Source organism: Desmodus rotundus, chromosome 1, assembly GCF_022682495.2.
Source record: "Desmodus rotundus isolate HL8 chromosome 1, HLdesRot8A.1, whole genome shotgun sequence".
NCBI classification, from domain to species: Eukaryota; Metazoa; Chordata; class Mammalia; order Chiroptera; family Phyllostomidae; genus Desmodus; species Desmodus rotundus.
The window spans coordinates 31,197,406-31,269,151 of NC_071387.1; the positions used below are offsets into that span (position 1 = coordinate 31,197,406).

Below are 71,746 nucleotides of genomic sequence, written 5' to 3' on the forward strand. Positions count from 1 at the left end.
TTTCACCCCTCTTTCACAACATGTATCTCCTCTGCCCAGAATTCCCCAATTCTGTGGTTACCCAGCTCAGCTGAGGGAACTAAGAGGGTTGCTCTCATCCCAACTGTGCCCTAAAACGACCTGAGCAGGAAGAAGGCTCTGTGTAACGTGACTGATACATCTTGCTTTATATGGGACTGTCCTGGTTTTAAAACTGAAAGTCCTATGTCCCAGGAACCTCTTAGTTCCAGACAAAATGGGACAGTTGATATCCTTAGTTCTGTGAACCTCAGAAAATGTCATAAGGGAAGCCTACAAGGGAGTTTCCATGTGGAAAAATGGGGTCATACAGGTAACTGATATGACTCCCAAGGTAATTCAATAGGTAGACTGATTGCTCTAAGACATGGAGGTGAGTCTATAGACCATTGGGTCCCTGTGTTAGTTTCCTAGGCTGCTGTAACAAAGTACCACAAACTGGGTGTTTTAAACAGCAGAAATTTATGTCTCAGAGTTCTTGAAACCAGAAATCTGAGATCAAAGTGTTGGCAGGGTTGGTTTCTTTGAGAGCTGTGAGGGAATATCTGATTCATGCCTCTCTCCTAGCTTCACTGGTTTGCTGACAATCTTTGGCACTCCTCAACTTCTGGACGCGTCCCCTTGATCTCTGCCTTCACGTTCACATGGAATCCTCTTGTGTGCACGTGTCCGTCCAAATTTCTGCTTTTTATAAGGACAGCAGTCACACTGATTTAGGGGCCCACCCGAAGCCAATATGATCTCATCTTAACTAAATACATCTGCAGTAATCCCTATTTCTAAATAGGGTCACATTTGGAGGCACTGGGGGCTAGGACTTTAATATGTGAATTTGGGGAGGGGGGCACACAATTCACCCCATAACACTAGCAAATGAAAGACCATCTTACACACCCCCTCATAAATCATTGACCCTGAAGGAGAGTCTGAAGAAGCAGGAAAAAGATAAAGGATTGGCAGTTGCTATTCAAAGATTCCACGTCCCTCAGTAACAGGAGTCGTTGAGCTCACCTTGGTTGTCTCATAGAGGTGATACCTGAGGTCTTAGGCACAAAGAGAATGCTTGAATACTTGGAGATCTCTTAACTAGAGAATCAGAAGTGACTTTATTTCGGGAGAACCAAGATGGCGGCGTAGGTGGACACACTGCGCCTCCTCGCACAACCAGAACTGACAGAAAATCAAACGGCAAGGAAGTCCGACACCAAGTAAATAAAAAATAAACATTCATCCAGACCAGTAGGAGGGGCGGAGACAGGCAGCCGGGCCGAGAGGACTTGAGTTGCTGTGGCGGGACTGAGACTGGCGGAGTGTGGGACAAATGGCGCAGGCAGTCCGAGCACTAGCAGACCCTGCAACCCTACATTTGCGCAGATAAACAGAGAGGGCCGGACTCAGAGTGGCGGAGAACGGGGCAGGCAGAGCAGCGGGTAGCACACCGCGGCCCCACACTCGCGCACAGATAAACCGGAATGAACGGAGGGGAGCGAAGCAGACCGCGTAACCCAGGGCTCCAGCTTGGGGAAATAAAGCCTCAAACCTCTGATTGAAAACGCCCATGGGGGTTGGGGCGGCAGCTGGAGAGACTCCCAGCCTCACAGGAGAGGTCGTCGGAGAAACACACAGGGGCCTAGGGCGTGCACAAGCCCACCCACTCGGGAACCAGCACCAGAGGGGCCCAGTTTGATTGTGGGTAGTGGAGGGAGTGACTGAGATCCGGCAGAGTGGAGCGGGCACCATTGCTCCCTCTCGGCCCCTCCCCTACGTACAGCATCACAGCCCAGCGACCAGCATTACCCTGCCCCGGTGAACACCTAAGGCTCCGCCCCTTAAAGTAACAGACGCGCCAAGACAAAAAAAAAAAAAAAAATGGCCCAAATGACAGAACACTTCAAAGCTCCAGAAAAAATACAACTAAGCGAGGAAGAGATAGCCAACCTATCGGATGCACAGTTCAAAACACTGGTTATCAAGACGCTCACAGAATTGGTTGAATCTGTTCGAAAAATAGATGAAAAAATGAAGCCTATGCTAAGAGAAACAAAGGAAAATGTACAGGGAACCAACAGTGATGCGAAGGAAACTGGGGCTCAAATCAATGGTGTGGACCAGAAGGAAGAAAGAAACATCGAACCAGAAAAGAATGAAGAAACAAGAATTCGGAAAAATGAGGAGAGGCTTAGGAACCTCCAGGACACCTTGAAACGTTCCAACATCCGAATTATAGGGGTGCCAGAAGGAGAAGAGGAAGAACAAAAAATTGAAAACTTATTTGAACAAATAATGAAGGAGAACTTCCCCGATCTGGCAAAGGAAATAGACTTCCGGGAAGTCCAGGAAGCTCAGGGAGTCCCAAAGAAGCTAGACCCAAGGAGGAACACACCAAGGCACATCATCATTACATTAGCCAAGATGAAACAGAAGGAGAGAATCTTAGAAGCAGCAAGAGAAAAGGACAGTTACCTACAGAGGAGTTCCCATAAAACTGTCAGCTGATTTCTCAAAAGAGATCTTACAGGCAAGAAGGGACTGGCAAGAAGTATTCCAAGTCATGAAAGGCAAGGGCCTACATCCAAGATTACTGTATCCAGCAAAGCTATCATTTAGAATGGAAGGGAATATAAAGTGCTTCTCAGATAAGGTCAAGTTAAAGGAGTTCATCATCACCAAGCCCTTATTATATGAAATGTTAAAGGGACTTACCTAAGAAAAAGAAGATAAAAAATATGAACAGTAAAAATGACAGCAAACTCACAGTTATAAACAACCACACCTAAAACCAAAACAAAAGCAAACTAAGCAAACAACTGGAATAGGAATAGAACCACAGAAATGGAGATCACATGGAGGGTTATCAATAGGAGAGTGGGAGGGGGAGAGAGGGGGAAAGGATCAGAGAATAAGTAGCATAAATGGTAAGTAGAAAATAGACAGGGGGAGGGTAAGAATAGTGTAGGAAATGTAGAAGCCAAAGAACTTATATGTATGACCCATGGACATGAACTATAGGGGGGGAATGTGGGAGGGAGGGGGTGGACAGGATGGAGTTGAGTGAAGGGGCGGAAAAGGGACAACTGTAATAGCATAATCAATAAATATATCAAAAAAAAAGGTGACTTTATTTCCAGGTAACTCTCATGAGGTATGGCAGCAGAGTTGCTCCGGATGTGTACCTCAATGTAGTTATGCTAGTGAAACTGAGGGGCTCTGCTAGTAGAGACAATTTCTCTACTACTAATGTGAGTATAATCAAGACAGACATGTTAGAAGAATGGCTAAATCTGAGATTTGATAATGAGCCACTAAGTGGACGTTGCTTGGGATCCTCCCACCCAGAAAGATAGCTGACCAGCTACTATATCCTGGGGGAAGTCAGAAAATAGAGAGATTAAGGCCCTTCTTGGCTAAGCATTCTGGTCCCCTATCTGGATCCTCAACCCTCCTATGAAGGGAGCCCAATAAGCAAATGGGACCTGGAGATTCTATTGACTATTGCCCATTGAGGCAAATGGTTGGACGCTAGCCTCAGACATAGTCAATAGGCTTGAAAAGATAGTATATCCATTTTAGATTACCTTGCTGTTTTGTGATGAAGCCAATAGTTTATTTCCTGTTTCCCTCCGTTCAGACCACCAGAAACAGCTTTCCCACAAGACAGAGAGCAGCAATATAATGTAGTGGCAAGAGCATGGGCTTAGGATGGGTCCACAACCCCTGGGCCAGGAATCAGACCACACAGCAGAAGGTGAGCAGTAGGGTGGTGAGCGAGGGAAGCTTCATCTGTATTTTTACAGACACTCCCCATTGTTCCCATCACACCCCAGCTCTGCCTCCTGTCAGATCAGTGGTGGCATTAGATTCTCATAGGACCACAAACCCTACTGTGAACTGTGCATGCGAGGGATCTAGGTTGCGCGCTCCTTTTGAAAATCTAATGGTGACAATCTCAAGTGGAGCTGAGGTGGTGATGCCAGCTCTGGGGAGTGGCTGCAAATACAGATTATCATTAGCAGAGAGGTTTGACTGCACAGAGACCATAATAAATCAATCACTTGCAGATGCCTATCAAAACCCTGTCAGTGAGTGGCAAGTGACAATTAAGTTGCCTCTGGTGGCAGGCTATAGAGCCATCCCCCCACCTCTCGCCCGAGTCTGTGGAAAAATTGTCTTCCATGAAACCGGTCTCTGGTGCCAAAAAGGTTGGAGACTGATGACTGAAGACACACCTGAGTCCAATGACACTCTAACACTAACCAATTGTGTGATTCTGGGCAAAGTCTTCTAACTTCTCTTTCCTTTACTCTAATATTTGACTTCTTAAGAAGATGAAAGAAGACGTTGTAAATGTGAGAATTAACATTCCAGTAAAACTGGAGAATTGAAATTTGACATACCAACAAACTTACTTGATATCGATATAACTACCCAAAATTTTATATGCAACACATAGACTTTACTATGACAGAATCTGGCTTTTATAAACTAGCTTACACATAAAGGTACTCTTTGCTTATCTCACATTTACAAATGTTGAGGTAGTTTAAAGATCCTGAAATGAGACTTAAATAGCATTGAGCACTGTCTTACTACAGTTCATTGTATCTAGATTCTAGGAAACATAAATGATACTGGAAGTTGGAAAAAAAAGAGAAGACACTGTATGTAATATGTCTAACACAGTGCTTGACAGACAGTGAGTGATGTTACATTCTAGAGCTGTAATGAGAGAGGGAGTCAACCTTCAACTTGGTCCACAGAACCGACTGGCTGGGTTTGCTCCCACCTTATTCCCACCTTACTCTCTAACTCCTGCCCGGGAGAGAGGAGGCCAGACGCTTAGAGTCACACTGTCCAGTATGGGAGCCATTAGTGCCATATGGCTGTTGAGTAATTGAAATGTAGCAAGCCCAAACTGATGTGTGCTGAAACCAGATTTTAGGGACTCAGTATGAAAACAAGAAAGTAAAGTGCTATTAAAATTGATTTCACTTGTTTCTTTTTTACCTGTTTTAGTTTTAAATAGGATTTACTTTTCAAAGCAGTTTTAGGTTTATAGCAAAATTGAGCCGAAGGCACAGAGACTTCCCATGTATCTCCTGCCCAAACACACACACACAGACCCCTCCGCTACCAACGTCCTATGCCAGAACAGTACCTTTGCTACAGTAAGTGAACCTATGCTAACACGTCCTCATTGTCCAGAGTCCATGGTGTACATTAGGGTTCCTTCTTGCTGTTATATATTTTATGGATTTTTGATAAATGTATAATGTAATTTATCCACCATTATTCTTTTCAGTCTTTTTAACATGGCTACTAGAAAATTTGAAATTGCATATGTGGCTCACTTTGGGGCTTACATAGTTCTGTTCTGCAGGGCTGGTGTAATTTTCATTCTAAACAAAGGTTAATGTTTACAGATCAGTATGGCACTTTAAGAATGTTACTTGCGGAGAACCAAGATGGTGGCGTAGGTGGACACACTGCACCTCCTCGCACAACCAGAACTGACAGAAAATCGAACGGCAAGGAAGTCTGACACCAAGGAAATAAAAAATAAACATTCATCCACACCGGTAGGAGGGGCAGAGACGGGCACCAGGGCGGAGAGGACTCGCGTGGCCGTGGTGGGACCAAGACTGGCGGAGTGTGGGACGAACGGGGCAGGCAGTCCAACCACTAGCAGACCCTAGAGTCCCACATTCGCACACAGATAAACCGGACAAACGGCAGGAGCGAAGCAGACCGCGCAACCCAGGGCTCCAGCTCGGGGAAATAAAGCCTCAAACCTCTGATTGAAAACGCCCATGGGGGTTGGGGCGGCAGCAGGAGACTCACAGCCTCACAGGAGAGGTCGTCGGAGAAACACACAGGGGCCTAGGGCGTGCACAAGCCCACCCACTCGGGAACCAGCACCAGAGGGGCCCAGTTTGATTGTGGGTAGTGGAGGGAGTGACTGAGATCCGGCAGAGTGGAGCGGGCACCATTGCTCCCTCTCGGCCCCTCCCCTACGTACAGCATCACAGCCCAGCGACCAGCATTACCCTGCCCCGGTGAACACCTAAGGCTCCGCCCCTTAAAGTAACAGACGCGCCAAGACAAAAAAAAAAAAAAAAATGGCCCAAATGACAGAACACTTCAAAGCTCCAGAAAAAATACAACTAAGCGAGGAAGAGATAGCCAACCTATCGGATGCACAGTTCAAAACACTGGTTATCAAGACGCTCACAGAATTGGTTGAATCTGTTCGAAAAATAGATGAAAAAATGAAGCCTATGCTAAGAGAAACAAAGGAAAATGTACAGGGAACCAACAGTGATGCGAAGGAAACTGGGGCTCAAATCAATGGTGTGGACCAGAAGGAAGAAAGAAACATCGAACCAGAAAAGAATGAAGAAACAAGATTCGGAAAAATGAGGAGAGGCTTAGGAACCTCTAGGACATCTTGAAACGTTCCAACATCCGAATTATAGGGGTGCCAGAAGGAGAAGAGGAAGAACAAAAAATTGAAAACTTATTTGAACAAATAAAGAAGGAGAACTTCCCTAATCTGGCAAAGGAAATAGACTTCCAGGAAATCCAGGAAGCTCAGAGAGTCCCAAAGAAGCTGGACCCAAGGAGGAACACACCAAGGCACATCATAGTTACATTACCCAAGATTAAATGCAAGGACCTACGTCCAAGATTACTATATCCTGCAAAGCTATCATTTAGAATGGAAGGGAAGATAAAGTGCTTCTCAGATAAGGTCAAATTAAAGGAGTTCATCATCACCAAGCCCTTATTATATGAAATGTTAAAGGGAGTTACCTAAGAAAAAGAAGATCAAAAATAGGAACAGTAAAAATGACAGCAAACTCACAGTTATTAACGACCACACCTAAAACAAAAACAAGAGCAAACTAGGCAAACAACTAGAACAGGAACAGAACCATAGAGATGGAGATCACATGGAGGGTTATCAATAGGGGAGTGGGAGGGGGAGGGGGGGGAAGGTACAGAGAATAAGTAGCATAGATGATAGGTGGAAAATAGACAGGGGGAGGGTAAGAATAGTGTAGGAAATGTAGAAGCCAAAGAACTTATAAGTATGACCCATGGACATGAACTATAGGGGGGGAATGTGGGAGGGAGGGGGTGGGCAGGATGGAGTGGAGTGAGGGGGGCAGGAAATGGGACAACTGTAATAGCATAATCAATAAATATATTTAAAAAAAAAAGAATGTTACTCACCAGTGATTTTTGTCCTGAACTCAAAAACATCTTTCTGTATTTTAGTAAATAAAACCCATCAAACCTTTGATTTGTGATTGTGTGGTATAGTTTCCCTATTATTTTAGTTTCAACCTATTGTTTTTTAATTTTAAGTAGGTTTCTTGTGGAAATCATATCACTGATTGGTTTGTTTCTTTTTAATTCAATCTGACAACATCGGCTTTTAATTGGAGTGTTATGTCACTTTGATTTAATATAATTATGGATATGGTTGAATTTAAATCTGTTATTTTGTTATTTTTCTATTTGCTGCATTTGTTCTTTTTTTTCCATTTTTTTAAACTTTTCTTTCTTTCCTACCTTCTTTTGCAATAATAGTGTTTGGAGTGTTCTTTGTATGATTTTAGCTTATCTCCTCTCTTGGCTTATTGGCTCTACCTCCTTGCTTTATTTTTCAGTAAGTGCCCTAGGGTTTGTAGTATACATTTTAACTTACTGCAGTCTACCTTCAAGTAAGCTTCATGTTAGCATTTCTGAGGCTCTTTATTTCTTTATGTAGATCCAAACTTCTCTCTGGTATCTGAAGAAAGAGAAACTTTTGATTGAGAACATGGCAGGTTTTGTGGATTTTATTTTTTTTTAATGATTTTATTTACTTATGTTTAGAGAGAAGGAAAGGAAGGGAGAAAGAAAGGGAGAGAAACACTGATGTGCAAGAGAAACATTGATGGGCCATCTCTCACACCCAAGTGGGCATCCGGCCTGCAACCCAGGCATGTGCCCTGACTGGGAATTGAACCAGCAACCTTTTGGTTCACAAGCTGGCACCCAATCCACTGAACCAGGGCAGGTTTTGTCAATTTTAATGAACTAGGACCCCATATAATATTTTCTGGATTTTATGCATAATAATTTTCTGAAGTTAATCTTTAATGGAGATAATTTTTCTAGGTTTGTTTAGCCTAAACACATTTTATTATCATGAATTGACCTAACTTGATAAGGAAAAGCTCCATTCAGAATTCTTTAAGATTTGATATCTGGCTTTATTTATATATATAACAGGCCATTTTTAAAAAATGTTATTTGATATTGTTTTATTCCTAGCAGTTCCTTCCCTAGAACTAAATATAAGGGTAAGGCATTCATTTCTTCAGGATGACTATTAGAGTAAAAAAAGTAGACAAAAAGGAATATCCCTAGCATTTTGGTTTTAAAACAGGTATATGAAATTCCAGGCAGATATGGTTTTAAGAGTAAGAATTTTTGGCCCTGGCCAGGTAGCTCAGTTAGTTAGAGAGTCATTGTGATACCCCAGGGTTGTGGGTTTGACCCTGGTCAGGGTACATACGAGAATCAGCCAATAAATGCATATATGGGTGGAACAAATCAATGTTTCTTTCTCTGTCTGAAAATCAATTAAAAGTTTTTGAGATATCAGAACCTAGCCTGAAAGGCATAAAATACTTCTAGGAATAGACTTGCCAGAATACTGTAATCAGTCAGATACAGTCCCTCCCACCCTGGTCAGTTCCCAACTACTTGACTCATTGTGATGGGGGAAGAGGAGGAGAGCTGCTAGAGGAGAAGGGGTCCCTTGTGGGGGGCTGCAGTGGGGTGGGACATAGAACCCCAGAAAAGTTAGAGAATATGAGATAAGAGAGGATCTGAGCCTCACTTCCCATGGAGCTCAGGGGAGTGACACACCCCGTGAAATTCCTCTGCAGCCCGCATGATGTAAGTGTAGGGTAGATGTAAGCTAGCGTGTCCTGTTCCTTGCTCCCCACCTAGAAGGATCACAGAAAAGTAGCTGAAAGTTTTCCATGCCCTTTGAAATGGGTAAGGCGGGAATTGAGAGAAAGCTGAGTGCCTGACGAGGCCTCAAGATTAGAATGAGGGGGCTGTAGCTGTTGGCCTACACAACTGGATACCAGATGAAAATGCAGGTGCCAACAGGGATTGATGATAGCAACTGAGGACCAGATGTCCCGCCTTCTTCCCCAGTCCCAGTTGGTGGGTTTGGCTCTATCTGTTCCTCTTAAAACTAAGGAGGGGGTTGTGGAGAGGTCTTGGCTAAGCTGAGGTTCCACTGAACTGACTGAGATTATTTTAGTTATTCAACAGGAAGGGGACTTGCAGAGACAACTAGCTGTACATCAAATATCTATGCCACCCTTCTAGAAGTTACTGCTTAGAGGCAAATTCCCAGCCAGAGAAAACGGTTTCTAACTGATGTCATGTTCACTGTTAATTTAACAGCTGGAGTATGGCCGTGGAGAGCAAAGGATCCCCCGGCCTTGGAGCAGAATCCGTGTATCTGACATCCCCATTGGTGCCTATAGTAAGATCTCACACAAGGAAGAAAACTCCTCCACAAGGCACTCACCACCACCAAGTTATAAAATTTAGCATTGTGACTCTCGACCTGAGATGCTGGTACAGTATCCTGCTGGCTTCAATGAGCCCTGTAAAGACGTGTGAGCCTGGGAGTATGAAACTGTCCCCATTCGCTACTCTCTTTGCCTGTGTATGTCCGTAATTTTCAAACTTAAAAACAAAAGTTATTTTTATGGGGGGAATAGGGGCATAAGGGGGATAAATGGTAATGGAAAAAAAACAATGAGAACACTTTTGAAAAAATGTTATTTTTTTTGTTTTAGCAGTGACATTTTTTCAACAAAATCTTACAGAATCTTGTTTTATAAAATAGAAGAAAAAAAGCTGCATTTTATTGCTATGTTTTTTTAAGTGCAGATTTATGAAAATTGCTTGGTTCAAAGATAATGGATGAGATTTTGATCAACACAAAAACTTGAAATCTGGAATTATGGGTGATAATTGTAGTCACACCAGTTTCAGCTTCCAATTTATTTCTGTATTTTGTTTTGGTTGCCTGAGGTAGAGAAAATCCTTATTCACATAAATGAGTAGGTTGCAAAGGGTCATGGTTTCAATAGCTCGCCTGGAAATCTCAGACTACTTATATTTAAATTAAGATGGCACCTTGAAAAAGAAATAGTTATTTTTGTTTTAATATTGACTTATGAAAATTTATGTCACACTGAAACCTACACACAGATGTTTATAGCAGCTTTATTCATAACGGCCAAAATTTGGGTGTCCTTCAGTAAGAAAGTGGGTAAATAAACTGGTACATCCAGACCATGGAGGATTATTCAGCGCTAAGAAGAAATGAGCTGTCAAGCCATGGAAAGACATGGAGGAGCCCCGGCTGGTGTGGCTCAGTTGACTGGGCATTGCCTGCAAACCAAAGGGTTGGCGGTTCTTTCTCATATTGATGTTTCTTTCCCTCTTTCCCTCCTTTCCCCTCTTTCTGAAATCTAAACTAATTTTTTTAACGTTTTAAAAATACATGGAGGAAACAGCCTTGGCTGATATAGCTCAGTGGATTGAGTGCCGGACTGAGGACTGAAAGTCGCTGGTTGGAGTCCTGGTCAGGGCACACGCCTGGCTTGTAGGCAGGGTCCCCAGTGGGGGCTTGCGAGAGGCAACCAACGATGTTTCTCTCCCACTCTTTCTCCCTCCCACTCTCTCTCTAAAAAAAAGCAAAGACGGGGAGGAAACTTAAAAGGCATATTACTAAGCAAAGCCAGTCTGAAAAGGTTACATGCTGTATTACTCCAATTACATGACATACTGGAAAAGGCAGAATTGTGGAGACAGTAAAAAGATGAGTGGTGGCCAGGGGTTGAGGAAAGGGAGGGATGAAGAAGCAAAGCATTCTGGGAAGCAAAGCAGAGGATTTTCTGGGCTGTGAATTGTACTCTATAATGGTGACACACATCATTACACGTTTGTCCACACCCATAGAATGTACACCACCAAGAATGAGCCCTAATGTAAACTACCAGCTCTGGCTGATGATATGTCAATTGTGTTCATTGATTGTAATGAAGGTACCAGTCTTGTGCAGGATGTTGGTGGTGGGGGAGGTTTCACTTGAGTGAGGATGGGGTTATATGGGAACTCTCTTTACTTTCTGTTCAAATTTAGCTGTGAAGCTAAAACTTCTCTTAAAATGCTAAGTTTATTAATTTAAAAGATACCAGTTACACATTAAAAATCAGCAAAACATACTGCTTCACTCATCAGGTTGTATAACTGCTCAAATTCCTCACGGTAAATGCAAAGTCAAAGAAGCGGCACCCCAAGCTTATGGTTAATTCCAATCCCATCTACAGTGTGATATTATTACTGTGTGGCCACTTACACTCTCACTTGTTATTGTGCAAGCGGTTATGACACCATGATGAGAACATGCACCAAGCAGATGATTCTGAGCCTCACCCGACACGTAACTGAGAACAGTGCTCACGTGCACTCCCTGGTACAATTCTACCAGGCACACGGGCATAGGCTTGGACCAATGAAAAGATCAGCGCAGGACTACACTTTTTCTGATCAAGGACACATTTAAAGAAGATAAAATAAATGCACGGAGATGGCAGGGAAAGATTTATTCTGAGGACCATTCCAAAGGCAGTCACTTCAACAGCACGTGTGGTAATGCAGTAGTGACCTCTAGAGTGTCAGAAAATCAAAACATGACAAGTTTGTGTGTGCCTGTTGTCTTACCACATGTTAAAAGTTATTTAGTATATATATACAATAAGCTCAAGTCAAATGCCCAAGAAACCTCGTTCGGGAGAAGTTCAATTCTTGTTCGATCAGACTAAATTATTCAAGAGTTTTGTCTGTTTTAATTCTGATACCTTCTTTCACGCTCTCTTCTACAGCTGGAATAAACATCTCATTCTGTTCTTTTTTAGCTTTTTGTAATGATGATGATGTTTTATGTTTAATTCGAATTCATCTGAAGTTGATGGCAGCGTATGGTGTGACCTATGGATCAAAGGCAAATCTTCATCCAGCTGAGTATTGTTGTTGTCCCACTATAAAAAAGTGTCTCCTTCTTTGTGCTATTAATTTTGTTTGACATATGCATATTAATTTCTTATAGTTGGAATTTTCTTGTATCTCTGATACCACTGATTTTACTAAACTTAAAAAAAACCAATGGTGTATAGTTCACTGTTATTTTGTAATAAGTTCAAATCTGATAGGAAAAATCTAACACTGTTACCTTAAAAAAATCCTGTATTGTTCAATTGTTCTTCACTGGCAATCTATGGAGTTCAAAAGAATCTTTGCGGGGGGGGAGGTTAAAAACACTAAATAACTCTGTTTCTAAACTCAGGTTTCCTATTGGCCGTTTCTCAGACATAGCAAAATTTGAATCTTTGGGGACAGACCCCAGAAGTGTGCATATCAAAGAAGTTCTGCTGTTGGTTACAATTTGAGAGCTTCCACCATAGAAATCGATTTTATTGTAATACTTCTTCTCTGGTCAATCATTCTGCCTTCCCTTATATTCACATAACGCATTTTTTTTATTGACTCAGTCTATTATGTCGGGAATTATACGTGTTCCCAATTTTTTAGAACTTGTTACTACTAATAAATACACTATTCTTCCTGGGGCTTTTTTTGTCTTGTCTATTGACAGCATGTAGAAATACAATTGATTTTTGAGAAGTTACTTCTATCTTTTTAACTTTTCTGAACTCATATTCCTGCTAATAGTTTTCTGGTTAATTTTTAGAAATACAAGAATTGTGTTTTCTGCAAAATTTGACAGTAATTTTTCCTGTTATATTATTTATGCCTCTTATTTTGCATTTAACCACATTGTTATATCTGTTTGCATTTGTGCATTTTAGAGCTACTTGAGTAGAAATGCATAGTTTCCGGTCTAGCATGTAAGAATCTTGAAATCACCACAATTTACTAGCAAATAAAAAGATGAACACGCTGATAAATCCACAATCCTTCTTAGATCCATAAGAGAAGTGAGGTCACAGGGCAAACTGCTGCCCCAACATCAGAAGGACCAGACTGGGTTGTGGTTGCCGGAGGGCTTGGCTTCCAGCAGACTTCCACACAGGAGTTGCTTCCCTGCCTCTTCCTTCAGCCCTGGTCCCAAGTCTGCCAGGGCCTGCTGCTCAAAGTGTGGCCTGCGGAGCAGTAGCAGGGCATCATCTGGGAACTTGTCAGAGACGGAAGATCTCGGACTCCACCGCAGATTCACTGAATCTGAATCTGTATTTTCACATCCTTAGGCAACAACTAGTGAGCACGTTAAATGAAGTTCAAGAAGCTCTGATCTCAGGATCTTGCAAAAATGTCCACCAGATGGCAGTTTACAGCAGGCGCAAGCAGCAGAGCCACAGTCAGGCACTCCAGTCTCCTTCAAACTGTACTCTGGGTGGCACCAGCGGTTGGGAGTCATCATCCGAGAACTGTGGAAATCACGAATGGGAGAGCGAGCCCAGAGGAGACCCCTTATCAATGAGGGGCAAGCTGTGGCGTGTGAGCCATCAATTCTCCCTCTTTGGGCTTTCCCCAGGTGTTTTCACAAACATTGTCTAGTGAGAGGGATGCGGTGATAAACTCTCATTTTATAGACAAGGAAACTGAGGCCCACAGAAGGAAAGAACTTAGCCAAGAGCTCAGCAGTGGCAAATGGTGTTGGAGACAAAATTGGAAGGCAGGTCTCTGGCTGCCTGGCCTAAGCTGAGAGCACCTCTAGAGGTGCCTACCTACCCCACTCCTGATCTGCCCCCACCCAGCTGTTCTTTGAGTAGCCTTCTGATTTTCTCTGGGAGTGCTAGCAACGGCTGTTGTAATAATTCAATTTGGAATGTTAATGGACTTCCCACAATACTAAGGGCCTGGAGTAATCCCCAAGTATTAGGTGTAATTTAGAACAAACAGAATCGTCCCTGGTCTTGGAGGGTCCCCTGGGAATTTTGATGGTCCCTGAGTCTATGGCCAGTGCCAGCTGTGAGCCACTGACTCTTCCATCAACTTTAATCCCAACCTACTTACTTTTGCTGTTTTTGATAGAAGAACAAAGATCCACTTGCATAAGCCCAAGTAAATTTTTCTCTTATTTTTTCCTAAATAAGAATCCATTTAGATTGATTAGGGAAATATGTAGAATTCAAGAAAGGAAGTCTAAATAGAATCGAGGCTGACCGAGCCTGAACAATGTGTGCCCAGACTATGAGGGAATTTTAAAAATATTTTTAGAGAAGCAAAAGGTTATAAAAATCTTCATTTCTACCCCTGTTGAAATATTTGATAACATTTTTGGATACTAGTTTATCAAACATGGTTGTTACAGATTTTGGTTTATTTATGTACTCTTTGCACAGCAGGAAGTCAAAATGTGGGAAATAACTGATTGGAATAAAAGTCCATGTGCAGGAAATCACTGAGTTATGTTAGTAAATTGTGGGAGAAAGCTTAACTCAGACAGCCACAAATCAATACATTGTTCTTAATATTTTCCCATACCAGGTATAAAACCACATGCAAACACATGTATGTACACACACATACATACAGTGTGGAGCAAAAGTAGGTTTACAGTTGTTCATATGGAAAATATTACAATAATTAAGAATAAACTGTCTCATGTACTCACAACCGTAAACCTATTTTGCCCAACCCTGTACACTATTCTTAAAAGAGATGCCATTTTCAATACAAAGATTTTCCTGATGTTGGATTTAATACAATTACTTACTAGGTAATATAGATTCCAAACTTCAATTTTTTTCAATTCAAATAGGCTATAAATATATAGATTTTATGCAGTAATAGGAAATGAATACAATTTTGGAGGCAACTATCAACTAGGAAGAGGAGGGAGGTGATTAAACAGGCCTGTAAGGAAGGAAGAGGGAGGAAAAAAAAAGAGAAAAGAACCTGCGATATACTAATAATAGTTAAAGGACCAAAGCTTGGTCATACCTAACTTTTACAAACACAAATTTAAGTGCATTAAAAATAACCTCTCTAATACAGTAAATACACACCATTGCAGCACATTCCTTGCATGTTGGAGAAAGCCATAGATTCAGAGCTCTGAAAGCTACACTGTTCCCATGGCCACCGGTGGTAGGGAGTCACTCTCTCTGCTGGCCTCTCATTAACTGTAGGATTAAGAATGATTGTGCATTTGCTTCCCCCCAATATTTGGGGGGTTTCATCACAGTGTGGGCATACTTATGGAGTGTGTGCTGGGTGTATGTAACTGCCACCCCTGTGCCATGTCGGTTGCACGGATGAAAGTTTGGGAGCTGCAGGCACTCGGTCAGGCAGCGCCCTACCACCTGCTGCAGGGAGGTGGATGTCTGCCTCCGAGCTTCCCTGCAGTGACAGTAAAGAAGAGAATGTGGTGAATGGCCAGATTCCACTAGATCAAAACAAAGCAGCTGCTCAAGATAAGTCCTACTATTTCTAGTGCTAACTTACGGGTGGCATTCCTGTCATGGTGCTAACGATCACTGTTATATGCTGAGGCAGGTGGCATTTCCCAGTTTATCCCTCTATCAGATGGAGAAACAGTCTCTGGGATGAGACCAGAACAGAACGGAGTAAGCAGCGGTCCTACCTAGGGAAAGACAATATACTCTAAGGGCCCGTACCACTCAAGTGTTTGTTTCTTTTGACCACATCTACTCCTTATAGATATTCATCAAGTTCTGGATCAGAAGATTGAAGATTTGGGCAGCAAAATATAGCTCTGATATGATACAATGTAGCTTTGTGTAAAGCCAACAAACTAATCAGTAGTACCTGAAATGAAACGGCTCTTTCCACTGATGGCCCAAGGGCCTCCCTGGGTTGCCATTTTCCCATAAGTACAACGAAGAGTTTGGAGGTCTTGCATTTTGACAGTGTGGGTACCTGTGACAGTCACTTAGTGAGATGTTTCTGAAGTACCAGGTTCCTCACAGCAGCCCTCACGTACTTGTTCCTCAGGCTGTAGATGATGGGGTTGAGCATGGAAGTCACCACCCCATAGAAGAGGGAGGTGAGTTTGTCTGAAAGGTCCTGTTTGTCTGCTCCCAGTGGGTCCTTGGATTTGGGCTTCCCGTACATGAACAGGATGGTCCCATAGAAGATGACCACGACTGTGAGGTGGGCAGAGCAGGTGGAGAAGGCCTTTTTCCTCCCCTCAGCTGAGGGGATCCTCAGGATGGCAGCCATGATAAACACATAGGAGACGAAAATGAACAGGACCGGGATTGCAAGAAAGATCATGTTGGCCACAACCATGCTGATCACATTGATGGAGATGTCAGCACAGGCCAACTTCAGGACAGCCAGGATCTCACAGGTGAAGTGGTTGATGATGTTGTCCCCACAGAAGGGCAGCCGCATGGCCTGGGATGTCTGAACTACTGAGTTGGTGATACCAGCTGCCCAGGAGCTGGCAGCCATGGGCATGTAGGCAGCCTTGCTCATGACCATGGGGTACCTCAGGGGGTTGCAGATGGCCACGTAGCGATCAAATGCCATCATGCTCAGGAGCACACACTCTGTGGCTCCCATGGCAAAGGAGAGGAACATCTGCACAGCACAGCCTGAGAAGGAGATGGTTTTCCTGGGGGTCAGGAAGCTGTCAAGGATGAGGGGGACTGAAGAGGTTGTATAGCAGATGTCCAGGAAGGAGAGGTTGCACAGGAAGAAGTACATGGGTGTGTGCAGGCGGGAGTCAAGGATGGTCACCAGGATGAGGACCCCATTGCCCAGCAGGATCACCAGGTACATCAGCAGGATGAGCACAAAGAACGTTTTCTCCAGCGTTGGGTGGGCGGAGAGGCCCAGGAGAATGAACCCTGCCACGGCGGTGGTCCGATTGGACCTGTTCATGCTGTATTGACTCTGTCACTTACAGTGACTGAAAAGGTCAGCCTCAGCACTCTGTGACTTCCAATGTGCCTGGGCAGCTGGCAAAAACCCCTGCGCTTTTGAGCAACTGGAAAATAGCTCTGACGATTTGGTCATCTCTACAGGGTTCTAGGAAAAATGTAGTAGAGATCAATATCCAACTTCTGTTTCCAGTAAGAAAAAAACAAGTTAATTTGGATTAACTCTCCTACAGAAGGCAATTATAAAAACTGGCAATTATAAAAAAAGCAACGTAAAGTACCATGCTTTACGTTGCCCCTGCTAAAACATCAACGTAAAACATGGGCAAAGTAATGAAACGACAAGGAATCAAAAGGTCGGAAGTCTGGGATAAAGTAGGAACTCAGAGAAGTAAGCCCAGCATTTGCAGCTATGTTTCACTGAGAGGCCAAGAAGCGCTACTGCAGCCTCTTGGACGTGGGGAACAGGTTTTGAAGTGCCAGGCCTACCATAAAGCTGTTTCTAGCTAAACTTCTTCCTGTAGGAGGGCACCCCCAGCTCCCTGGGCAGCACCATTAGAATAAGAGTGAATCAGGAGGAAACACACACTCACAGGTTTTACAGCTAGCTTCAAATCTTCCCAAGCCCTGAAGTCGGACTGAGGTTGTCCCAGATTTTTGATGCTCCAAAATATCTAACAGAAGCAAACATGAATCCGCTCTGAAGGAAGGCAACATCACTATAGTCTCTAAATCATTTCCACAAAGAATTGTGCCAACACAACATCTGGTACTCACTAATAAAAAATAAGGCGCACAGGCGACAAGACAATATAAATGAAAATCAGCATAGCAATTCAAACTGCGGGTGGCGGGCTTGCGAAGCTGTCATGGCCACAGCTGCAGACGTGTGCGGGCCCTGGAGCATTGCATCCTGGGGCCTGGACACACCGGTCCCCAAGGTGCACTATACACAGTGGTCAGACATGGAAACAAGCGTGGTGTCCTTCAATAGATGATTGGATAAAGAAGATGTGGTCCACACACACAATGGAATACAACTCAGCCATAAGAAGAGATGAAATACTGCCATTTGAGCGACATGGATGGATTTTTGAGAATATCATGCTAAAGCAGCAAAATAAGTCAGACAGAAAAGTCAAGAGCCATACGATCTCACTCATATGTGGGTTACGAAATGAACGAGACAAATGAACAAACAAGACAAAGAATCATAGACCCAGACAACAGTGTGGTGGTTACCAGAGAGAAAGGGGAATGGAGGGGAGGTAGTGATGGTAAAGGGGGTCATCTCTGGTGACAGGAGGAGATCTGATGTTGGTGGTGAAACACAATGTAATATACAGATTATGTATTATAGAATTGTACATTCGAAACCTACACAACTTTATTAACCAATATGTTACCCCAGTACATTTAATTTTTAAAAAATTTTAAAGAAAATCAACAGGAAAAACCCAGAAACTCAAGTGTCCATTTCCTTGGGGCCGGTGGGAGCCACGAGTGCCTCTGCGGTGGCGTCACCTGTGGAGAGGATCAGCCCAGGCCGCAGCACCAACGTCAGAACATGCTGTTGATCCCTTTGCACATTTAGGGCAGCAAGTGAGCCCCGTGTGCACTGTGGCCAGGTTGAAAGAGAGCTCTGACTGAACATCCTTTCTTCTCGTCATTCTCCATCTGCCAGCACCAGAGGCACCGGCATCTCCCTGAGACCGTTCACAGAGCCTTGAGTCCTGCTCTGTCAGCTCTTCTTTCCAGGACGACTAAGTGCTCCCCAAACGGGGGTTTGTTCTGAAGTAGTAGCAAACTTTCAGGCAACAGTGAAGGTGTTGAGCACTCAGTTTTATCTAAAATGCTCATGAACTTCCCAGATGCCCATGGTTCCAAGTGCTCTCAGTCATCTGGCCCCTTCCTCCGTGTGCAGTGGCACTTCCTTCCTGGGGAGCTGAGACACTCCCCTGTTGGTGCTTAGCATTATAGCTGTTACCAAGTCAGTGCCATAATAATTTAATTCATGTTGTTAGACATTTATCAAGCATCTTCTCTGGGCCAGGCATAAATTCTAGGTGCCAGGATTACAGCATATGAAAAGCATAGCCCTAACCTCGAAGAGCTCAAAATGTAGTGGGAGGTGGTGACAGGAGTGGGGGGAAGTGGTGATCACCATAATGAATTACCTAAGTACTCACATCACCTTCACTGTCATTGTCACCATCATCATCGTCGTCATCATCATCACTGACTGTAATAGTCACTCTAACACCACTGACAATAGGCCTTAGGGTCTGTTTAGCAATCTGCTCCCTTTCCAAAGCAGAAAGTCGCTTCCTGTACTCCTCATTCCTCATAGTTCTCTGCCTGGCCTGACTCCCTGCGGGCTGTGGGGTGAGATGGTGAACTTCCTGGCAAGGCTCCTTTAAGTAGCTCCCCTTTGATACTGAGCTAAAATCTGCTCCTTTGTAGCTTTAATCCCTCCTCCACAGAAAGCCCTCCACACATCCAGAAACTGTGTGGCTTCAGCACAGAGATAAACAAGAGCAGTCTCTACTTTTCTCCCAGGACCTTAAAAAATTAATATATCTCTTAGAGGCATGTGTACCATCCAGAAACTGATTACAAAAGCTGGTCAGTACTGAGAACTGTCTCCAGCTTGAATCCTCAGGTTGCCCAGGATACTCTGGGCTCAGGTGTCCAGGGCACCTGCTACCTGTGATGCATGTTCTGGGGCAATGAGTCAGTCCCAAGTAGGTTTTCACTCTGTCGGCCAGCCCTCCAGCTTCTCCAAGAACCTGGATCATATAAGGAAAATATTCCTTCCAAGTCTACACCATCAGATCCAAAAACATGGCTTCTTATTATTGCTGGGCTTTGGATTCTTAAGTTCAAAAGGAGAAGGGGTCCCCATTTTTAATCAAGAGGGGACAACTGTATGAGATGAAAGCTACGAGCTACAGGGTCCTGGGCAGGACGTTCCCCCTGCACAAAGCTGGGTGAGGCCAGATGACCTTAGAGACTCTCGCAGTTTGATGGATCTATTTCACTCCCTGACATTGGCATTGTACCAATGCAAGGGCTTCCTCTCTCTCCTTCTCAAACCCACATTCCATTACAGTCATATCTGATGGCAGAAGTGCAGCCATGCTAGTGGGGATTTTGGTGTGATCAAAGCCTGAGCTTACCTTTATCAGGAAAATAGTGAGCAACGGTGGTTTGTTTCCTAAGGGTGAAGGTTCAGAATGTGTGGCAGGTGAAGGGTCCAGCCAGCCCTCTCCCCTCCACTTGCCTTGTGTGCTCAAGGCACATTCTCCGAAAGACTGACAGCGTCCTTAGAAGATAATTTAAATTCCAGTCTTTTCTCTGGGACCATTTTAGTCCCTCAAGTCATTTAAAGTTTTGCAAGTGAGTTGTACTCAGTTTGTATTCTTCTGAGATAACATCCCCAAGATCCAATTATGATGAAGGCACTGGAGGTTTGCTGCCTGCTTCCTCCCTCCTTATCTCCTTTTCTCTATTTCTCCAACCCTCCTTGCCTTTTCTCTGAATACCCTAATCCCATTCACAGAGTCCAGCAGCCTGCTGGTCACTGATTACAAGACTCATTCAGACCCCCAAGTCTTTTCTCCTATGATATAGCCACACCCCATCACTCTAAGTTTGTGCTTATACAGTGGTTTTTGGAAGTTCTAAGTGAAAGACACACTTTCCCTTTAAAATTTTAGCCCATTGTATTAGGCCCACGAATCAGCCTGCCCTGTTCTTCCTCAGTCTTCACTTGACCTTCATCTAAATCATTGTCCTTTCAGTTTCCTAACATCTGTGCATGTGATCTGAGACCTCATGGGAGTCACTGACAGAATGTGACCTAGAACAGGGGTGGGTCCAGAGAATGGGCACATCCCTTTAGGCAGCAGGTAATTATTGCACAAAAGGCCATAATATTCTGCTTTCTGGAGTGCACCTCCTAGTGGCAAGAGAGAGGCACATGAAAAGTAAGTTACCCAACAAGGTAGGAAGTGCAGGACAGGGAGAATGCCCACAGGGCTGTGAAAGCCCAGGGGAGGCTGGGGCCAGACTCCGGCAGGTAGTCCAAGGTTGGTAGTGTGTTGGAGCTGCCTCACCAACTGCACACATCTCCCAACTTCTGATCAGCGATGTCATTAGTAGCTTAAAATTGGACATCGTGGGAGTGTTTACATCACAGAAACCAGAAAATGATCCTGATCAGGGCTTTTGTTTGTTTGTTCTGGAGATCCAGTTGTTAAACATTTACCAACACATTGCTGGAATGGATGAGTGGCAGGTTACCTGATGAGGGGGAGTGGGGAAGCACCCCAGGCAGGAGGGGCTGCATAAACAGAGGCACAAAAATGAGAAGAGGCCAGGGGTGAGGAGAGACCAGCAGCAGTGCAGTGTTGCTGGAGCGTGAAGGGCCAGGGGTTGCTGATGGGGAGGAAGGCGGGGCTGGACCTGTGGTTGGTCTTTTGGGGCATCTTGTGAAGTTAGGACTCTCTGCTGTAGGGGATGAGAAGGTATTTAAGAGTTTTAAATAAAAGGTCTGACATGGTCAAATTTGCATCTTAGGTTGATCCTTCTGGGCACAATGTGGAGGGAAGATTGGGAAAAGGAGGACAGGGACTAAGGAAACAGGGACTAAAGAGACAGTTTTCACAAGTAAAGACAAGGACATTAACCGGGGAAGTGATGGAGGGGTGATGAGAACAGGGAGATTCAAGAAGTATTTGGTGGATACAAAATACAATATTAGCATGTGGCTGGATATAGAAGCCAGGTAAGAGGGAAGAGTCGATATTTTCCACTTGGATGATGGGCGGATGATGATGACACTACGATAGTAGAGAATACTGACCAAGTTGCTGGTTTTAGGGAGTAAGATGAATTCAGTTTGCGGCACGGGGTGTGTGAGGAACACCCAGGTAGAGATGGGCAGATGCCTAAGCAGGAGACTCATGCACTCATTCATCACTGAAGGAGCGCGGCTGGAACCCTGCAGATGCTCGTACTCCTCTCCTGTCTCTACTTACAAATCTAACTACTATCATAGGAGATTGTTGGAGACACCTCCCCCAAATGCAGACTTGTAATATCTACAGGGTTTCCTTGGCCTCTGAGTCACTAGAGATGCATTCGCTCTGTTGTGAAGGGGGTTTCTTACTGGCAGGAGAGGAGGTCTCCAGAGACCAGTGACCCACAGGAGGTCAGTGGGGGTGTGCACAGTGAAGGGTCAAGGATCAGGGATTGGGGCAAGCAAGGACTGAAAGAACAGCTAACTCCAGAACAGAGGAATTACAAGCAGCTATTCAGATGATTCATAAAAAAAAAACACCCTTGCTCCTCTTGGATTAACTGGGACCCCAATCTTAGGAAAGCCTAGATAGACCAGTGCTTCTGCATCAGAATCATCTGGAGAACTAGTTAAAACACATTGAAAGCACGCGCGCACACACACACACACACACTCAGAGGTAAGATTCAGTAGGTCCAGGGAATGGCCCAGGAATCGTCATTATTAACACATTCCCAGGTGATGCCAATTTTGCCTGTCGGTCACACTTGAGTAACATTGGACTAGACTCCTTACTAACTCAATGCATGGGGTCTCAGGGTATTAAGACCCCAGGTATTGCTGAAAATGTTTCTCTTCATTTCTCTTCGCAGCCTGGGGAAACCTCAGACACACCAGGCAGGGAATATCTGGTTTTTAATTAGCCAAGGCAGAACTTGGCATGTCAGAAATCTCCTCATTCCACGTGTGTGAGTGTGTGTCCGTGTTCACGTGAGTTTGCCACAGGTGAGTGGAGCTGACCACAGGGGTGGTCTGAACCCAGCAACACCAGCGCTTCCCAAGGCCGCATCTGTTCACTGCAGCTTCCAGAGGACGAAGGTGGATGTAACACTCCTCAGAATACGCGGGGTCTGTAACCAGATCCCTGATCCACAGGTTTCAACACTGCTCAAAACACACGGAGATTCCACCAGGAATCAGGAATCATGTGTCACCTTCTCTGAAGGCAGAAAATAGCCACCGCCATTTGGAGATAATACCAGGACTGGAATCAGATGCTGTAAAGTCAGAGAAACAGGACCTCCCTGAAGAGGGAAAAGGGAAAATGCAGAAGGGGCAAGTTTTCCCCATGGAAACTGAGGACGCCAAAGCTTTGCCTCTTAGAAGGGAGACCACTAATGCAGTAAGCACTAAGTGGAGAAGTGGGTGTGTAACTTCTGATGTGTGAATTCTGGATTATCTAAACAATATTTGCCTGATGCACTGTTTCAACCCAGGAGGCCTCACTTACTAAATATACCTACGTTCTCATTCATCGTTTCAACGTTCTGTACCATGAAGTACCCCAGCCCCCGGCCTCACCTGAATGAACCAGGCAGACAACTGCCCCAGGGGCAGTCAGCAAATGGGCTGCCTGGCAGCCTACACTGGATGGTGACTAAACAAACCCCTTAGATCTGTCTCTCTGCAGCCTGAAGTCAAAACACCAGGACACAGTCAGCAGCTGATGAAAGGAAGGGGGGAGGGGAAGGAGAAAGTAGGGTAACACAAAGAGACCTCAGTGAGAAACAGCCTGACCTGTGGAAGCTGAAGTCAGGGCACAGAGAGGAGAGTGGGGATGATTAGTCCCCCCCCACTTCCTTGAGTAAGAGAAGCAAAGCCAGAGTGGTTGAGTTTCTAGCACCACAGGCCCTGAGAGCTGGGGGACACAGAACTCTGCCACGGAGGGGCTGGCAGGAGCTGCTCAGGTCCTGACTGGCATCCCAGTGTCTGTTCAACCACGAGGTCTGCTGGCACCACAGTTCCACCACAAACGCCACAACAGCTAACCCTGGAGGGAATCCAAGCCTAAAGGAAGGCAAGCACCTGGCATTTAGAGGGCAGCGGTGAAAGATGCATTTGACACCACAAATTCAAGACGCTGTAGCCCAACAAAGGAGGGTCCCTCCACCTGCTCATGTCCGAGTGTCCCTCATCTCGACCATCACGGGGTTTGGAGAAGCATTAGACAGGACAAGGTTTAGAAAACAGTTGTAAATGAATGGCGATGCTTATTAATATTAACATCTCCCCTTTATCTCAAATAAAACCAATCTAACTGGCCAAAAACTCTTCAATCACAGAAACGGTTCCTTTGCCATGTATTTATTTCCAGGAACAAGCCTGGATCTGGTCAGAAAAGACATAGAAACTGTGCACTGAAATGCCAGAAACCGCCCTGCCCCCCCCCCCCCCCCACCAGCCCAGACAAGCCCTTCTCCTTACTTCCTCCTGGGCTTTCTTCCGGTTGACAAGATCAGCTCTTTTAGCCATTTGTTGATTCTTTTCTCTCCTGCATCTCCCACCCCAGATCTAGCTCTTAATCCTGTCATTTCTTTCTCCTAAATGCCTCCCAGGGTCACTCTCCCCTCCATCCCTCTTATTCGCATCCCAGGCTGGTCCTGCACATTTCTCCTGCAAACATGTCCCCCACCTGCCCCTACTCTTTGGTACCTGGCACAAAGCCTGGCACATATGACATATTTGTAGCATAGAGATAGTTCAGAGTAGTGTACAGGCCAGAGAGAGAGAGAGAGAACACACTGGGTTGCTGAGTGCAGGGGAGGAGGTGCCTGGTGGTGAGGAATCTGGCTGGTCCCAAGTTCCCAGGAATATGTGAGTCACTAGGCCCAGTGCTTCCCTTCTAGGTTCTCTGAGGACCAATGACAGAGCCACCTTGGACCAACCGCTGTGAACAAAGCCCAGGGAAACTCTGATTACCTGGTCAGAGACTGTCCTAAACTGAGATTGCCATGCCGTGACAGGGGAGCTTAGGGTACATTTCCCAACATCGCCTAATTGGGTCTGTGGGGTGAAGTCTAAATTCTGAGCCTCTCACCAAACTTTAAATTACTTCTGGGATAGGACGTGGCCCAAAGCAACCCAGCCCAAAATTCCTGAGAGAGTTGTCATGGGATCCTCGAGAACAGTGTGGAACACAGAGAATAGGGTCCTAGGCCCAGCAGCTGGACATGGCTTGCCAGCCTGCCCTGGGTGTCCTGGCTGAGCCTCGGCCTTGAGAGTCAGCCTTTGTCTCCTTGTCTCACTGAGCTCCAGGGTCAGGCAAGGACACTGTGAGTAGCTGTCACTTTTATTAGCTGTGGCAGTACTTTGGACCCCTCTACACTCAGGGTCATTAAAAGACACCAGGAAGTTAGACAACACTTATAGAGTATGTGCTGATTTGAGTGTGTAATCACGTGTTGATGGAACAGCTCCTGTGAGAGATATAATCTGTATGAACTGCCTGGTTTATGGCTTGGTATCACCTAGATGGACAGGTAACACCAGAGGCAGTCGTTTCTCCAGGCTTCAATAAACTGGCAGCTTCTCCACTCCATTGGCCTGCCTTTGTGCAAGCAATACACCCAACCCAGCCTAGACAGGACCCCACACTGGGTAAGAGCCAGTGACCTCTATGGCTAGCTCTTTACCACTTGGGAGGGAAGAAAAGAGGCTGATATAAAGAGGGCTGTGCAGGGAGGGGGTTGGGGGCAGGACTGGGCTGGGGGACCAGACAGCTATTCTCAGAGCTCTGAAGGCTGCTGCTGTGGCAAAGGAGCGGGCCTGTGTCACTTGAGCTCAGGAGGCCAACTTAGGACCAGTGGAGGAAGGGAGAAGTTAAAAAAGGCAGATATCAGGTCCCTCAAGGACTCTTAACAGCCCAGGCTCCCCAACAACATTGGAATCTGTGAGCCCCTACTTTGAAATGTTTGAGCAGAGTTGGAGAAATCACTTCCTAAAGAGAGGATTCCTCTAAAATGCGGGTTATAGGAGAGGACTGAATTGGTTTAATATCTGAAGTTTCTGCCAAGCCTCAAATTTTGTGCTCCCTCATAACATAGGAGCCTTTCTCTAAAAATGATCCCCCCATCCCTTAATTCCTGATATCCTGGGATAAACTCTTTAGACACTGTATCATTACCAATTAGAAGAAATTATCTCTTCTTCAGAGCCATGTGCAATTCACAGGTCTCTCCTGACATCAGTTTCTCCACCTTTAAACTGAGAGGTCAATGATTCGGGAGACTGGTATACATCAGAAGTACATGGGAAGCGTTTATTTATAAAAACAAAACAAAAAAGACTGATTTCCAAGACCACCTGCAAAGGAGAACCCCCAAAATCTGTATTTTTAACCAGCACACTGGTAGTATTACATAGCCAGATCCAGGTGCTGTTTTGGGCATCCTGCGACAGAGCCTCGTGACCTCTGGTGTTCCTAATCTCTTTGGCAGTAAAATTGTGATGATCTACAATGTAGCTTTGGATATTCTGGGATGCTAGGTAGATTTACATAGGATGCTATCTGCAAAGCCTCTGAATGGCACCGGACGTTGTGTAACTCATCTTAACCCAGGCTGGGGATGTGAATTGTGAGTGGGTTCTAACCATCAGGTGGGATTTTATTCCTTGGGTCAAGTCCCAGGGTGGCAGAGGTACAGACAGGTCAGGTGTGGTTACGGGAGGCAACACACAAGGACTAATCTACAAAACAGATTTCCAAAGACTTTGATGGGTATTCCATGTTACAGGCTCCAGAAATTCAGTTTGATAAGATCATTCAAAGAAGAGTAAAGATCAGTTGACTGATTCCTACTAACTAAACTGACAAAACACTGAACTACAAACTAGATGCTGTATAAAAAATAAAACTGCTAAAGAGACAAGAAACTTCATGTTTTCAAGGCAGCACAGCCCCTCTTTATAAGACTTGTGGGAAGTCAAATTATAATAGAAACTGGCTGTACAGGGAGGACCTAGATCCAGAGGAAAGAGCCATATGATGTCAATGGCCAGGGTCCCTGAGCTGTGATAGCTGGAGGTCCCCAATTATATGAGAGAGACAGAGTTACTCAGATACCTCTGCTTCCCTGGAAAGAGATGGAGACACACAGCATATGCAGGCATACAATTTTGCTATAGGTATATTAATATCATTGATTAGACAGAAATGTAATTCATATTATTATTTCATTAAGTTTCTAGAGTGTATGCTTTCTGCTTTTCACTGATACCTAGCCCAGCTTTTATATAACGTGGTTTTATAGTTGACTCCCACAGAATGAGTTTATTTATACTTTTAGGGACATCATATTGTGACCCCTATATATATACAAAAAATAAGCATGTAGTTTCTGTCTTCAGTATTCCTAGGGATGAAAGAGAGTTTGAAATGGAAGCACCCAACCAATCTGCTATGACAGAATTTGTCTTGTTGGGCTTCTCTGTCAATCCAAGACTAGAGAAAATTTTCTTTGTGCTCATCCTGCTGATGTACCTGGTGGTCCTGCTGGGCAATGGGGTCTCATCCTGGTGACCGTCCTTGACTCCCACCTGCACATGCCCATGTACTTCTTCCTGTGGAACCTCCCCATACTGGACACCTGCTACACTGCCTCCTCAGTCCCCCTCATTCTTTTTTTTTTAATTATATTTTATTGCTTATGCCATTCAGTTGTCCCAATTTTTCTTCCTTTCCCTCCCCTCCACCCAGCACCCACAACTCCCTCAGGCAATCCCCCACCATTGTTCATGTCCATGGTCATGCACAGGTTCTTTGGCTACTCCATTTCCTATACTGTACTTTACATTCCCATGGCTATTCTGTAACTACCTATTTGTACTTCTTAATCCACTCACCTCTTCACCCATTCCCCTCCCATCTGGCAACCATCAAAATGTGCTCCGTATCCATGATTCTGTCTCTGCTTTACTTGTTTGTTTAGTTTGTTTTTTAGGTTCAATTGTTGATAGATATGTATTTATTGCCATGTTATTGTTTATAGTTTTGATCTTCTGTTTCTTAAATAAGTCTCTTTAACATTTCATATAATAATGGTTTGATAATGATGAATTCCTTTAATTTTTTTCTTCTCTGGGAAGCTCTTTATTTTCTCTTTGATCTAAATGATAGCTTTGCTGAGTAGAGCAATCTTGACTGTAGGTCCCTGCTTTTCATGACTTTGATTATCTCTTTCCAATCCCTTCCAGCCTGCAAAGTTTCTTCTGAGAAATCAGCTGACAGTCTATGAGAACTCCTTTGTAGGTAACTAATTGCTTTTCTCTTGCTACTTTCAAGATTCTCTCTTTATCTTTAACCTTTGGAATTTTAATTATGATGTGTCTTGGAGTGGACCTCTTTGCATCCATCTTGTTTGGGAATCTCTGTGCTTCCTGGACTTGCTTATCTATTTCCTTCACCAAATTAGTGAAGTTTTCTTATGTTATTTTTTCAAATAGAATCCCAATTTCTATCTCTTTCTTTTCTCCTTCTGGCAACACTATGATGTGATTGTTGGACCACTTCAAGTTGTCCCAGAGGCTGCTTATACTATCCTCAGTTTTTTTGGATTCTTTTTCTCTTCTTGTTTTTCTGATTGGTTGTTTTTTGGTTCCTTATGTTTCAAATCATTGATTTGACTCTCAGCTTCATGCACTCTACTGTTGTTTGCCTGTAAATTGTTCTTTATTTTAGTTAGTGTATCCTTCATTTCTGACTGGATCTTTTTTTGTGCTGCTGAGGTCCTCACTAAGTTCCTTGAGTATCCTTATAATCAGTGTTTTGAACTCTGCATCTGATAGATTGTTTATCTCAATTTTGTTTAGTTCTTTTTCTGGAGTTTTGATCTGTTCTTTAATTTGGGCCACGTTCCTTTGTCTCCTTGTTTTGGCAGCCTCCCTGTGTTTGTTTCTATGTATTAGGTAGAGCTGCTATGACTCCATGTCTTAGTAGTGTGGCCTAATATAGTAGGTGTCCTGTAGGGTCTGGTGGCACAGCCTCCCCTATTACCCAAGCTGGGTACTCTAGATGTCCTCCACTTGGGCTGGGCACACGCTCCTCTTGTTTTTGAGCCTTAATTTCTGTTGGCAGGTCAATGGGAGGGATTTACCCAGGGCAGTCAGCTGCAAGGACTGGTTGTGACCACTAACCACCTATCTCCGCCCTCCATGGAGCATCATCCATGCAGGAGCAGGATGGTGGTACACCAACATGGTCTGTAGCTGTCCACTGGGTGTGCAGGCTCTGGAGTTTCCTGGGTGGTGCAGGCCAAGATCAGCCTCCACCTGTGTTTTGCCCAGGGCCACCCTGCCTGAGCTATAGAGCAATCTGAGATGGCTGCTACTTGTGCTGGGCTTGGAGATTCCCAGGTGAAGCCAAGCTGTAAAGCTCGGCTGGTTGGTGCTAGTGCCAGGCCTAGGGCCACTAAGCAAGGAGTATAGGGCCTGGGGCTCACTGAGGCTGGCTGTTGCTTTTTGAGAGGATTTAGGAAGTTGTGAAGCGTAAGCCAAAACCAACTATTCATATGGAAAAGCAGCTTGGGTGGGGCAGAGCCTGTGGGGATCTCCAGGGTGGTGCAAACAGTGTTATCCAAGTTGATGGAGGCTCAGATATGACACCAGCCTGCTGGTTCTCTGGCTCTGTGGGGGGAGTGTTTAGAAAAGTGACAGTGGCCTCTGCCCACCTTTCTACCTGGGAGACAGCTGTCCCCTAGTTCTCACCTTCATGCCAGACACTTCAGTTTTTTCCTGTATGCCACTGGTAACTTTCAAGTTGTTACCCCAGTGCTGGAGCTCAGAGGGAATGAGTCTGAGTTAGTCTGTGTGGGGGTTCTTTAGAAGGAACTACTTGGGACTCCAGAAGTTTCTTCGATTGACTAAATCCCCACTAGTTTTTGCAGCCAGAAGTTGTGGGGACTTATTTTCCTGGCATTAGAAGAAACCCTGGCCTGTGGGGTCTTGTGTGAGGCTGAGACTTCTTGCTCCCAAGATATCCCTACCAAATTTTTATCTGCCACATGTGGATGTGGGACCTGCCTGTTCCACATCTCTGCCCCTCCTACCAGTCTGGATGGATGTGGTTTCTTCAATTCCGTAGTTGTCAGACTTCCATTCACCTTGATTTCTAGTGGCACTGAGTGATGGTTAGTCTACATTTTAGTTATAATTTTAGTCATAATTTTAGTTGTAATTTAGTCTACAATTTAGTTGTTCTACATTTTAGTTGTAATTTTTTTTTGTTGTGTGACGAAGCAATCCGTGTTTACCTATGCCACCATCTCGACCACAAGTCCATCTCCCCCTCATTCTTGACAAATTTCTGACCCCCCGGAAAGCCATCTATTTCTCAAGCTGTGCCATTCAGATGTTTCTCTCCTTTGCCATGGGAGCCACAGAGCGTGTGCTTCTGGGCATGATGGCATTTGATCATTACATGGTCATCTGCAACCCCCTTAGGTATCCGGAGATCATGAGCAAATCTGCCTACATTCCCATGGCTGCCAGCTCATGGGTAGCTGGAAGCTCCACCACCATGGTACAGACATCCCTAGCAATGTGACTGCCCTTCTGTAGGGACGTCATCAACCACTTCACCTGTGAGACCCTAAGTGTCCTAAAGTTGGCCTGTGCTCACATCTCCATTAATGTGATTAGTATGGCAGTGGCCAATGTGATCTTCCTGGGGGTCCAAGTCCTGTTCATCTTTGTCTCGTACATCTCCATCCTCACCAGCATCCTGAGGATTCTCCTCTGCTGAGGGCCAGCGAAAGGCCTTCTCTACCTGCTCTGCACATCTTACTGTGGTGATCAGTGTTGAGGGACTACAGTGAGGGCCGCCTGCTCTGGAGCATGTAAAGACCAATATGTCTGTCGGGAACAAGGCAAAACTTCTACCTCTCGTTTTTGACATTTAGTTTTGCAAAGACAAGTGCAGAGAACCCCTAGCAGACACCCTTGTGGTCAAAGCACGGTCAGACCTTTGTTATCCCTCTACTTCCAGCAAAGTCAACAAAGACAGAACAGGAACCTCCTAATCTTAGGCACATTGACGTGAGAGTTAAGATTTACATAGAACTGTCTGTAACTTATTTAATTGGGTTTATGTGACATAGGCCTTAAACTCCTGTGAGGACTCTTACCAAACTTTAAATTGCTTCTGGGATTAAAACCACCCCCAAACATCCAGAGCTCTAAATTTCTCTACGGCTCCATGCCAGAACCTCTGGGGAGAGCGCAAGGGGCAAAGAGCAGAGGGTGTCTGCCCTGAGCACGCAGGCTGGGCGTGACTACCAGGACCGCTGGGAAGTAGCTGCTTGTGTTGTCCTTTCTCTTGTTACCGAACTGGACATGGAGAAGGCCCCTGAAAAGGAGCCACCAGAGCCCTTTCAGCTATGGTCAACCCTAAATTTCTTTACCTTGCTGTGAAATTTGAAGGGATCTCTGAGCCTCAAGACAGCCAAACAGGATTTGCTACTCACTCCCAGGCACAGCCCAGCAGATAGGGCTTTGCCAGGGATGGTCCAGGTGGGCACTGAAGTAATCACCTCCCAAGCCCAGAGGCCTTCCCATCCTCCTCCCTGCCATGAGACCTTCTGTCCAGGTGAGCTCCTGCCCCCAGCATGGCCTTATCCCCACACTGGACATAGACCAAGTTCTCTCTGTGGCTAGAGCTTCTTCAGGCAGGAGGGAGGAAGAGAAGAGGCGGTTGTGAAGGAGACCTGGTCACAGCTGCCATGTCTCTAAAGGGTTCTTCTAGGGGAAGGGAGCAGGCATGTTCTGGGAGTCCAGACCCGTGTGGGGTCAGGCAGACATGAGGAGTGGGGATGGCACTGGAAGAAGGAAATTGCCCCTTATAGGAAGGGAAAACTTTCTAACAATCAAGTCTGTCTGGCAAAGGAGTGGGAGCCGTGCACTCACACAACTAAAGATGTTCAAAGCAGAAATGGGAAAATTGTGTTTCATAGAAGGCTCATACAGGGGAGGTGAAAGAGGCAAGGCTAATTATTTTACAGCATTCCTGCTAAGTCTGATACTTTCCAGTCAATGGTATTAATAACTCTAAAAACAGATCTCTTTTCCCTTAATATTTCTGATATCCAGAGTTAGTCTCTACAAATTGCATGAGGATAACCTCAGACTGTGCCTTGTTTCTCCCATCTGACCTTCCTCAACCAGCAACAGTGTAATAGTCACAGAAGCAATGTGTGAAGCCCAGAGACACCCCACCCACCCAAACGCTGCTACAGGCAGATATTTTGAAGAAAGGTGGGACACCTGTATCTTTCACAAATGTTCTAGGGAGAGTGAAGAGGACCAAGACTTCATAACTGCTTCTCTGCTCCTTAGTAAACAAGCTGTGGCACAAATGGAGGAGCCAGAATACAATCAGAGCAGTGAGGGAAGGAGCCCTAGGAAGGAGGTTGGGAACCAGGCTCCAGTTCTGACCCTGTCTGTGCTGCCTGTGACCTCTCTGAGCTTCAGTTTCCTCATCATTAACATGAGCAGTTCAGGCTTGAGCTTTTCTCTGATGTGCTGGACCACTCTATGGTGACTGAAGGACATCCTATAGGCAATACCTCCTTTGAGTTGACCTCTCTGCAAGGCTGGGTAGAACCGTCTACTTTCCTTTGGCACTGCAGTGGCTGTAATGGTCAACTCAGAGAGAGAAGGGTCTGAGCTAGGAGCTGTGACTTATAAAATAGCTCCAGAAGTATGGAGCCTGGTCACAATATCATAGATGCTGACGGTGGGAGGCTTACAGGACGCTTGTCCTTGGATTGTATTCCTGCTCCCCAACCCTCGGGGCTGGAGCAGACTAAAGAAACTGCAGTGCTGCGGACAAAGGCCGTGGGTAGAGGGGGGACGTGGAAGTGCTTCTGTTAGGGTCTCCACGGTCTATCAGCCAGAAACTCTTATTGACAGTGTCATGAAGGGGGACCACCAAACAAACTCCTAAGGAACAAAGTATAAACCAGGTATCAAGCAATCTTCCTAGCCTGTGTTCATCATATTCCTTCCATATAGGACTCCAGATGGAGCCAAATTACCATCAGAAAAATCTTTATACAAACACAGAATTAGAATCAGGGCAGCGAGGTGATGTCAGTGGTCAGCATTGGCGAATATAACAGCTTTCTAGGACACTACAGGTACAATCTGGGGACAGGCAGGACTGGCCAGAGGGGCCAGTGAGTGCTGACCCTCTGGGTTTATGCTTTATGGTCTCCATGTAGGTTCATCTTTATGCATCCCTTCCTTCAAGTGTGTTAACATCATTGATCCAGCTAAAGTTCTTTCATGTATCATGGTTTGATTAGATTTCTAGGCTGTCCCTTTCCTGCTTTTGATGTGATATATCCTGAGTTTTAAGGTCATTTTAGTAGACAGTGAATTTTATATGTCATTTTATAAGACAGTGAATCTTAGACACTGATACTACAAGTTGGTGTGTCAAAGGTACATTTAATGATAGGTTCTGGAAGCATCTCATTGTATCCTCACATACTGATCCCTATATAAACATGTGTTTGCTGTCCTCAGTTTTCCTGAGGGTAGGAGAGATAATCTGAAATGGAAGTGGCCAACCAATCCACTGTGGCAGAATTTGTCTTGCTGGGGCTGTCAGATCAGCCAACGCTGGAGAAAACGTTCTTTGTGCTCATCCTGCTGACGTACCTGGTGATTCTGCTGGGCAATGGGGTCCTCATCCTGGTGACCATCCTTGACTCCCGCCTGCACACACCCATGTACTTCTTCCTGCGCAACCTCTCCTTCCTGGACATCTGCTACACAACCTCTTCTATCCCTCTGGTCCTGGATGGCTTTCTTACTCCCAGGAAAACCATCTCTTTCTCAGGCTGTGCTGTGCAGATGTTTCTCTCCTTTGCCATGGGAGCCACAGAGTGTGTGCTTCTGGGCATGATGGCATTTGATCGCTACGTGGCCATCTGCATCCCCCTGAGGTACCCCATGGTCATGAGCAAGGCTGCCTATGTGCCCATGGCTGCCGGCTCCTGGTTGGCTGGTGGAGTCAACTCCTTGGTGCAGATCTCTCTTGCAGTACAATTACCCTTCTGTGGTGACAACATTATCAACCACTTCACCTGTGAGATTCTAGCTGTCCTGAAGTTGGCCTGTGCTGACATCTCCATCAATGTGATCAGTATGGCAGTGGCCAATGTGATCTTCCTGGGGGTCCCAGTTCTATTCATCTTTGTCTCCTACATTTTCATTCTCACCACCATCCTGAGGATCCCCTCGGCTGAGGGCCAGCGAAAGGCCTTCTCTACCTGCTCTGCTCATCTTACTGTGGTGATCATCTTCTATGGGACTATTCTTTTTATGTATGCAAAACCCAAATCCAGGGACCCACTGCGGGCAGACAAACAGGATGTTTCAGACAAGCTCATCTCCCTCTTTTATGGAGTGCTGACTCCCATGCTCAACCCCATCATCTACAGCCTCAGAAACAAGGACGTGAAGGTCGCCGTGAAGAGCCTAGTGAGTCAGAAATACTTCGCCCAGTGATAATGGGAGGAAGCAGTATATCTTGTGATTCTGTGCACACAGGGGATTCCTTAGGAAATGACCACATGATAAGCATAGACATACAAAACCACCCAAACAATGTGCATCAGGACAGGGATTTCCTGAGTGATTGACGATGCAACATGGACTCTGTAGAACGAGGAGAGGGTTGTGTTGTATCATCTAGAACCAAGAATAAATGACTGCTAAAATGCATTCTTATTATAAAAAAATAAGCAATAAAGTTAAAACTTCATAAAAAATTGTACTTCTTTCTTTGTTCATGTGCAGGCTGGTTGCAATTCATATGTGCCAATTACGTTGTTTTCTGCTCTACTGTGTAATGGAGAGCATGGCAATGAGGAAGTCACCAGATAATGGGTGTCCAAACTAAAATCCAATCTGCATTTTGGAAAATTACCAACACCAAGACATGCCAAATGACACTATTCAATGCCTCTTTGACTGTAGGAGCTCAGTGTTTCCAGTTTAATTATTTCCTATTTAATATCCTACAGCCAATTTGGGGGAACTTCTTCCTCCCCTACTGTACACAGAGAACATCTATTCCTATCCAAATTTGTGGAGGGGTTTGTGTCAACACTAATCAAACTCCAGATATTGTAGGCCAAGAACAAAATTTCTAGGAGTCTCCATTTAGACAAATCACTACTACAATGCAAAGTTTATATTCTGGGACCCTTCATTTCCCCCAAATTAATTTTTACAACTATTCAAACCACAGTGGTCAAACTCAGTCTCCTCTGTCTCTTCAGGATTTGGACACTGGCACCAGTTGCTAAAAATATGCTTAAAGTTACCCTTCCAGTTAAGAGCATGGGGTTTGGAGCCAGAGTGATGAGGAAGTGCCTCTGCCTTTGTAACTTCAGGCACATAGAAAAATTACTTAATCTTGCATATCCTTGGTGTCCTAATTTGTAAAATGGAGATAATTAAACCAGCTCCATGGAGTTGTGGGATTAAATTAAAATGAGGCACATACACGTGTGTGTGTGTTCACAGTGGGTAGCACAGAATAGAAACATCCCCATTAATAAATGAATATTTTTATTATTAATGAATTATGTTAAATAATTCCCCTAAGGAAGCCCTACAACATTTGAAGGCAGAATTCAGTACCACATTTAACTGAATCAGTCCCAATTTATTATTGTAGCACATTTTCGGTTGGCTTTCTAGCTTATGAGCCAACAGTACCATTTCTCTGGGTATTTATTTTCCTTTCAGTCGTCTCTGCTCCTTATCCACAGAGATGAGGGACTCATGTTTGTGCTATGTGACACTGACCCTACCTAGACCAGTCAGATTCCTTTTGGGATATTGTCATACTCAGGGAGTGAGTCCTGGATCTATAACATGCAAACTTGGGAGCTATGGGGTAATTGTGTTTGACCATGTGTACTAGGGAGGTAAAGAGAAACCAAGTCCACAAAGAGAAAAGAAAGAAAAGCCAAAGAGTAAAGATGAGAGATGATGAAGTCACCCTGATGTGTTCATGGTGTTTGATTCTCATTTTTCCCCAGACCTGTCCCATTCCTGCACTTTTGCTTCTAGCAGACACCCTATATTCTTATACTAGAGTCTACTTTTCACTAATCTAGATTGTTGCTTTCTTTGAGGTTGGTTCTAAAAGTCACATCTAATGTGATTATTAACTTGTATGAAATATTCATTTTCATATGCCATGTGCAAACAGAGAGCCAGGCTGTCATGCATGGCAGAAGTCTGTTTTGAAACCATTTTTCTGAACTGAACATTGAATGCTTCTTATAATAATTGCTCTCTTCCTGCTATAGTGGCTTTGCCCTCTGTGGATTCTATCACCTGTAAATCTGGAACACGTCCAGGTATAGATATGATATAGGAGGTCTAGGTCAAATCCCTGACCTCTCACGTAGAACTGGGTGACCATGAGTGTGCCCTCTGCTCTTGAAGAATCTCAATGAAGGGGGAGTGTTAGATATTCAGCCACACCCATGAATTTCCCTGGATCCATGGTTCCTTTATCTAGCGGGAGAGTCAGCCCCTGGACGAGAACAGAGCAATGCCCTGTCTTACAGGAGTATTTCATCACTTGAAGCCAAGTCAGGTTTCTCTCACCTCCTTAGCTGTCTGTGTGCCAGGCACATCTGAGCCTCCATCTTCCCCACTAGGCTCAACAGTCAACAGAATGACTCACAGAGTTGATGCTGTCCAATATCACTGGTACAAGGAACACAGTAGCCATGATTGTAGAAAGCTAGCTATGGGCTAAACAGCAGGTGTTCCTCACAAAAGCTGATATGGCTACTTCAGCGGCTGATTGTTTAAACTTCCAAAAACAGAAACGAACCCTCATTTGAAGAGACTAATCAATCACTTGGCAGTAAGTTAATTGCATTAGACGAGTTCCATATTGAAAGGGGCGGCAATTATTCATCTTGACTAAAATCAACACCTTTTCTGAGTACAGGTTGCCTTTCCTCTCTGCAGGGATTTAGCCAATATCACTCTCTAAAGCTCATGGAGGGTTTGATTTCATGACATGAGATCCTGCATTATATCTCATCAGACCAAGGAACTCATTTAGCAAAGTATAGTTGTGGGCTCATGATTATGGGATACATTACATGACACCATCCAGAAGGAGCTAACCCAAGAGAATGATATAATGGACTTTTGAAAGCATAGCTAAGTAAATACACAGAAATCTGTTGTGTTTCTATAAACCAATAACAAGTGACCAGAAGGAGAAATTAAGAAAATATTCCTATTTACACCCTGGCTGGTGTAGCTCAGTGGATTGAGCACCAGCCTGCGGACCAAAGGGATGACCATTTATTTCTCAGTCAGGGCACATGCCTGGGTTGTGGGCCAGGTCCCCAGTAGGGGACACACGAGAGGCAAACACACATTGATGTTTCTCTGCCTGTCTTTCTCCCTCCCTTTCTCTCTGTCTAAAAATAAATAAGTAAAACTCTAAAAAAAGGAAAGAAAATATTCCCATTTATAATTGCATCAAAAAGTATAAAATACATAAGAATAAATTTAACCAAAGGGGTAAAAGACTTGCACTCTGAAAACTATTGAGTTGGCCAAAAAGTCCATTTAGTTTTTTTTGTAAAATAAAAGACATATTTTTCATTTTCACCAATAACTATTGATTTGGATATATTGAGTATGTTGGCTCTCTCCTGTGTGGTAGAACATTGACTGTTATTAATTAATGTCTCGACTTGATTGCTATCAGCTTCAACTGGTCAAACCATCTCACTTCTGAAATCTAAATACCCCATTTTCCACTTCCTTCCTCCTTTGTCCAGAAATGTCTTATATACTAAGTGTTGCCTCTGTCTCTGGAATTTTCATAGGATTACTATGCCTATATGAATTCCCTATATGCATGTATTAAAACTTGATTTTCTCCTGTTAATCTGCCTCTGTTAATTTGATTATCAGCCCAGCCAGAAGAGCTTAGAAGGTGGGAGGAAAGTTATTAATATTTTTTAGCCCCTACATAAGGTACAGGTCAATGGTTTTTGGTAAATTTATACAGTTCATTTATAAAATTTGATAAAATTCATTTATCACCACAAATGAATTTTAGAACATTTACATCATTTCTAGAAGTTCTCTCATGCCCATTTGCACTCAGTCCCTGACTCCAGCCCCAGGTAACTATTAATGTAATTATTTCTAGAACAATTTGCCTTTTCCACACATTTCAGATGAATGCAGCCATATAATATAGCTTTTTGTGTCTGGTATCTTTCACTTAGTATAATATTTTTGAGACTCATCAAATTGCAACAAGTATCAGTAGTTTGCTCCTTTTTATTATGGAATAGTATTCAATTACATGATGCACCACATTTCATTTATCTATTTGCCCATTGGTGGACAGTTAGATTGTTCTCAGTTTGGGACTATTATAAATAATGCCGCTAGTAACATTCATGTACACCACTATATGTGGAATTGGTGGGCCATATGGCATGAATGTGTTTAACTCTAAGAAAGTGCCAAACTGTTTTCCCCATTAGCTGTATCATTTTTAATTCGCCAAGCAATGTATAACCATTCCAGTTTCTCCACATCTTTGCCGAAACTTGTTATTAGTCTTTTCAATGTAGCTCTTCCAGTAGATGTGTAGCAATCTCATTTGCCTGATGGTTACCAATGTTGAGCCTCTTTTCATGTGCTTATTAGCCATCCACACAACTTTTTTAGTGAAGATATTTTAAATGGGTGGCTTGCCTTTTTATTATTGAGTCACATGTAGGAGTTATTTATATAGCTTGGATACAACTCCTTTATTACATATATAATTTGCAAATATTTTTAGTATTTTTGTCTTTTCATTTTTATGGTATCATTTTAACAATAAAAATTTATAACTAAAAATTTTAATTTTGTAGTAGAATTTACCACTTTTCTAAAAGGAATTTTTGTGTCTTACTTAAGAAATCTTTATATAACCCAAGGTCAAAAAGGTTTTGTCCTATTTTTCTACTAGAAGTTATATGATTTTAGGTTTTACATTTAGGTTTGTGATCCATTTTGAGTTAATTTTTTTGTATTCTGTGAGGTAATAGTCTCTTTTTTTTAATATTCACTTTGCGTTTTTTTATTGTTGTTCAAGTACAGTTGTCTCCATTTTCACCCTACTACGCCTCCCACCCCACCCATCCCCACCTCCCACCCTCAATACTACCCCCTTTGGCTTTGTCCATGTGTCCTTTATACATGTTCCTTGATGGCCTTTCCCCTATTTTCCCCCATTATTCCTCTCTCCCCTCCCCTCTGGTTACTGTCAGTTTGTTCTTTATTTCAATTCATATGTAAAAAAAAAAAAAGAATTGTTATAAACAAGCAAGCAAATAATTCTTTTTTAAAACATATGAATATCCATTTTTTAAAGCACCATTTATTGAAAAGACCATCTTTTCCCCTATGGGATTGCCTTGACACCTTTGTTGAGTCAATTGACCACAAGTGGAAGAACTAACTTCTATACTTCGTACTTTCTTCTATCTACTAAACTTTAAGCTATGGCTATCCCTCTGTCACGTTGGTCTTCTTATGCCAAGAGACCGGCAGGCAAGGGCAGGAGTCCCTACCCAAATGGCATGTAAATGATCCTAGTCATCAGAAGGAGATAAGGCTGCTATTACCCAATGAAGGCTGTTATGACAATGTTTTTATCCCACCAGAATTCTCATGGCAAAGCCCTCAGAGTCTATTACCTAGAAACCTAATTTATGATCACTGTATTTCCAAGAATAGGACTGTCTCACAGCTGTGGAGGTACCAAGAAGACAGCACTTCACAGGAGAAAACTAAATGCTACCCTGCATGAAGAAAGGCATTGTGCATTATACATGTTGAGGGCAGCTAGGTGTGAACGTCAGGTTCCAGACAAATACAGGGAGCCAAGCAGCCAACTGAGGGTACAACAAAAGGCTTGTTATGGGGATGTGGCCAGTCTGGGAGTAGTGCTTGGAACTGAGGAGCAAATGAAACTACCCAGGTAACCCAAGGAGATCATGGTGCGGTAGATTCCAAGAGGAGATGAGCATTGCCAAACACGGAATCTGATGTGTTAACATTTGTCCTGTGTTACTCCAGAATGTCAATTAGTTACTGAGGGCAGTTTCCCAAACTTTAATGTGCTATAAATTCCCTCGGGATTTTGTTCAAGTGCAGTTACAGGTCAGTAGATCAGGAGACGGATTGCAGATTCTGCAGTTTTAACAAGATCTCAAGTGGTGTCACTACTGGTCTTAGACTAGACTTTGAGTAGCAAGTACCTAGGACTTTCTGGTAGAAGTAGTCTGGTATTAAAATGCATTCACTAATTTGTCTGCCTGATTGATTTACATAACCTTGTTTAAGCAAGAATTTTGAGACAACTAAAAGTTTACCAAAATAAAACAAAATGACAGAAATTGAGTGTGGGACTATAGGTTCTGCTTCCAGTAATTGTGAAGTGGCTGGCATTGATCCATCCTTTCAAGTATAACAATTTAAAATGTTGGAAAAAATACAGTCTTCCAACCAAGATGGAGGTATAGGTAGACACACTGTGCCTCCTCACACAACCAAAGGAAGGACAACAACAAATTTAAAAACAAAAAACAACCAGAACTGCCAGAAAATCAAACTGTATGGAAGTCCAACAACCAAGGAGTTAAAGAAGAAACATTCATTCCAGACCAAGTCACAACGCAGTGGCATGGGTTGCCCCACCCTGCTGAACGCCTAAGGCTCCACCCCTTACTACATAACAGGTGCGCTGAGACAAAAAAAAAAAAAGGCCCAAATGAAAGAACAGATCAAACTCCAGAAAAAAAATACAACTAAGTGACGAAGAGATAGCCAACCTATCAGACGCAGAGTTCAAAACACTGGTACTCAGGATGCTCACAGAATTGGTTGATTATCATCACAAATTAGATGAAAAAATGAAGGCTATGCTAAGTGAAATAAAGGAAAATGTACAGGGAACCAACAGTGATGGGAAGGGAAATGGGACTCAGATCAACGATGTGGACCAGAAGGAAGAAATAAACATTCAACCAGAAAAGAATGAAGAAACAATAACTCAAAAAAATGAGGAGAGGCTTAGGAACCTCCAGGACATCTTTAAATGTTCCAACATCTGAATCATAAGGGTGCCAGAAGAGAAGAGGAAGACCAAGAAATTGAAAACTTATTTGAACAAATAATGAAAGAGAACTTCCCCAATCTGGCAAAGGAAAAAGACTTCCAGGAAGTCCAGGAAGCTCAGAGAGTCCCAAAGAAATTGGACCCAAGGAGGAACACACCAAGGCACATCATCATTACATTATCCAAGATTAAACAGAAGGAGAGAATCTTAAAAGCAGCAAGAGAAAAGGAAACAGTTACCTACAAAGTAGTTCCCATAAGACTGTCAGCTGATTTCTCAAAAGAAACCTTGCAGGCAAGAACGGGCTGGAAAGAAGTATTCCAAGTCATGAAAGGCAAGGACCTACATCCAAGATTACTCTATCCAGCAAAGCTATCATTTAGAATGGAAGGGCAGATCAAGTGCTTACCAGATAAGGTAAAGGTAAAGGAGGTCATCATCACCCAGCCCTTATTATATGAAATGTTAAAGGGACTTACCTAAGAAAAAGAAGATCAAAAATATGAACAGTAAAATGACAGCAAACTCACAGTTATTAACAACTGAACCTAAAACAAAAACCAAAACAAACTAAGCAAACAACTAGAACAGGATCAGAACCACAGAAATGGAGATCACATGGAGGGTTATCAGCGGTGGAGTGGGTGGGGAGAGAGGGGGAAAAGATACAGAGAATAAGAAGCATAAAAGGTAGGTACAAAACAGACAGGGGGAGGTTATGAATAGTATAGGAAATGTAGAAGCCAAAGAACTTATATGTATGACCCATGGACATGAACTAAAGGGGGGGGAATGTGGGTGGCAGGGTGTATGCAGGACAGAGAGGAATAAAGGGGGAAAATGGGACAAGTGTAATAGCATAATCAATAAATATATTTAAGAAAATGTTGGACAAAATATAATTTAAAAACAGCTATATTAAGGCACTGAATAGTTCAAAGAAAGTGAAGAGAAGCCAAAAACTGCAGGGAAATCAACACCAGAAGACGGGAAGAACATTTGGTGACTTTGCCATTTTTATGGATTTTCATCTAAAGACAGACTTTAGTTGTTGTCACATGGTTTAGCTAAAAGTCATATGGAAACCAGCAATTTTACTGGTTGAGAAATCAGAATACAGGGGTTGGGGCAACCACTGAGTATGAAAATGTGTGTGTAAGTGGAAGGTGGATAGAATCTAAGAAAGGCGAGAGCCATGTAGGAATATTCTCAGATTTTGCACATAAACTCTGTCCAAGTGTCTGGATGGCTACTTAACTACCCATGTGTGGGGCAGAATTCAAGCATTAGTCAGTCAATCTTTAAAAATCACTTATTTGTGCCCTGAGTAATGTGGCTCAGTTGACTGGACATCGTTCTGCAAATCAAAAGGTCACTGGTTTGATTCCCAGTCAGGGCACATGTCTAAGTTGCCGTTCGATTCGGGTTAGGGCGCAGTCAGGGAGCTTATGAGACACAACCAATTGATGTTTCTCTCTCACATTGATGTTTCTCTCCCTCTCTCCCCTCTCTCTAAAAATAAAGAAAGTATTTTTTTAAAAAATAACTCATTTGAGATATAATTTATATATTATAAATTCACCCATTTAAAATGTAAAATTAAATGGTTTTTAGATAGTTGGAGTTATGCAACTATCACCATAATCTAATTTTAGAACATTTCATTACCTTACAAAATACTAGGACATTTCTTCACCCTATACCCATTAGCAATTATTCCCCATCCCTCCTCATTCCCCTACACTAGGCCACCACTAATCTAATTTCTGTGAAGAGGAAATTTTTTAGTCCAGTTATAATTTTGCTCCAGAAAGTAAAGAAAAATATAATCACAATGAATGAATAGATAGGAAATCTCAGTGGAGAAATAGGGAAACTAAAAAGGAATAACATGAAAATTCTAGAACAAAAAACTGAAATATTTGAGTTAAAAATACTAACCCATTAGGTTTTCAAATTATTGGAGATGACAGAAGGAAAACTTAGGAAAACAATGCAAGATACACCAATAAATACTATTTAACCTGAAAAACAGAGATAAAAGATAGAAAAAAATGAGTCCTCATGACCCTTGGGATCATAAAAACTGGTTTGAGATATATGTAACTTGTGTCACAGAAGAAGAAAGGAAGAGTAGGGCAGATAAATATTTCAAAAAATTAATACACAAAAAGAACCCAGAAGTGGTGAAAAATATAAATACACAGCTTCAAGAAACACAGAAAATCTCATGCATAAACATAAATTTAAAAATATAAGATCATATAATAACACTCAAAAATAAAAATGATAAAATATATCATAGACACATCGTAGTCAAATTGCTAAAGAGGAAAGATAGAGAAAATCTTAAAATCAGATTTGAACGACTGATGGCTTTCCATCAGAAAATAATAGCTAGAACAGCTAAATTGAAAAACATTTTTAAAAATATTTTTTAAAAAAGAAAAGAAACCATTATTCCAGAATTTTATAACCAGTAAAAATCTTTCAAAAATGAACACAAAATAAAGATTCTTTTAGATAAATAAAAACTAAGAGTATTTATTTCCAGCAGATCTATCACAGAAGAAATGCTGAAGGAAGTTCTTCATGTTGAAAAGTTATGTTGTCAAATGAAAGCTCAGTTTTTTAAGAAGGAAGAAGAGCAGTGGAAATTATAAATATGTGGATAAATAGAAAACTCTTTTTTTCTCTTAATTTCTTTAACATATATATGAGAAATTTAATTTAAGGCCAAAATTATAACATTGTATTGTGTGGTTTATGGTTTATGTAGATCTAGTACAGACTATGTAGATCTCAGCAAAGATTATGAGGGTCCTTTGCCTTAGGGTCTTTCACAGGACTGCTATCAAAATGCTGGCTAGGGCTGAGATCTCATCTGAAGGTTTGACTGGGGAAGGTTTACTTCCAGGCTTATTTACATGGATATTGGTGGGATTCAGTGCCTTGAGGGTTGTTGGTCTGAGGACCTCAATTCTATATTGTCTGTTGCCCAGAGACTTTCCTCCATTCATCCCCAAATGGGTCTCTCCAATCTGGCAGTTTGTTTTATCAAACCCAGCAAGAGAGTGTAGTCTCTGGGTTAAAAACAAATCACGAATGGGCAGGAAATTACACAAGGCCATACATCCCAGTAGGCAAGAATCACTGGGGCCGACTTAGAGGCTACTTCCACAGCGCAGGTTCCACCAGCATAGAATGGCCTCCCTGGACTTTGCTCAATACTTCCTGTTCCCTGAATTTTTTTAAACAAGTGACTTATTGAGGCTTGGAAGAAATACTCAAGCCTAAGACCTGTGCCAAGCTGTGTCCCCAACATGGTCCTCCCCTTTCCCCCCGTCCCTTACCTATCTCTTTATTTGCAAATTCTCCTCCATTGTTCAAGGCCTGGCCAGAAACTACCTCCTCCTTGAAGTCTCTCCAAGTGTGCACAGTCATGACCTTGAACACTCGGTTTAGAACTAGTGTGCCCACAGCTGCTGGTTCCATGTGTCATAAGCACAGCATGTTTATAAATAATTCCTATCTTCCTGCTGTTTTTTCCAAGAATGTTAAGCATTTTGAAGTTTGCAGAAATTCTATCATGTCACGGAAATGCTTCCCTTGATGTTCTTCCAGTGGCTTAAGAGTGGAAAGTTCCAGCAGGAAAAAAAGAAGGAGAAAAAAAAGTCTTCCTGGAGTGCTTTCAGCATAATTGGATCTAGGGGACATTGACTCCGAAGTATAAAAAGTTTTCTGACTTTCTATGACTCTATTTCCAAACTTTTAATCACTCCAGGGAAAACAGTTGTTCCAATTACAGGGATGATTTCAAATTTCCTTCTACATATACTACTGTTCCTTTGGGTATTTTGCCTAAAACACAGAACCAAGGCAGGGCGGGAAAAACTGCCTTTCACCACTTCTTCAAATAAGAGGTGGATATCTCAGCCTGGGCCTTTCAAACTGGTGGTGCTATTCCTGGCCCATGTCTGTTCCCAAGACATAGTGACCCTTTCTCAGTAGGCTCCTGATCAAGGTAAGTGAGAGTTCTTACAAGAGTAATCCTAAATCTTTTATTAGCACAATGACATTTTCAGCTTCTGGATTTCCCCCCCAAGGGGTTGGGGCTTGAGAAGGGAAGAAATGAAACAATTTCAGTGGTATTACAAAGACTGAGGGCGATGCAGACCCCTCTTTCCCGGGTCAGAAAAACCAAGATGGCAAGAAACCTATGAAACTTTCAAGTCTCATTTCATGGACTCACAACATTTCAGAGACCCTTCGAGAAATGAGAGGGTCCCATGGTTTCAGAGCCTCATTTTGTACAACTCCTGGGAGAACCATTGCCATTCGAGCCATGGAAGTGGCTGGAGATGTCCTGGAGCTGTGCGCCAGAGGGTATCATTTATGTTGTCTACAATGTAGTAAGTGTGGTCTCCTGGAGCTGTGTATCACTGTGGCCTGGACTCGAAGTGGCCTCATGAGCTGAGCAGCCCCTACTTTTTGAGCTTTCCTTCCCCACTTCAGCAAGAGGAGCTTGCTTTATATTTGATGGTTCTGAATTTAAGAAAACAAAAGTTCTCTTTCTTGAAGTGTTTGAACATCTTTGATCTCTTCTAGTCTCAATTCAAACTCGGGTAACCTGAGGGTCAAAGAGAAGGAAGAAGTACTGACACCTACACAGCAGGTTAGAATGTTAAGCGGAATACAGCCCAGATCTGTGGCTTACAGACCTGATGACTTTCCACAAACTCAATGCAGTTCCAGAAGGAAGCTGACCACTATCATACGAATGAGAAAATCTCAGAAAGCTGCATGCTTGGTTCAATATAAGGAATTGTCTAATACTCCAGAGCTCTGCAAGTAATGGAGTATACTGTTTGGTAATGTGTACTCTTTATCATCAGAAGATATCAAGCCAAAACCAAAAAGCCATGCTTCAGTATGGTGCAGAAAAAGATCTAGAATGGGGGTGAGTATGGGACTAGATTACTTGGGGAGCATAATTACTGACCAGGATATTAGTCTGGGTGGCATAGCTAAGCAGCTGAGCCAAAAGGCTCAAGGACTATTAATGTCCACTAATTCTTGTGTGGACACTAATCCAGAGGGAAGGTGACCCAGTAGGATGATAAATAAAAAATCACTGCTTTAGTTACCTAAGGGAACTAGATTTCCAGAAGCTGTGATCCACTGTGGGTTGTTGGAGCTTGTCCTGTCCATCTTAATGGAAAATCACATTCAAACTATAAAGGATATATCAGCATTTCCAGGGTGCAGAGTTACCATGGAGACCTCTCTTCTTTCCTTTCTATCTCTCTGTGTCTGGTCTCCTTTTGTCCTTAAAATCCAAGATTCTATAACGCCAAAGGAGCCTTCCATGATCCCTATTCCCACCAATACCCCAAATGCCCTTTCAGATGCTCTGGCCTCTCCTAAACTCTGCTGCTTCTCCTCCCTGCCAGACTCCCTGTGAGTCCATTTAAACCTGGGCTGGGAGTCACCCTTGTTCCTCAAAGGAATTGTCATACCTACATACTGGGTGATTAACAAGTGTTTTGGTGAATGGATGTTCAGACACAGACAAAAGGATGGATGGATGAATGGATGGATGGATGGATGGAAGGAAAGCCCTGGAGCTGGTGCTGATCATGAGAAAGGGGATATTGGGAACAATGAGAGTATGTGAGAATTATCTGGAGGGAAGAAATAAACTAAGTATTCACAACTAATCATATCACTAGTACCTGCACAGTGGAAGAACATGGAGCAAACTTAGTCATTTTTATGATAGAAGTTTAATGAGATAAATTGCCATATAAGATGTAGAATCACTAAGATGAATGTATTATGTGTCTTGTCTCTGATTAAACACATTAAATTTTCAGAATCACCATTTTCAACTTTGTAAATTTGACATCCTATTGCTTCTTTTTCTTGGGAAAAAATGGAGACTATGGACTTCCATAACTGTTTTCTAATCACTCAGCCTGACTGAACTCGAGACCCGATGGCCTGTACCTATGTGAGGCAAGGAATGTTAAGTTTAGATCTCAGTATTTTCTTCATTTGAAAGAGGAGACCTACCATGGAAAGTGCCAACCAGACAGACTCTGTGACAGAATTTATTCTCCTGGGCCTCTCTGCCCACCCAAAGCTGGAGAAAACGTTCTTTGTGCTCATCCTGCTAATGTACCTGGTGGTCCTGCTGGGCAATGGGGTCCTCATCCTGGTGACCATCCTTGACTCCCACCTGCACACACCCATGTACTTCTTCCTGCAGAACCTCTCCTTCCTGGACATCTGCTATACAACCTCTTCCATCCCTCTCGTCCTGGATGGCTTTGTGACCTCCCAGGAAACCATCTCTTTCTCAGGCTGTGCTGTGCAGATGTTCCTCTCCTTTGCCATGGGAGCCACAGAGTGTGCGCTTCTGGGCATGATGGCGTTTGATCGCTACGTGGCCATCTGCAAACCCCTGAGGTACCCCATGGTCATGAGCAAGGCTGCCTACGTGCCCATGGCTGCCAGCTGCTGGGCAGCTGGAAGTTCTGCCTCCATGGTTCAAACGTTCCTTGTGATGAGGCTGCCCTTCTGTGGGGACAACATCATCAACCATTCCACCTGTGAGATCTTAGCTGTCCTGAAGTTGGCCTGTGCTGACATCTCCATCAATGTGATCAGTATAGGAGTGACAAATATGATCTTCTTGGTGGCCCCAGTTCTTTCAATCCTTGTCTCCTACATCTTCATCCTCACTACCATCCTGAGGATCCCCTCGGCTGAGGGGAGGAAAAAGGCCTTCTCCACCTGCTCTGCCCACCTCACAGTTGTGGTCATCTTCTATGGGACCATCTTCTTCATGTACGGGAAGCCCAAGTCCAAGGACCCACTGGGAGCAGACAAACAGGACCTTTTAGACAAACTCATCTCCCTCTTCTATGGGGTGGTGACCCCCATGCTCAACCCCATCATCTACAGCCTGAGGAACAAGGATGTGAAGGCTGCTGTGAGGAACCTAGTGAATCAGAAACACTTCACCCAGTGATGTTTGGAGAACAGATATCCCTGTTGCTCCATGACTCTTGGCTTCCTTCACATACCAATCTCAGGAGACTGTGCCCCTCAAAGAACATACATGTAAAGAGTAATCACCAGAAAATCAAATTATACATGTAATGGAGAATTGTAGCTGTTACTGGGCCTATTTTTTTAAACAATAAAACCTAAAACCTGATGGGAGAGTGGCCTGAGGGGATGGAAGTGGAATCTTCTGGGCAAGTCTGAATTCACCTTTGTGAGCAGGTTGCTTCTTTGTTTTTTGGGGGAAAAACAGTTTAGTGTACCTTTGTGTTATATAAAGATCCCAAATCCTACTTTGGAGATAGTGTGGGGCAAAACTTCATGACAAAACAGTATAAAAGATTATCTTCATTATAGATGAAATGGCAAATCTTCAGATTTTATTTTTCTTGGAGGCAGGGCTAAAAGAGGAGACGAGAATAAAGTTGGTCTTCTTCCTTTCCCTGAGACTTAGAGAAGCTGAAACCATGTAGATTCCTTGTCAGGCATTTCCTTTGAAGGCAAGTAAGCTGGATCCTGTAACACCCATGTGGAGCATCTCAGCCTGGGAACATTCATAGCTAGAATTCATCAATTCCATCCAGTTTTAAGGTTCCTTTTTTTTTTCTGCCCTCAGTAAGTTTTGTTTAAGGACATAGTCAGTTTCTATAGTCTGGAGAGTTAAAGAATGGACCTATTGGGAGAGAACAGAGCAGGGTGCCGCAGCAGGAGTCAGAATAGTAGGACTTGCAGAAGATGAAGTAGGGGACCTGACAAGAGGTCCAGAGGCAAAATTGAAACCGGGAAAAATGACCCCACGGGTTCGACTGCCTGCCACCATGACAGTCAAATTTGTGAGACAGGTAGGTAGGTGCTGGTGAGAAGGAAAGTGGTTTTATTTGAGGTGCCAGCAACCTGAGAAGATGGCAGTTTCATGCCTCAAAAACCATCTTAACACCTCAGTGCAGGCAGAGGTTTTTATAAGGAGGGAGAGGGAAAGCAGAACAAAAAGATCAAGGGGAGGGGGTTGAAAAGCTCTCTATGTGCAGACCAGCACGGTCCATTCAGATAAGGACCTCAAAACTGGCCAAGTGATGGTCTGGGGTGAGTCATCTTGGTTTTATGGTTGAAGGTCAGCAAATGTCCCAGAGCTGGAATGACTGAAGTTCGGAGACTGTCATTCCAAACATGCTGTTCACAAACATGCTGTTTATCTATAAGCTACATATAAGTCAGAGTCAGCATTTACAGAAGCAGTGTCAAAAGAATGGTGGGGTGAATTACAATTCCCCACTGTTATAAAACGTGTGAGGATCTCCGTTAGTAGTGAAATTAAAAAGGGGGAAATTTGCGAAGCAGAGAACTTTGAACATTTCTTTTTCCTTGCAATTGGATATCCACTTTTTCCCTGAGAATCAAAACATTTTAGTGAGAAAAAAAGTAGCTCTCTTCCTGCCTTGCTTGGGTGACTGGGGTTCCTCCTGCCTGAGACGTAGCTAGCAACTCTCTTTGGCTCTCCCGCCCATACTGGCACAAACATGCACACTGGTCACTGCCTGTGTGGGCTCTAAAGTAGTCTCAGCCTGTAAGAGTGAGCACACGGGACGCATTCCTGATTCACCATTCCAAACCCAGTACTATCTGTCCCACCCTGGTGTGACTTTGCCTTTCCCTGTTAAGCATGGAGTCATTCTGTGCACTTTTTAGCTCACCACGGAGAGGATGACATTACTTCCAGCCTTTACAAGTCAAGAACTGACTTAAAAATGAAGCATACCTGTAGAGCAAAATTCCTTTTCAACATATTTCTTTTCACTAGTTTTGACTTGGAAAACTATGCCTTATTCCCACCCAGATCTTCCTACAGGCCTGAAGGAGGCTTTCCAGCTGCTGAAAGTACTGCCAGCAGGTGGCCTTCAGCTGTCAGTCATCTTCGGGAATTAGCTAAAGAGGGCTGTTAGCTAAAAAAAAGAGCTGAGTCACCCAACATTGTGCCCCTTCCTCAGGGCAGCCCATATCCAACGACTGATTGATGAGGGATGGAAACAGCTTGCCTCCACTCCAATTACTCCAATGCTCAAGTAATAAGCGTTCTCTTTTTATATGATCTACGAACACTGGAAATACTTAGCAAAACTCACGTCGAATAGTCGGGTAAAGCAGTATACTGTAGTGTTAGCAACAGAAGCTTTGGAAACAGGCCTTGGTTAGATTCCAGCTCCCCTATTCATATGGTTGTAACCTTAGTTTGTTTTATATTGTAAATACCTTCCTGGGCATCTGCCTTCCGCTCCCACACTGCCTACCTCCCTAGTTCAATATTTCCCCATCTTTTTCTTGGTAAAAACACATAGAAAATAATGGGATTTGAATGGCCCCCTGGGGTAAGTAGATGAGTCTATAAATGGCTGAAGCAGTTCACCTGGGGACTCAGGTCACTACATGTCCTACGTGGTGGTCCTGGGGGTCTCTGAGCTTGGCATATCGGGAGCCTGTGGCATACTAGCTGGAAAGCCCTGCCCGAGGCAGAATGTCTCCTCCTCTAGCACCCAGTGAAAGGATGGTCACACCCCTTCTCCTGGCCACAGATAATTAGACTCTTAACCAAAATGTGGATAATCATAACTTTTCTCCGAGGAATTTGGGATTTGGATATAGAGACCCTTGTTAGTTGGCATAGGACTCTTGAACTGAGGAACCACGTAAGTCCAGAACTGATGTGGCCATGTGCCTTGTAAGACAGAGAAAGCTGGTCTGCAGAGAGATGGCAAATCAGATGCATAAAGAGAACTGAACTCACGTGAAAACAGAAGTACAGGCTGCAATACGTGAATGAGCTACGACTTGGAGGAGTCATATTCCTTTCGTTTTATGGGCAAATTAAAACCTATAGAAAAGGGGAAGAATAATAAGATGAACGCTTAAGTATTAATCTCTCAAATTCAATGATGGTCTGCTCACGGCCAATCCGGCCAATCGTGTTCATCCACACCTCTGTGGATGACTTCGCCCTCTCCTGGATTATTTGGAAACAAATCCCAGATTCCACAGCATTTGTGTTGTAGCCTAGGTGCCCGGGGTCAAGGGCCTGCTGCCTTCTAAAGTCATGCTTCCTTACAATTCAGTTTGTTTATAAAGTGTATAAATATTTTACTGTCCCAATATGTTATGCACATCCTCAATTGTGTACAAAACTAGAAATTAAAATCGATGAGCTAAAGAGAAGATAAAACAGAAAAAGGAGAGCTAACATGGGGCAAAGGAGAAGACAGGTTTGGGTCAAAAATTTGTTTATTCATTCAGTCAGCAACTATTCACTAAGTGCCTGCAGCGCATCAGGCCCTATTTTTACACTTAGGATGCGTCTGTGAACAACACAGGAAGAAACCCTTCCTCTGTGAAGCTTGCATCCTAGCAGGAGAGAAACAGACAAGGAACAATAACTAAAATAAATAAGAAATCAAAAGAGGATGTTAGAAACTGTGTGGAATCAAGACTGAGGCATAAAGGAGGACTGAACACATACATCTAATTTTGCTCCTTCCTGCAACCCACGAAAACTATAAGAAAGTAGGGGTTGTATTTGTTTTGTTTACATTTTTTGCAATGACAAAATCCACAAGGTTAAGGGGAAGAAGGGAAACATCAGAATGATACCATTTTGAAGGGTGGAAAAATGTATGGATGAATAGTCATTTCCATAGTGGATTTGATAGAACCAAACCCTAAACCAGAAACTAGGAGGGCTGGGCAACACCCAGATTTCTAACACCGAGGAAGTCACCTTTGGGACCAGGGAGAAGGGGGCACTACTAAAACAAGAAGGATTCGATAAAAAATATATTTAAAAACACAGTCCCTACACCCCCTCCCTCATTGCGTAACATTGGTCAACTGTCCCTTATCTACCCCAACAAAAGGTTTGCTCCCTGCAGAGCGGAAGACAATGACTCTCGGGACTGAAGGACAACAGGTGCACTTGAGAGCCTGGGAACTACATCCTTCCAGAGAGGAAACAACTCCCATTACAAAGGATCAAGAGTTAGAATGGCTTCTGACTTTGCACCAGCAGGGCCTTCAAATTCAGAAGGAAGGCAATTTCCAGTAAGTTCCTAGAATTCCATACCACACTGGGGTGGTTAATTTTATACTTGACTGGGCCATGGGGTGCCCAGATATTGGGCCAAACCGTATTCTGGGTGTGTTTGTGAGGGTGTAACTGGATGAGATTAACCCCTGAATTAATAGACTGAACAAAGCAGATTCTCCTGCTCAGTGCGGATGGACCTTGTCCATCAGTTGAAGGCCCAAATAGAACAAAGAGGCCAAGAGAGAACTCCTTCCTCCTGACTGCCTTTGAGCTGGGACACTGGTTTTCCCTCTGACATTCTTTCCTGTACTTGCCCTATCGACCACGCACCAATAAAAATTCCCTCTTCTTTCTCCATGGCTTGCTGCTTGCGTTAGCTGAGGACACTCATTTCACCCCACATACATATCCTGCTTTGGCCTGTTCCTAAGAGTGGGAAATAAGCCACAGTGAGAGCTCAGCAGTGGAACCCATACAGCAACCACCTCATCTGATGGTGTTTCTGCCAGGTGTCTGGTATCTGGCCACACGACAGCCACAGCCGTGCCACACTTGCGCGGAGGGGGCGAAAAACCTAAGCTTGTATTCTCAGGTGTGTCTTCCCCCAGATAGTGGCAGATTTTCCCTTTACATCAAAAGATAGGCTTGTAATTGTTATTAAGTTTTATAAACTGGAACACGCATTGTACAAAGATACATTTGTAGGTGGTAAAACTATGAAGAAAATCAAGAGAGCATATATTCACTTTTTATTGCTGCATAACAAACTGCCACAAAACTAGCAGCTTAAAACAACATGCAATTGTTACCTAACAGTTCTGTAAGGGAGAAGCCTGGGTGGCTTCTGAGAAAACTCAGATTGTTGGCAGAATTCAGTTTTGGGGGGAGGCTGTTGGTCTCTGGTCCTGGTTTCCTTGCTGGTTATTGGCAGGGGTCATTCGCAGCTTCTTGGGGTAGTTACCTGGTCCTTGCCGTGGTCCCCACCCCCATCCTGAAATCCAGAAATAGCGGGTGAAATATTTCCCATGCTTTGAATCTGCCTTCTACCTCTGCTACTAGCCGGAGAAAACTCTCTGCTTTAAAGGGCAAACCTGATTGGGTCTGGCCCACTTGGATAATCTTCTCTTCTTGAAGTCAGCTGAGTTTGGACGTTAATTACATTGACAAAATCTCTTCACAGCAGCACCTAGAGGCTAGTGTTTGAGTCATCAGAGTACAGGGATTGTGGGGTGGGATGGGTACCATTAAGTTCGGCCTAAAATAAAATGATTTCCATGGAAGTCAGCATAGTGATTACCTCTGGAAAAAACATGAGAAACTGTAATTGGGGTGAAAAATAAGAGGGGATTCTAAGGTACTGGAACATTCCAATTCTTAACCTGTGGTGGTACATGGCATGTATTTTATCATTTTTCCTTAAATATTACACATATAGTTTTTACACTCTTCCTTATATTTCACAGATAGAAAAACTCAATGCAAGGCACAATGGCCTATGACCATGAATGTGGCATATACTCGATTCTAAGATTTTTAGAAGCTGACGTGCATGACAGGTGTGTGTCATTTGTGAAAGAAGTGGAGGGATCGCCCAAGGCTTTCATTTGTTCCTGACATTGGGCAGGCTTCTTTCAGACACCAAGGACATCTGTGGAACAAGAGCCTAACATGTGCCACCCATCATCTCCAGTATTGGCATTAAACAGAAGGAGGAAACTAGGATGCAGTTGAGAAACTATAGCATCTCAGAAAACAGTACTCCTGGTTTAAGACGCTTCAGTCTGCTGCCTGGGTGGTCACAGCTCTCCACTGGGATCTTGGAAGTGGAGGACACAGATCCTGATGGAAAACCAGCGCTGCTTTCACAGAAGCACAGCTATGGGATGCTCATGCATACACAGGTAATAATGATTCAAACAACAGGACATCACTCCTGCGATCAATGGGCCTTTTGCAAGTCCACAGCTGCTGTGAAAATCTCCTGGCAGGAGCCCAGACCAGACTCACTGATAACCTTCCCAATGCCCTTTAATGGCCTGGCCTACGGTAGGAGTTCAGAATCTATAGGGTGGGACACAGACAAGAGGGCACCTTCTGGTCACTTGCTTCTTTCCAACCCTTGACATCCTGAATTTGGAAGTGGCCAAGGGTACTCATGAGCTCCAGGGATTTGTCCTGCGCCAGGGGTTTCACGTCCTCTCACGTCTACCACAGGCCCTGGGTGAGAGTTCTCACTGATGAGGGGTTGGTGTTAGTTCTGGCAGCACCAGAACGACCCTTGTTTTCTGGTATGTTCAATAGTGCATCAGGATGGAGTCTCAGTGAGGGAGGGGGAAGAATTTCTGGAGGGACTTCAGAATAAATTGGATCTTGGGGACATAATCCCGGGTGTATAAAGTTTCTGAACTTTGTCACTTTAGTTTCTAAACTTTAAATTAGTTCAGAGACTCATATAATCCCAATAGCCAGGCAGTTTTTAAAAGGCTTCATACACACAATAGATGGTCCTATGTGCATTTTACTTAAATACTAGAAAACTTAGACTTTCACCTATTTCAGTCTGTAACTCCTCCGACTGCTACTTCAGACCAGATTGGCTACTTTCAGACTCTGGACTATTCTCAGACCTCAGAGAAGTAATTTTCTTTACCCACCTATTTACCAAAAAAAAAAAAAAAAAGGTAAGAGAGCACTTCTAAAAGAATGTGTACACTCTTGTGGTCCCAGCCCCATTGCTGGCTACATCCCTTGAGACTACGTGGTGTGAGGGGTAACTTGAAGGAAAAGGAAACGGACACCTCAGTGGTATGACAGAAAGTCCAAAATGAGACGTTTGTGAGGTAATTTAACCCTGGAATAAAGTACTGCTAAAAATAGCCCATTCTAAAGTGAGTATTAGGGAAACGAGGCTTGGAGAAGAAAGGGGACTTAATGATAGCTGCACGTGGAGTGATTGGTGAGGGCCAGTTCTTCTGGCCGTTGCTCCAGAGGAGTTTGGGAAGTGAGTACAGGCATGAATGAATGAATGGATAGCTCAGGGGCCTGTAACCTGAGAGAACTGTGAAAGAGGAGGAAAGTCATATCCAAAAGTGCTTGGAGAGGGAAAAGTCTGGGAATTTAAGATGAAAGCCAGTTAGTTCAACCAGATCTATATTCCAAGAAGAAAACCTACAAATGAAATATAACACCTATAACAAAATTGATTAAAATGAATCAGCTACACTGGTATAACTTAAAGTAAATGTGTAATTGCTAGCTTGTGATTAGGAATGTTGAATCCAATCAGGTGACTTTCCACACATCTCTGTGGAATAGCGAAATACCTCAAGTAGATTTTGATCTAATTCTCTGCTAAGATTTTACTTAGAACAACAAAGAGAACCATCCACATTGCCAGAATAGTTCTCCAGCTGCTCAGCAAAGCAAGTTTCCTCACTGGCCACCTGGCCACTTTTGGCATCAGAGAAAGATGAAGCTGGCTTTCTGAGTTCTTGCAGGTGACAGTAGATGCACAATGGACAGGTCCAACTGGACCTCCCCGGTGGTGGGGTTCATTCTCCTGGGCCTCTCCGCCCACCCAAAGCTGGAGAAAACGTTCTTTGTGCTCATCCTCCTGACGTATCTAGTGATCCTGCTGGGCAATGGGGTCCTTATCCTGGTGACAGTCCTTGACTCCCACCTGCACACGCCCATGTACTTCTTCCTCCGCAACCTCTCCTTCCTGGACATCTGCTACACAACCTCCTCAGTCCCCCTCATCCTTGACAGCTTCCTGACCCCCAGGAAAACCATCTCCTTCTCAGGCTGTGCTGTGCAGATGTTCCTCTCCTTTGCCATGGGAGCCACGGAGTGTGTGCTCCTGAGCATGATGGCATTTGATCGCTACCTGGCCATCTGCAACCCCCTGAGGTACCCCATGGTCATGAGCAAGGCTGCCTACGTGCCCATGGCTGCCAGCTGCTGGGCTATTGGTGGTGCTGCTTCTGTGGTGCACACAGCCTTGACAATTCAGCTGCCCTTCTGTGGGGACAACATCATCAACCACTTCACCTGTGAGATCCTGGCTGTCCTGAAGTTGGCCTGTGCTGACATCTCCATCAACGTGATCAGCATGGGGGTGACAAATGTGATCTTCTTGGGGGCCCCAGTTCTGTTCATCTCTTTCTCCTATGTGCTCATCATCACTACCATCCTGAGGATCCCCTCGGCCGAGGGGAGGAAAAAGGCCTTTTCCACCTGCTCTGCCCACCTCATAGTCGTGGTCATCTTCTACGGGACCATCCTGTTCATGTACGGGAAGCCCAAATCCAAGGACCCACTGGGAGCAGACAAACAGGACCTTTCAGACAAACTCATCTCCCTCTTTTATGGGGTGGTGACTCCCATGCTCAACCCCATCATCTACAGCCTGAGGAACAAGGACGTGAAGGCTGCTGTGAGGAACCTGGTATTTCCCAAACATTTTGCTCAGTGATGTTGGAAAAGTGCTGATGGTTCTTTTCCCTGGTTGCTCTCACCTGAGAATCTCAGAGGACAAGATGCAGGGCCAACTGCCTCACAGGTGACATAGGTAAATCTAATTCGGTTCGGTGGCTATTTGTGGAAAGGGAACATTTTATGGGACTTTTTTCCCCTCATCCTATAAGCAATTCCACAAAAGTATATTCCAGTTGGTAAAGCCTTATAGTTCTCTATCTCTGCAATATATGGTGAACAAATCGATGTCAAGGAAGAGTGTCTCTTCAAGCTTTACTGTTTAACTCATAAAAAGCTCTGGCCCGAAGGTCTGTGACTCAATGGCTCCTTGCTTGCTTTCTTTGACTATATTGAATGGGTCCTCACTTTTATGCTAGTGTTCAACTCTTCCTATTCAATATTAAATGGCACTAATGTTTTTATCTCTATGCTCTTTGTTTTTTCTCCTTAGTAATCACTAAAACTGTTCCTGAGCTGTTTCCTCCCTACGTCTCCATAGTTAGCCCCTTTCCCTTCTCCTTTTTTTTTGTTTTTACTATTTATTTTTTTAATATATTTATTGATTATGCTATTACAGTTGTCCCATTCCCCCCCACTCCACTCCATCCTGCCCACCCCCCTCCCTCCCACATTCCCCCCCCCATAGTTCATGTCCATGGGTCATACTTAGAAGTTCTTTGGCTTCTACATTTCCTACACTATTTTTACCCTCCCCCTGTCTATTTTCCACCTATCATCTATGCTACTTATTCTCTGTACCTTTACCCCCCTCTCCCCCTCCCACTCCCTTATTGACAACCCTCATGTTCTAGTTGTTTGCCTAGTTTGCTCTCATTTTTGTTTTATGTGTGGCCGTTAATAACTGTGAGTTTGCTGTCATTTTCACTGTTCCTATTTTTTATCTTCTTTTTCTTAGATAAATCCCTTTAACATTTCATATAATAAGGGCTTGGTGATGATGAACTTCTTTAACTTGACCTTATCTGAGAAGCACTTTATCTTCCCTTCCATTCTAAATGATAGCTTTGCAGGATACAGTAATCTTGGATGTAGGTCCTTGCGTTTAATCTTGGGTAATGTAATTATGATGTGCCTTGTTGTGTTCCTCCTTGGGTCCAGCTTCTTTGGGACTCTCTGAGCTTCCTGGACTTCCCGGAAGTCTATTTCCTTTCCCAGATCAGGGAAGTTCTCCATTATTTGTTCAAATAAGTTTTCAATTTTTTGTTCTTCCTCTTCTCCTTCTGGCACCCCGATAATTCAGATGTTGGAACGTTTCAAGGTGTCCTGGAGTTTCCTAAGCCTCTCCTCATTTTTCCAAGTTCTTGTTTCTTCATTCTTTTCTGGTTGGATGTTTCTTTCTTCCTTCTGGTCCATACCATTGATTTGAGTCCCAGTTTCCTTCTCATCACTATTGGTTCCCTGTACATTTTCCTTTGTTTCTCTTAGCATAGGCTTCATTTTTTCATCTACTTTTCGAACAGATTCAACTAAGTCTGTGAGCATATTGATAACCAGTGTTTTGAACTGTGCATCCGATAGGTTGGCTATCTCTTCCTCACTTAGTTGTATTTTTTCTGGAGCTTTGAAGTGTTCTGTCATTTGGGCCTTTTTTTTTTTTTTTTTGTCTTGGCGCATCTGTTACTTTAAGGGGCGGAGCCTTAGGTGTTCACCGGGGCGGGGTAACGCTGGTTGCTGTGCTGTGATGCTGTATGTGGGGGAGGGGCCGAGTGGGAGCAATGGCGCCCCCCTCACTCTCCTCCGGATTTCAATCTTTCACTCTGATACCCACAATCAAACTGGGCCACTCTGGTGCTGGTTCCCAAGTAAGTGGGCCTGTGCACACTCTAGGCCCCTGTGGGTCTCTCCAACAACCTCTCCTGTGAGGCTGGGAGTCTCTCCTGCTGCCGCCCCAACCCCCAGGGGCGCTTTCAATCAGAGGTTTGAGGCTTTATTTCCCCGAGCTGGAGCCCTGGGCTGCACGGTCTGCTTCGTTCCCCGCCGTTTGTCCGGTTTATCTGTGGGCGAATGTGGTGCCACAGGGTGCTACCCTCCACTCTGCCTGCCCCACTCTCTGCGACTCTGAGTCCGGCCCTCTGGGTTTATCTGTGCAAATGTGGGGCCGCAGGGTCTGCTAGTGCTCGGACTGCCTGCGCCATTTGTCCCACACTCTGCCAGTCTCAGTCCCGCCACAGCCACACAAGTCCTCTCCATCCCGGTGCCCATCTCCGCCCCTCCTACCAGTCTGGATGAATGTTTATTTTCTATTTACTTGGTGTTGGTCCCCCTTGCTGTTCGATTCTCTGTCAGTTCTGGTTGTGCAAGGAGGCGCAGTGTGTCTACCTACGCCGCCATCTTGGTTCCTCCCTCCCTTCTCCTTAATCAAGGTGCCCACATTCAAACTCTTGGAGCAAAGAGGGTAGTGAGGAAGATGTGGCCAAACAGAAGCAAGAGTCAAAGGTTCAGGCTTCTTGTCCTTGCCCTTTCTAAAAATGTTTTCCGTCTCTGGTTCTGTCCCTGCATAGCCTTGGCCTCCTATGGGTCCTCAGAGGAATGTGGAAGCTGATGTGTGTCAAGGAGGATCTGATCAGTCATTCATTAACCACCTGACCTCGTTTGACCAAGCATGCAGCCAAGTGGCAACCACCACTTGCTGTCTCTCTAACACTCCCCAAAGCCACTCGAGGTCAGAGGGAGATGGATGTGATGCTCACCAGGAGACATGCAAGAATCACCTGCATGATTGGTGAGGAATTCCAGGCCAACTGATCAATACTAATTGACCTAGAAGTCCAGGGAAAAGAATGAGCAGAATGGAAGACTTCTGAGAGTTGATAGAAACTTGTAATTCAATAGAGAGAAAGCAAACTAACAATGAAAAACACAGTCTTTGATGAAAAAGAGTTATTGCAGGAAGATGATGTAAATGTTAAAGAAAATTCTTAATAGCATTCTCGGTGACATTAAGAGGTTGTTGAATGAGGAAAACAAGCACATTCTATAAAGTAAAAAAGGAGGCTAGCAGAAAAGATGACTGGGAGATAAGAATATTTTCTTAGGTTAAAAAGACTACATTATTAATCAAATAAATTTCAGTAAGAATATTTACAAGTAGATAGGACAATGCTTTAAAATGAATATTAAAATGAAAAATAACCTAACTTGCTCTCCTAGACTCAGAGAAAAAAGAGAGAGATTTAAGTTATTTCAGAAAAAATGAAAGGCATGAAAGATAGACCAGGGGAGTCCATTATAGAATTCATGGGGAGAAGACAAAGCAGATGGAAGACAAATAATAAAGAGGAAAAGACGCATTTCACTGAACAGATGTCGTCCATATTTTGCTCATAAAAGGTTTATTGATCAGCAGGCATGAATTTTGGCCAGAGACATACCTATGTAAATCCCAGAATAAGTATTGATATACACCAAAACAATTCTATCGACTGTTCTGCAGAAGACAAGCAGATTCCCTAACAGGGAAGGAGACCCTGACGGGCACTGGCCTCCAGCTCTGCAGCCCGGAACGGAAAAGTCTGAGGGACCAGGCCCTCAGGGTTCTGAGGGGAATGGGTCGTGAGTCCGGAATTCTGCACCCAGCTGGCCACTAACAGATACGGGGTTAAAAAGCCACTCGCTCTCATGTGAAAACACAGAAATAACACACCCTTATGATCTTTCCCCAAAAGAAATTTTATTTAGAAAGTTCTCCCAATAAACATTTAAAAAGAATAACTGACAGATTGTGATGCACATTGTGTGTGAAAACAGTGGAGAAAGATGAAACACATAAGGCCAATAAATTCTCATTAATTCTCTACACCAGAGTTGCAAACATTAATATGTGATGGAATGATCAGAAAACACACAGAGGTAAGCAGAGGCAACAGAGCAGTGGTGCAACTCCCGCTACAATGCGGGTGACTTCGCCAAGTTGGGAGGTCGAATGCCTTAGGCTGGTTCAATATTCAAAGTTCAGTCAACACAATCTACCACAATCACAGGCTAAATAGGAAAAATCACATGATGATGTCAAGTGAGGCAGGAAAAGCATTTGAAAAAACGACACCCTTTCATGATAAACATTTTCAGCATTAAACTGGGAGTCCCAGAGCAGTAAGGCAAGAAAAATAGACAAGGCTAATATTTTTGGAAGACGAAAAATGGATTGTCATTACTCATAGATGTCATTATTGCCTATATGTAGAAATTTAAATAATTTAGAAATATAAGTATTAAAAAGAGAGTTTAGTGAGGTCCATAGGCACTAAATCAATATATAAAAATTCTATTGCATTTCCATACTCCTGCAATAAATTATGAAATATTTTTAAAGATGCAGAGAAATATAAATATACACTTATAGATTTAAACATAAAACATATTTTATATATTTATATTAAATATCACCATACAGGGGTAAATCTGGCAAAAGAGCTCTAAGATCCTTATGCATAAAATTATAAATTAAAAAATGTTTGGAATGATAATAAATGAAATAGAGAAATATTTCCCGTTCATGGGTTGGAACACTCAGTATTATAGAGATGTTAGTTCTCCACAAAATGATCTATAGAGTCAGTGTAATCCCAATCGTTAAATCCAAAAAGGAATTATTGTACAACTTTATAAGCTGATTCCACAATTGACATAAAAATCACCTGGATGCTGTGGCTCAGTGGATGGAGCACCAGCTGTGTATCAAAGGGTTGTGTGTTCGATTCCCAGTCAGGGTACATGCCTGGGTTGCAGGCCAGGATCCCCAGTGCAGGGTGTGTGAGAGGCAACCACACATTGATGTTTCCCACCCCCTCTTCCCCCCGTCTAAATATAAATAAAATATTTTAAAAGAAAAATATTTTCATCTTATGTCTCATATAAAAAGTATTGTTTAAAAATAATAATAAAAGAATGAGGCAGCACTGTGGTTTTTCCAGAAAAATTCTCCAAGCTATATTGTTGACAAAGACAAGACATTCAGAAAGTGTGCATTTGTGCTAAATTTGTCTCCAAAATACTTATTGGGGTATGCACAGACTATCTCTGGGGGGAAGCATACAAGAAATTGCTGCCATCAGAGCCTCGAGGGTGACTAGAAACACAGACTTATTTTTTGTCACCTACTCTCTTATACCTTCTCAATTTTGTTGAAAGCACAAGCACTACCTACTAACAGTGATGACGGTGATGGTAATAATGATGATAATGACAATGAGACCATGATGATAAGGAGAAGCACAGGTATTGAGGATGAAGTCCCAGCTCCACCATTCAAAAGACACATGGCCCTTGGTAAATTGTTTAACTTTTTAAAGCCCTCCCCTCAAATCAAAGAAAAAATAGGGAGAAAATAACACAATAACCGAGGGAAGACTGGAAGTGGATACTCAGTACACAGGCACTGCTGGACGGTACTGAACGTGTATGTGTGAGATGCCTGTGGCAGTGACTGGCACAGGGGACCCTCAATGAATGCAGCCCATTCTGCTGCTGCTGCTGCTGCTGCTGCTGCTGTTCTTAGACGGCCGTCCTGCCTCCCCACTCTGAATACCTAGGACTTCAACTTGGGACAATTGCTCTGTATGTTCCAAAGTGAGCACTGGAGGAAAGCTCAGGGGGAGGCCCACACCTGCTGTGTGCTCCTCCCCACCTCCCACTGGCCATATCCCAGGCACCGCCTCTAATTGGGGTGGGGGATGTGCTCCCTGGAGCCCCCAGTGATGCTGAGGGCAGGCACCCTGTGCACACTTGACATTCCAAATTTTAAATTGCTTCTGGGATTAGCAGAGTCCCTTTTGATGTCCACGGCTGCCGTGGCCTCCTCTCACTGCTGGGGAAATGCACCCTTGGGATTTCTTGGGATTTCTGACGGGTCCTCTACATGAACGGTCTGGAGCTGAGACACCCAGGGCTGCGCTGGCACGACTGAGAGGAAGGATGTGAGAGAAAAGCCCACCAGAGGCTGTTTCTACAAGGATTTGGGAGGATAAAGAAGAAGCAGAGTCCCAGAGGTAAAGAAAGGCAGGCAGGGGGATGTGTGGGGCCTCTCTCTAGCATCCAGGGTCTGGCCTTGGGTGCAGTGAGGAGTTGAGAATCATGTTGTGGATCAGGATCTGAGAGCAGCGGCCACAGCAGGATGCAGGCGGCGAGCACGGGGTTGTGGTGGGGACAAAGGTAGTGGTCACACCTTCTGCAGAGCATTTCCCAAAGGTGGACTTTCCTCCTTGCCCTGCCTCTGCTCCCAGAAACCTTCCTGCAGCTGATGCTGGAGGTAGGAGGTGCAGCTGAGGGGAAGTGGGAGGTGGTCCTCCATGCTCTCCAGGGCTCACCATTGACCAGGCCCCTGCCCTGCCCTTGCTGCTCACACAGAGTCTGGGCAGGAGGTGGGCAGGCAGGATTCCCACCCGACTCTGCAGAGGTTTCTCTGAAGAATGAGCCTGCCCCAGGGTCAGAGAGGATGAGCAGACAGGCCCGCCAGGACCCAAGCGCCGCCTGTCTGATTCCCAGTCTGTGGCTACTTCTCTCCATTTTCCTCACTTTCATTCTATAAAGACAGTTTGGTTTTTTCCTCCTGAATACAAGGAAACTTGGGAGTATTGTATTAAGGGAAATATTGGTAATACTGAAGAGGTACAGAGTAGAAACCCTCCCATCTTGACTTTGCTATAATTTATTTCCAGCTACTTTTATCCACATATATCATTTACCTCACTGAAATCGAAACTGGGTACAATTTTGTATTCTCCCTTTTAATTTTTCATTATAGCATAATAATACCATAGTGTAAAAATTATAAAGTAACTTGAATGTCTGCCTCATATTCCATGATGCGAAACGGCATTAGTCACTGAGGCACTGATCAGTAGACAGGTATTCTATTTCCTATTTTCACTCACAAACAGCGTTGTGACTGCTCTCTGTGTGGAGACTTCGGCCCTGCACTCTCACTGATTCCTTCAAGTTCTTCCTGGGGTGGAACTGAAGCAGGTATGGGTTTTTGCACTGTTCCTTTTCCTAGCCAACTGCTCTCCAGAAAGGGTGTTATTAGAGTGCATGGGGCTCTTCCACACACCGTGCCCCCTTCCACTTTTCAGCTGCCTGCGGGCTCCAGGAAGCAGGGCAGAGACCACAGGTAAGACCCTGCCCTCTGCACAAGCCCAGATGCCAAGTCCGCAGGATGCAGCTACAAAGGTAAAAGCTTCACCTCCTCTCCTTGCTCTCCCTGGCTGCCTCCTGCCAAACCCCCTCCCTTCCCTTCCTCTCCCTGCTGTCCCTTTTCTCATGGGTTGTAGGTGTCAGAATTGTTTTCTTCCACCCTCAGTCCCCTCCAAGCCTGACACGCCCTAGATTTCCTGTGGATCATTCCTTCTTGTGAAACCAAAAATTCAGATCTCTGCAGCACACACGCACATGCACATGCCACTGAAATTCAGAAGGAGCTATAGAAATATTATCAATGAGGATTCTGAATTCAGGATCTGGGCAACTCAGGTAAGAGACTCCAACCCTCTAAACAAAGGCACCGGGTCTTCCTAGATGCTATCTGTGTGGGACAAAGAATGGGGTCAGAGAGCCGACTACTGCACAAGAATAAAATATAAACATAAGGAGACAAAGAAAAAATTCCTTTCTGAGATGGATTACAATTTAATGCCATATCCCATAATATCCAATAGCTGTGGCCATGTCGTGATTAAAATGTAATTGAGGGAACCAGTTGGTAAGGGGCATAGGTGTCATCCTGTCGGGTGGGTTCAATCCCTGCATTTAACCCTTGTGTTGACATCATAAAGCCCGCCCCACGTGCTGCTATCAGTCATATCCCAATGGGGCAGATCCCAGTGCAGAACACAGTGGAGACTGTGTCACTGCTGGCAGGCCGACTTAAGAAGTAATTCTCCTTATGGCTGAGCCTTTAGTTAGGCTTGTTTCTGCCTGGATCTGGATTAACACTTTTACACAAGTTCCTTCCAAATGCAATTACAGTTTAAAGAGGCTTGAAAGTTTGCTAGTTCTAAGAATTGGCTCAGCTTGGGGATTTACCTCTCTGAGGAGCTCAGAAAGCTCAGATTAAATGACATTTCAGTACATTTACATTAAAAAGAAACAATTCATAGCATTTTCCAGCTGTTAAACATAATGCTGAAGAAAAGCCCTCCCTGACTGGGGATTAGCTCTGCTGGGTTCAAGTCCCACCTCTGTAAGCTCAGTTCTGCTCTGACCATCTGGGCTCTAAGAGCCAATGACACCTGCACCGTCTCTCTCACTGATTTTTCTCTGACACACATATGCTCTCCTGTCATGCAGCAGGGACTTCACTGCACACCAGGTGTCTGTGAGTCCTCTCTGCTAAGCCTGATGTACTTTGCTGATGACAGAGGGGATATCACATGGAAAAACCCAATCAGACATCCCCCATGGTGGGATTCATTCTCCTGGGCCTCTCTGCCCACCCAATGCTGGAGAAAACGTTCTTTGTGCTCATCCTGCTGATGTACCTGGTGATTCTGCTGGGCAATGGGGTCCTCATCCTGGTGACCATCCTTGACTCCCACCTGCACACGCCCATGTACTTCTTCCTGCAGAACCTCTCCTTCCTGGACATCTGCTACACAACCTGTTCCATCCCTCTGGTCCTGGATGGCTTTGTGACCTCCCAGGAAACCATCTCCTTCTCAGGCTGTGCTGTGCAGATGTTCCTCTCCTTTGCCATGGCAGGGACAGAGTGTGTGCTTCTGGGCATGATGGCGTTTGATCGCTACGTGGCCATCTGCAACCCCCTGAGGTACCCCATGGTCATGAGCAAGGCTGCCTACGTGCCCATGGCTGCCAGCTGCTGGGCTATTGGTGGTGCTGCTTCTGTGGTGCACACAGCCTTGACAATTCAGCTGCCCTTCTGTGGGGACAACATCATCAACCACTTCACCTGTGAGATCCTGGCTGTCCTGAAGTTGGCCTGTGCTGACATCTCCATCAACGTGATCAGCATGGGGGTGACAAATGTGATCTTCTTGGGGGCCCCAGTTCTGTTCATCTCTTTCTCCTATGTGCTCATCATCACTACCATCCTGAGGATCCCCTCGGCCGAGGGGAGGAAAAAGGCCTTCTCCACCTGCTCTGCCCACCTCATAGTCGTGGTCATCTTCTACGGGACCTTATTTTTCATGTACGGGAAGCCCAAGTCCAAGGACCCACTGGGAGCAGACAAACAGGACCTTTCAGACAAACTCATCTCCCTCTTTTATGGGGTGGTGACCCCCATGCTCAACCCCATCATCTACAGCCTGAGGAACAAGGACGTGAAGGCTGCTGTGAGGAACCTGGTATTTCCCAGACATTTTGCTCGGTGATGTTGGAAAAGTGCTGATGGTTCTTTTCCCTGTTTGCTCTCACCTGAGAATCTCAGAGGACAAGATGCAGGGCCAACTGCCTCACAGGTGACATAGGTAAATCTAATTCTGCTCGGTGGCTATGTGTGGAAAGGGAACATTTTATGGGACTTTATTCCCCTCATCCTATAAGCAATTCCACAAAAGTATATTCCAGTTGGTAAAGCCTTATAGTTCTCTATCTCTGCAATATATGGTGAACAAATCGATGTCAAGGAAGAGTGTCTCTTCAAGCTTTACTGTTTAACTCATAAAAAGCTCTGGCCCGAAGGTCTGTGACTCAATGGCTCCTTGCTTGCTTTCTTTGACTATATTGAATGGGTCCTCAATTTTATGCTAGTGTTCAACTCTTCCTATTCAATATTAAATGGCACTAATGTTGTTATCTCTATGCTCTTTGTTTTTTCTCCTTAATAATCATTAAAACTGTTCCTGAGCTGTTTCCTCCCTATGTCTCCATAGTTAGCCCCTTTCCCTTCTCCTTAATCAAGGTGCCCACATTCAAACTCTTGGAGCAGAGAGGGTAATGAGGAAGATGTGGCCAAACAGAAGCAAGAGTCAAAGGTTCAGGCTTCTTGTCCTTGCCCTTTCTAAAAATGTTTTCCGTCTCTGGTTCTGTCCCTGCATAGCCTTGGCCTCCTATGGGTCCACAGAGGAATGTGGAAGCTGATGTGTGTCAAGGAGGATCTGATCAGTCATTCATTAACCACCTGACCTCGTTTGACCAAGCATGCAGCCAAGTGGCAACCACCACTTGCTGTCTCTCTAACACTCCCCAAAGCCACTCGAGGTCAGAGGGAGATGGATGTGATGCTCACCAGGAGACATGCAAGAATCACCTGCATGATTGGTGAGGAATTCCAGGCCAACTGATCAATACTAATTGACCTAGAAGTCCAGGGAAAAGAATGAGCAGAATGGAAGACTTCTGAGAGTTGATAGAAACTTGTAATTCAATAGAGAGAAAGCAAACTAACAATGAAAAACACAGTCTTTGCTGAAAAAGAGTTATTGCAGGAAGATGATGTAAATGTTAAAGAAAATTCTTATTAGCATTCTCGGTGAAATTAAGAGGTTGTTGAATGAGGAAAACAAGCACATTCTATAAAGTAAAAAAGGAGGCTAGCAGAAAAGATGACTGGGAGATAAGAATATTTTCTTAGGTTAAAAAGACTACATTATTAATCAAATAAATTTCAGTAAGAATATTTACAAGTAGATAGGACAATGCTTTAAAATGAATATTAAAATGAAAAATAACCTAACTTGCTCTCCTAGACTCAGAGAAAAAAGAGAAGAGATTTAAGTTATTTCAGAAAAAATGAAAGGCATGAAAGATAGACCAGGGGAGTCCATTATAGAATTCATGGGGAGAAGACAAAGCAGATGGAAGACAAATAATAAAGAGGAAAAGACGCATTTCACTGAACAGATGTCGTCCATATTTTGCTCATAAAAGGTTTATTGATCAGCAGGCATGAATTTTGGCCAGAGACACACCTATGTAAATCCCAGAATAAGTATTAATATACACCAAAACAATTCTATCGACTGTTCTGCAGAAGACAAGCAGATTCCCTAACAGGGAAGGAGACCCTGACGGGCACTGGCCTCCTGCTCTGCAGCCCGGAACAGAAAAGTCCGAGGGACCAGGCCCTCAGGGTTCTGAGGGGAATGGGTCGTGAGTCTGGAATTCTGCACCCAGCTGACCACTAACAGATATGGGGTTAAAAAGCCACTCGCTCTCATGTGAAAACACAGAAATAACACACCCTTATGATCTTTCCCCAAAAGAAATTTTATTTAGAAAGTTCCCCAATAAACATTTAAAAAGAATAACTGACAAATTGTGATGCACATTGTGTGTGAAAACAGTGGAGAAAGATGAAACACATAAGGCCAATAAATTCTCATTAATTCTCTACACCAGAGTTGCAAACATTAATATGTGATGGAATGATCAGAAAACACACAGAGGTAAGCAGAGGCAACAGAGCAGTGGTGTAACTCCCGCTACAATGCGGGTGACTTCGCCAAGTTGGGAGGTCGAATGCCTTAGGCTGGTTCAATATTCAAAGTTCAGTCAACACAATCTACCACAATCACAGGCTAAATAGGAAAAATCACATGATGATGTCAAGTGAGGCAGGAAAAGCATTTGAAAAAACAACACCCTTTCATGATAAACATTTTCAGCATTAAACTGGGAGTCCCAGAGCAGTAAGGCAAGAAACAAAGACAAGGCTAATATTTTTGGAAGACGAAAAATGGACTGTCATTACTCACAGATGTCATTATTGCCTATATGTAGAAATTTAAATAATTTAGAAATATAAATATTAAAAAGAGTTTAGTGAGGTCCATAGGCACTAAATCAATATATAAAAATTCTATTGCATTTCCATACTCCTGCAATAAATTATGAAATATTTTTAAAGATGCAGAGAAATATAAATATACACTTACAGATTTAAATATAAAACATATTTTATATATTTATATTAAGTATCACCATACAGGGGTAAATCTGGCAAAAGAGCTCTAAGATCCTTATGCATAAAATTATAAATTAAAAAATGTTTGGAATGATAATAAATGAAATAGAGAAATATTTCCCGTTCATGGGTTGGAACACTCGGTATTATAGAGATGTTAGTTCTCCACAAAATGATCTATAGAGTCAGTGTAATCCCAATCGTTAAATCCAAAAAGGAATTATTGTACAACTTTATAAGCTGATTCCACAATTGACATAAAAATCACCTGGATGCTGTGGCTCAGTGGATGGAGCACCAGCTGTGTATCAAAGGGTTGTGTGTTCGATTCCCAGTCAGGGTACATGCCTGGGTTGCAGGCCAGGATCCCCAGTGCAGGGTGTGTGAGAGGCAACCACACATTGATGTTTCCCACCCCCTCTTCCCCCCGTCTAAAAATAAATAAAATATTTTAAAAGAAAAATATTTTCATCTTATGTCTCATATAAAAAGTATTGTTTAAAAATAATAATAAAAGAATGAGGCAGCACTGTGGTTTTTCCAGAAAAATTCTCCAAGCTATGTTGTTGACAAAGACAAGACATTCAGAAAGTGTGCATTTGTGCTAAATTTGTCTCCAAAATACTTATTGGGGTATGCACAGACTATCTCTGGGGGGAAGCATACAAGAAATTGCTGCCATCAGAGCCTCGAGGGTGACTAGAGACACAGACTTATTTTTTGTCATCTACTCTGTTATACCTTCTCAATTTTGTTGAAAGCACAAGCACTACCTACTAACAGTGACGATGGTGATGGTAATAATGATGATAATGACAATGAGACCATGATGATAAGGAGAAGCACAGGTATTGAGGATGAAGTCCCAGCTCCACCATTCAAAAGACACATGGCCCTTGGTAAATTGTTTAACTTTTTAAAGCCCTCCCCTCAAATCAAAGAAAAAATAGGGAGAAAATAACACAATAACCGAGGGAAGACTGGAAGTGGATACTCAGTACACAGGCACTGCTGGACGGTACTGAACGTGTATGTGTGAGATGCCTGTGGCAGTGACTGGCACAGGGGACCATCAATGAATGCAGCCCATTCTGCTGCTGCTGCTGCTGCTGCTGCTGCTGCTGTTCTTAGACAGCCGTGCTGCCTCCCCACTCTGAATACCTAGGACTTCAACTTGGGACAATTGCTCTGTATGTTCCAAAGTGAGCACTGGAGGAAAGCTCAGGGGGAGGCCCACACCTGCTGTGTGCTCCTCCCCACCTCCCACTGGCCATATCCCAGGCACCGCCTCTAATTGGGATGGGGGATGTGCTCCCTGGAGCCCCCAGTGATGCTGAGGGCAGGCACCCTGTGCACACTTGACATTCCAAATTTTAAATTGCTTCTGGGATTAGCAGAGTCCCTTTTGATGTCCACGGCTGCCGTGGCCTCCTCTCACTGCTGGGGAAATGCACCCTTGGGATTTCTTGGGATTTCTGACGGGTCCTCTACATGAACGGTCTGGAGCTGAGACACCCAGGGCTGCGCTGGCACGACTGAGAGGAAGGATGTGAGAGAAAAGCCCACCAGAGGCTGTTTCTACAAGGATTTGGGAGGATAAAGAAGAAGCAGAGTCCCAGAGGTAAAGAAAGGCAGGCAGGGGGATGTGTGGGGCCTCTCTCTAGCATCCAGGGTCTGGCCTTGGGTGCAGTGAGGAGTTGAGAATCATGTTGTGGATCAGGATCTGAGAGCAGCGGCCACAGCAGGATGCAGGCGGCGAGCACGGGGTTGTGGTGGGGACAAAGGTAGTGGTCACACCTTCTGCAGAGCATTTCCCAAAGGTGGACTTTCCTCCTTGCCCTGCCTCTGCTCCCAGAAACCTTCCTGCAGCTGATGCTGGAGGTAGGAGGTGCAGCTGAGGGGAAGTGGGAGGTGGTCCTCCATGCTCTCCAGGGCTCACCATTGACCAGGCCCCTGCCCTGCCCTTGCTGCTCACACAGAGTCTGGGCAGCAGGTGGGCAGGCAGGATTCCCACCCGACTCTGCAGAGGTTTCTCTGAAGAATGAGCCTGCCCCAGGGTCAGAGAGGATGAGCAGACAGGCCCGCCAGGACCCAAGCGCCGCCTGTCTGATTCCCAGTCTGTGGCTACTTCTCTCCATTTTCCTCACTTTCATTCTATAAAGACTGTTTGTTTGGTTTTTTCCTCCTGAATACAAGGAAACTTGGGCGTATTGTATTAAGGAAAATATTGGTAATACTGAAGAGGTACAGAGCAGAAACCCTCCCATCTTGATTTTGCTATAATTTATTTCCAGCCACTTTTATCCACATATATCATTTACCTCACTGAGAGCAAAACTGGGTACAATTTTGTATTCTCCCTTTTAATTTTTCATTATAGCATAATAATACCATAGTGTAAAAATTATAAAGTAACTTGAATGTCTGCCTAGTATTCCATGATGTGAAACGGCATTAGTTACTTAGGCACTGATCCGTAGACAGGTATTCTATTTCCTATTTTCACTCGCAAACAGCGTTGCGACTGCACTCTGTATTGACACTTCGACCCTGCACTCTCACTGATTCCTTCAAGTTCTTCCTGGGGTGGAACTGAAGCGGGGATGGGTTTTTGCACTGTTCCTTTTCCTAGCCAACTGCTCTCCAGAAAGGGTGTTATTAGAGTGCATGGGGCTCTTCCACACACCGTGCCCCCTTCCACTTTTCAGCTGCCTGCGGGCTCCAGGAAGCAGGGCAGAGACCACAGGTAAGACCCTGCCCTCTGGACAAGCCCAGATGCCAAGTCCGCAGGATGCAGCTACAAAGGTAAAAGCTTCACCTCCTCTCCTTGCTCTCCCTGGCTGCCTCCTGCCAAACCCCCTCCCTTCCCTTCCCTTCCCTGCTCTCCCTTTTCTCATGGGTTTGAGTCCCCTCCAAGCCTGACACGCCCTAGATTTCCTGTGGATCATTCCTTCATGTGAAACCAAAAATTCAGATCTCTGCAGCACACACGCACACACATACACCACTGAAATTCAGAAGGAGCTATAGAAATATTATCAATGAGGATTCTGAATTCAGGATCTGGGCAACTCAGGTAAGAGACTCCAACCCTCTACACAAAGGCACCAGGTCTTCCTAGATGCTGTCTGTGTCGGACAAAGATGGGGTCAGAGAGCCGACTGCTGCACAAGAATAAAATATAAACATAAGGAGACAAAGAAAAAATTCCTTTCTGAGATAGATTACA

At 43.9% G+C, this 71,746-nt stretch overlaps 5 protein-coding genes and 1 pseudogene across 5 annotated transcripts; 5 read left to right on the top strand and 1 right to left on the bottom strand.

Moving 5' to 3' along the window:
* Nucleotides 1-16,020: 16,020 nt before the first annotated feature.
* On the bottom strand, nt 16,021-16,980 carry LOC112304492 (olfactory receptor 13C7). The gene has a single exon (XM_024560110.2). It carries the CDS (start codon nt 16,978-16,980, stop codon nt 16,021-16,023), a length of 960 nt encoding a protein of 319 aa, XP_024415878.2.
* Nucleotides 16,981-27,217: 10,237 nt separating this feature from the next.
* On the top strand, nt 27,218-30,653 carry LOC112304387 (olfactory receptor 13C7-like; annotated as a pseudogene).
* Nucleotides 30,654-33,393: 2,740 nt separating this feature from the next.
* LOC112304490 (olfactory receptor 13C7) lies at nt 33,394-34,350 on the top strand. The gene has a single exon (XM_024560109.2). It carries the CDS (start codon nt 33,394-33,396, stop codon nt 34,348-34,350), a length of 957 nt encoding a protein of 318 aa, XP_024415877.2.
* A 12,746-nt stretch (nt 34,351-47,096) lies between these two features.
* Nucleotides 47,097-48,056, top strand: LOC112304495 (olfactory receptor 13C7). The gene has a single exon (XM_024560118.2). It carries the CDS (start codon nt 47,097-47,099, stop codon nt 48,054-48,056), a length of 960 nt encoding a protein of 319 aa, XP_024415886.2.
* A 7,618-nt stretch (nt 48,057-55,674) lies between these two features.
* Nucleotides 55,675-56,634, top strand: LOC112304501 (olfactory receptor 13C7). The gene has a single exon (XM_024560125.2). The coding sequence runs from the start codon at nt 55,675-55,677 to the stop codon at nt 56,632-56,634; it is 960 nt and encodes a 319-aa protein (XP_024415893.2).
* Nucleotides 56,635-64,990: 8,356 nt separating this feature from the next.
* On the top strand, nt 64,991-65,985 carry LOC112304489 (olfactory receptor 2S2). The gene has a single exon (XM_024560108.2). The coding sequence runs from the start codon at nt 65,024-65,026 to the stop codon at nt 65,981-65,983; it is 960 nt and encodes a 319-aa protein (XP_024415876.2). The 5' UTR covers nt 64,991-65,023; the 3' UTR covers nt 65,984-65,985.
* The last annotated feature ends 5,761 nt before the right edge of the window (nt 65,986-71,746 follow it).

What these genes read in the sequence shown, in the direction of transcription:
- LOC112304495 (XM_024560118.2), top strand. Translation starts at nt 47,097, where the DNA reads ATGGAAAGTGCCAACCAGACAGACTCTGTGACAGAATTTATTCTCCTG.
- LOC112304492 (XM_024560110.2), bottom strand. Translation starts at nt 16,980, where the DNA reads ATGAACAGGTCCAATCGGACCACCGCCGTGGCAGGGTTCATTCTCCTG.
- LOC112304501 (XM_024560125.2), top strand. Translation starts at nt 55,675, where the DNA reads ATGGACAGGTCCAACTGGACCTCCCCGGTGGTGGGGTTCATTCTCCTG.
- LOC112304489 (XM_024560108.2), top strand. Translation starts at nt 65,024, where the DNA reads ATGGAAAAACCCAATCAGACATCCCCCATGGTGGGATTCATTCTCCTG.
- LOC112304490 (XM_024560109.2), top strand. Translation starts at nt 33,394, where the DNA reads ATGGAAGTGGCCAACCAATCCACTGTGGCAGAATTTGTCTTGCTGGGG.